Source organism: Lissotriton helveticus, chromosome 8 (genome assembly GCF_964261635.1).
Source record: "Lissotriton helveticus chromosome 8, aLisHel1.1, whole genome shotgun sequence".
NCBI classification, from domain to species: Eukaryota; Metazoa; Chordata; class Amphibia; order Caudata; family Salamandridae; genus Lissotriton; species Lissotriton helveticus.
The window spans coordinates 846,620,206-846,692,294 of record NC_136069.1 but is presented as its reverse complement, the minus strand read 5'-3'; the positions used below and the strand labels follow the sequence as shown (position 1 = coordinate 846,692,294).

General features: G+C 44.7%; 2 protein-coding genes across 3 annotated transcripts in view; both read right to left on the bottom strand.

Annotated features, from left to right (window-relative positions):
* LOC144772954 (histone H2A-like) overlaps positions 1–4,364 on the bottom strand; it is a 7,664-nt gene extending 3,300 nt beyond the window's left edge. The window contains exon 1 of the mRNA XM_078657656.1: positions 4,234–4,364. The gene's annotated coding sequence lies outside the window, so the exon portion shown is untranslated. The remainder of the gene's footprint in view (positions 1–4,233) is intronic.
* A 40,226-nt stretch (positions 4,365–44,590) lies between these two features.
* LOC144772953 (histone H2A, embryonic-like) lies at positions 44,591–61,390 on the bottom strand. Of its 2 annotated transcripts, none has more exons than XM_078657655.1 (2): positions 61,206–61,390; positions 44,591–45,097 (listed from the first exon to the last, which is right to left on the bottom strand). In XM_078657655.1, exon 2 carries the CDS (start codon positions 45,086–45,088, stop codon positions 44,678–44,680), a length of 411 nt encoding a protein of 136 aa, XP_078513781.1. In that variant the 5' UTR covers positions 45,089–45,097; positions 61,206–61,390; the 3' UTR covers positions 44,591–44,677. The 2 variants fall into 2 exon arrangements, with proteins under 2 accessions (XP_078513781.1, XP_078513780.1); XM_078657654.1 differs by lacking the exon at positions 61,206–61,390 and adding an exon at positions 51,781–51,915.
* Positions 61,391–72,089: the final 10,699 nt, after the last annotated feature.

Below are 72,089 nucleotides of genomic sequence, written 5' to 3'. Positions count from 1 at the left end.
AAAGACTACAGAACGGTTCGGAGCAAAGAATCCATTGTTTGAATTACAAATTAAAGAAAAAGAATATTATGACAGAGGCACAAGTGGAACCCCATCAGGTGCTGGGCCATTGACAGCAGCAGGACCCTCAAATACTCCCCAGGTAATAACAGGAACGTGCGTAGAAGGTACCCTGGGTAAGTATACCGAGTCAGGAGTGGATTTACAATTTGGGTGCCCATTACATATAGGGCTCATAGCCCCAGTTAGCACCATGAAGTGTGTGCCCCGGTGCAGACTGGGACAGTGCATGCTTTTACAGTTAACGTGCTGCCAAAGCGTGGACCTGTTCAGATTAATGATGAGCTGGCCAGGCTGTTTAGAGCCACAAATCCACCTTTCACTGAAGGCAACAACCCGCCTTGCATTTAAAAAGGAGGCTAGAACCCCCTGCAACCGGAAGTAGACAACGCCACCCACCTGTAGAGAGATGTTGGGATCCATTAGACCCCCCCTTCCAAAAGATGCAGAGTGGGCACCAGCTCACCTGTCTGCAATACAGCTCAGAAGGAGCGGGGAGGGGGGGCATACCCATACAATTCATTAGCAACTGAGGGTAGGGTGACCAACCGTCCATAAATTTCACAGACAGTCCGTAATTTCGGCCGTCTGTCCGTGAAGGATCCTTTAACGGACGCCATTTGTCCGTAATTTTAACCCTACACCTTTAACGCTTTAACCCTAAAGCCCGCACAGCTTCCACCCACCTCCCTTCTGGACTCCGATGCTGCTGAGGTGGGGTGTAACAGTCTGGATGCTGTTCCAAAGCTCAGACACCCTGCAGCATTGGAGAGGCACAGCGGGATGGCAACCCTCACACCTCCAGCCCTTGATGAGCTGTTAAGAGGTGCTTGAAGGTGACAGAGGGAGAGGCTGCAGCTTCAGGAGCAGGGGCATCTATTCAGATGCAAACAGCCCTAAATGCGTCATGTCTCTGCAATTTGTGTGAGACAAAAATGGCCAGACCTGGCAATGCGTGTTTCTTTTTGTTCACTGATCTGAGCTGTACAGATGTACACAAAAAACAGGAATCACAGAGAGAAACATCAAAGTCAAACTTTTCACTCTGCAGCTCAGCCTGGGCTTAGAGTTCGTAGCTCTCCGATCTCATCTGTGCAGGAGCACAGCACCTCTTCTCAGGGTACCAGCGGGAGGGGGTCAGCGCCTCTTCTCAGGGCACCAGCAAGGGGGGGGGGGGGGGGAGTCAGCGCCTCTTTTCAGTGTACTAGCAGGGGGTCAGCGCCTCTTCTCAGGGCACCAGCGGGAGGTCAGCGCCTCTTCTCAGGGTACTAGCGGGGGGTCAGCGCCTCTTCTCAGGGTACCAGCAGGGGGGGGGTTCGGTGCCTCTTCTCAGGGCACCAGCGGGAGGGGGTGAGCACCTCTTCTCAGAGCACCAGAGGGGGTTCAGTTCCTCTTCTCAGGGCACCAGCGGGAGGTCAGCGCCTCTTCTCAGGGCACCAGCGGGGGGTCAGCGCCTCTTCTCAGGGCCCCAAACATCCTCAAACTGGTCTGATTACACCGAGGCAGCACGTGGTTCTTTTCACAGAGCTTAATTACTGTCACTAAATTGTAAACAAACCTCGATTCTTCAAACATGCAGTGTATAATGCAATAAAATAAAGAAATGGCACAATTGCACCCACACTGATTAACAAAGTATGGAGGACAATCAGTTAAATCAGTTCTCTTGGAGTATCTCCTGTAAGTACTGTACATCACAGTGGGGTATGGCACAACTAACATTTTGGAGAGAGAGAGAGAGACTGTCTTCTCGTTGTCTTGTCCAGGAGGGGGTGAGGAGCCCTACCCCAACCTGGAAGAGACCAAGATGATACTAGAATACTGCATGCCCACCCCTGTGCCCACCCTGGTGGATCCAGTTCCCCCTCCTGTGATGGCTCCTGCCCCTCCACCCCCCCAGTGATGGCTCTTGTCCCCCCCCCATGTGGTGGCTCCTGTCCCCCCCCCCGCACCTGTGATGGCTCCTGTCCCCCCCCCTCTGTGGTGGATCCGGTCTCTGCCCTGGGTGGCTTCTGTCCCGGTCCTGGAATGGCTCCTGCAGCGAGGAATATCCAGGAACGGATTTTTTTTCTTAACGGGCCTCTTCTCAACAAGTCTCAACTCAAAATTAATATGAAAAGGTGGGCGAGTGAGTAAGTGAAGGGATGGGTGGATGGCTGGATGAATTAGTGAAAGGGTGAATGGATGAATTTAAAGATTGAATAGATGGATAAGGAGAGAGGATGGATTGATGAGTGAGTGGAAGGATGGAAGAGAGAAAAGGTAAATAGCTGGATGTATGGGTGGAAGAGTAGTTGGGTGGATGGATGAGTGAAAGGATAGATGAGTGAAAAGGTGGATGAGTGAAAAGGTGGATGAGTGAAAAGGTGGATGAGTGAAAAGGTGGATGAGTGAAAAGGTGGATGAGTGAAAAGGTGGATGAGTGAAAAGGTGGATGAGTGAAAAGGTGGATTGAAGAATTGAAAAGTGCAAGGGTGAATGCATAAACGGATGAGTAAAAGGGTGGATGTAAGGATGGATGAGTGAAAAGGAGGGTAGATGGACAAAAGGATGGAGAGATGAGCGAAGGAGTGAAAGGATATATGGATGAGAGAAAGGATGGATGAGTGAATGGATGGGTAGAAGAGTGGATGGATGAGTGTACAGATGGATAGGGTGAAAGGGTGGATGGATAATGGAAGGATGAGTGAAAGGATGAATGAGTGAAATGATAGATGGAAGGATACATGATGGATAGGTTTGCAAATGGTTGAATATGGCTGGGCTTACTTATATACTATTGCGTGACCTCGGATGTGTCTGTAAAACGTATCCAATTGTCCTGAAGTTTTGTCCTGAATTTTCACCTCCTGTCCTGAATTTGTGTCCTGAATTTTGACCCTTTGTCCTGAATTTTTACACTCACCGTCCTGAATTTACACCAATGCCAGTTGGTCACCCTAACTGAGGGAGCAGCAGCTCTTTGATATGTATTGCTCTGACGCTATCTGCGATACCGTGACTGCACGAATGAGAAACTATACTGACCTGTAACTTACTTTATGGTACGTTCATGGGAACGCCAACTTTCACTGTTCCCTTTCTACCTCCATCTAGCAGAATGCTCCCTTTCCCCTAATACTCTCCTCATTCAGGGTCCTAGCTCCCTCCTGCCATCATACCATTACGTTATGTAGAGTACAGCATGGGGCCCAGTCTGAGGGCATTTCAGTCATGCCAGAGTATCCGATAAGTCCATTCTGCCAACTGGGACACCTATTATAATACAGCCCGGGGAAGAATGAAACAGACGCATCCCCGCCTCGAAGATCTCGTCTCAGCTGCCTATCCCTACCCCAGTTTTCTTTCAATCTGCGTTGCAGGTGTTCCCCATCCTTGCTAGTCTGTGTAGGCCCCTCTCCCCCACACTAATGGCTGCATCAGCAGCTGCATTGCAAGAATTTCCCCTCAAAGAGGCCGCTTGGAGGCCTCATTTGGCGGACTGACAACTATTGTACTCCTGACATGTACCAATTGGACCTGTAGAATTGTAGTCTTGTGCGTCAAGTGAAAGATTAGAAAGCCGCGCCGCTAAAATACTTCTACAAAAAAATAATAATAAACACCCCACAAAACGCACACACACAAAAGTAATCTAATATTTTGTAAAGCTCAATTTTTAAGCACCTTCCCTCACGGTAATCTCGTAGTTTCCACCCAAGGATGCTAACAAAGGTGGACAGCAAGCAACATCCACCCCCGCGTCGTACAGCTTTCTAGTGTTCAATTCGTGATGGGGCTGCCGGTTAGCACTTAGTCCACAGACGTGGACTCCGCGGAAGACATTTTAAAATGAACTGAAAAAGGACTGCAAAGAAAACGAATGGCTGAAGAAGAATTTACAAGAGCGAGAAAGACACTACAAGCAACGGGGATGGAATGAAGTTTAAGCAGCCTCAGAATTTATCAACCCTGGCGTTCGCTAGTCTCTTAAAATAAAAAAACCTGGGGCATGCTTTTTTTCCCAAACAACAAATTAAGCATTGATTAATATTTCCTGCCAAAGAACCCTTTACTTATTAACAAAACGTAGGACAGCCAAATGCTCAATTCACTCGACAACACTCGCCACATGTCTTGGGAAATAAAAACTAATAAACGAGTTAAATATTTTAAAAAAAATCATAACAGTACCTTATATTTAAGCGCTGTTACGCTGCGGCAGCTTCTTTAAAACTCCAAAGACTAGTCACTGCTAGCTCCCGAGCAGCTCCTTTTAAACCCTCACGAGCCTCGCGCCCACCCGCCTGCGGACCCCAAACTGCCAATTAGTATCACCTGCGTGTTGATTACGTCCCCGTGCTTCCCTCTGCCTCTCGTTGGTTCCCCGAAACTTAATTATTTTCTAATAATTCAGTGTTAATATCGGGGACTTGCTTACATGTCTTTTTATAATACGCCTTTCATCGTCCCGAACCGAGCATCCACTGATAAAATGTAAAGTTTAAAACACAAATGTTTAGATAAGTAGCTTCTGTTTTTAATATTTCTAGGGTGACCAGATGGATCCGTGCGTGACACCAATTTACCATTCGTGGATTTTGTTTTGACATTTTATTAGGTGTATCGATCCTCTTGGCTCAATTAAAATTAACCAAGACTACAACTCCCAGAATCCACTGATGTACTAAATCAAAGAACTGGAACAGCTGTGTCCTGGAGACATGGGGGCAGATTTATGATAACTGGCGCATCCCCAGGGATGCGCCAGTTATCTTGCGCTGCTGCTCCGCCACCCATGGTGCGCCGCATTTACAATGCGGCGCACCATGGGGCAAAAACGGCACAGATGCGTGACGCATCTGTGCCGTTAACGTGGCGCATTGCTGGAGTAGCGTCGCAAGCGCGACGCAGCTCCAGCAAGGCTCGGGGGTGCCCCATCTTTGCAATGCTGCGTCAAGACCTACGCCTGCTTCAAGCAGGCGCAGGGTTTTGACGCAGCATTGGCCTGAAAGTGACTGAGTGAAATCTTATAGATTTCACTCAGCCACTTTTGCGAGGCGCACCTGCCCCGGAACGCCCACCCTGCGCCGGAACGCCCACAAGCGGCGCAGGGCTTTACAACGTGACGCATCTGCCTAGATGCGTCACGTTGTAAATCGGTCGTAGGGATGCGCCACGTTTACGCCGCCTTGCGTGACGCAACAGCGGCGTAAACGTGGCGCAAGGGCCTCATAAATCTGCCCCATGGTGTCATCTGGTCCCTCTAATTATGTCAGCCAAGTAGAGAACTCTCAAGTTTCACAGATCTATGCGTGAGTACCTTATCCAGCCCAGTAAGTTTTTTTGAGTTCTGGGATTGATAGTTGTGGTTTTATACCGATAAAACAAAGCTTAAAATCCTAATATACAACGAAAGACACCTGGACTGGACGAGCCATGCAAAAAATGAAACTAGGAATTTTTTTAGAGCTCTCTAGAAATGCAAAAAGTAACAACACTGAAGCTCGCTTGATCACTCGTTTACTATTTGAAAATATCATATTCTGAGAATACAACGACTATCTCCACTTGCTCCAGGTTATATATGAATTTCAGCCTGCTTATTTGTCAGCCACCAGCACTAAGTGTACTTGGTCTTGTATTCTAATACTTGTGAGGCTAGCAAAACTACAAGTCCCAGCATGCTTAATGCTGGTGAATGAAAAACTTTTTTTTTTTTACTGAAGATCACAATCATGACAGGGGCCCAATTTACAGTTACGTTAAATGGTTACTTAAGTTCCCCAATGCATACTGGGATTTGACGACCAAATAAAATGATTTTATTTTAGTTCAGCACGATAGGATGAAATATGCTCATGTTTTTTCATGTGAAAGATGATTCTTATTGTTCTGGAGCATTGAGGACGACAGAAGAGCAGCAGAGTAACTTGGATAAGGCTATGGCTTGCATGAGGTGGATTATTTGAGGAAAGTATATGAAGGAGCAGATTTTGAAGATGATGATGTACCTTTCTGCTGTTTGATTGGGCTTGTGGGGTATATGGTGTTGGGTGTGGTTCAAGAAATGCCTAAGTCACCTACCATTAAAACCAGTGTAAGTACTCACTATCTTTGCTAATGTACAATTATCTCAGCCACATTTGGGGCATGTGAGTCAATGCATCAAACTACTGAGGGAGATTGCAAGGGTCGACAAAAAATTGTAAACACTAGAATGTTCTGAGCATCCACTGGTTTTAAAGAGCGGTCCACATGTATCTTGAGCCGTACGCGTTGAACTGTCGATCTCTGCCAAAACATTGCACTCAAATCGCCATGCTGCTAGAGGAACATAAGCCAGACGCGATCTTCTTAACAGAAACCTGGCTCTCGGCCCAATCAGAGCCTGATGTAGTCCCAGCCTTATCAGCTGGCTACCATATTTTCAGAGTAGACAGACCGGAAGGGAGAGGCGGAGGTCTGGCCATTATATTAAAGGACCAGTACCATTGCCGCACCACAGCAGAAACTATCCCTGGTTGTGAGAGTGTCGAATTCTGTATAGAGTTCCACGCGAATAGTTCATTCTCCGGCACTCTGATTTATCGCCCCCCCGAGTCTGCAAAATTATTCCTCACATCTCTCCCAGAGATTATAGCGAAAAGAATCTTATCCTCTGCCAATCACACGGTTTTAGGGGACCTTAATCTCCATTTTAACTCCCCCTCAGACCACATTGCTAAGGAGCTAATAGATGACCTTGGAGCTCTTCAACTGGCCCAATTGGTCACAGCCCCGACCCACGAAAAGGGGAATCTATTAGACCCTATTTTCAGCAATTGCATTGATTTAATTGTCGACCAACCTATTCCCCTCCCATGGTCGGACCATTTCTTGGTCCCGTTTACCTGGGTCACCCAGAAAACCCCCCAATTAACCCCTCAAGTCACAACTAGGAGAAACTGGTCAAAACTTTCCGTGGAGTCCTGGACGCATGATCTGGATTCCACCCGTCCGCCACCCTGCCCAGACCCCAACGTGGCAAACGGAAACTATGTAGGCTGGATTGCGAACTCATTAGACATGATCCTCCCTCTTCGCAGATCCTCCTCAAAGAGAACGCAGAAATCAGCCCCCTGGTTCTCTAACTCGCTAAGAGAGCAAAAACGCCTCTGCAGGCAACGAGAGAGAGCCTGGCGTTTAGACTTTCTCCCGGAAAAAAAGGCATCCTACAAAGAGGCGATCAAAGCTTACAGAGAAGGGATCAGGATGGCCCAGACAACTTATTACTCCGACAAAATCCTGGAAGCTAAATCAAAGCCCAAGGAAATCTTTCGTATAATAAAACAATGCACCAGTGTCACCACTGCCCCCCATCCGATCAAGACTCAAGATCAATGCAATGAGTTGGCGGATTTCTTTCATAACAAGGTGCTGAAAATCTACTCCACCTTTCCAACAATAGTCTCGACCCCGGATGTGACTGACCTACCTCTCCCGAGAACCCCCCTTCCCCCAGACCAGCCTGTTCTTGATCGATTTCCCCTTTTGGACCTTGACACCCTAGACAGAGTGGCACGTCAAGTTAAGTCAGGCTCTCCATGTGACCCAGCGCCCCCAGAAGTCCTGATGCAGGCAGGTGAAGCCACCTTGCCTGTGATCCTGGAACTGCTAAATTCATCCATTTCCGCATGCTCAGTTCCCACAGCTTGGAAACAAGCAATGGTGCGGGCGCTGTTGAAAAAACCCAACCTGGACCCTGATGACCACTCCAGCTACCGTCCCATCTCACTCCTCCCTTGGGCTAGCAAGGTGTTGGAGAAATATATAAATGCCCAGCTGGTCCAGTTTCTAGAGAACCACTCCCTACTACATACGTCCCAGACAGGTTTTAGACCAAAGCATGGGACCGAAACCGCCTTATTAGCAGTCACCGAAGAATCCCGAAGGATACTGGATCAGTGAGGATCAGTGGCAGTGATCCTCCTTGATCTAAGTGCCGCCTTCGATACGGTCAGCGATGCCATCTTGCTGAACCGTCTCTATAACATCGGAGTCTCGGGTGATGCACTAAGGTGGTTCGACTCTTTCCTGTCTGACAGATCCTTTCAGATCTTCGACGGCGATACAATGTCACCCAGTAAGTCTCTCAGCTGCGGAGTTCCGCAGGGCTCTTCGCTGAGCCCTGTGCTATTTAATGTATACATGAAACCACTGGCTGGGGTAGTCGAACCGTACGGCATTAAAATCGTGTCGTACGCTGACGACACTCAGCTAGTGGTTTCATTGGCGCAAGAGAGCTACAGGCAATCTTCGGCAGGTCTGTTGAAATGTTTAGAGGATGTGAAGGAGTGGATGACCAACTCCTCCCTTAAGCTGAACGGAGAAAAAACAGAGCTCATGCTCCTAGGCCCAGCATCGCCAGTACCTTTCACCTCCTTGTGGCCCTGCGGTCTGGGCACTCCCCCTACCCCCAAGGAAAGTGTCAAGAGCCTGGGAGTATGGTTGGACAAAAAGCTCTCCTTCTCCACCCAGGCCACTAAGTTATCTGCCACCTGTTTTGGCCTACTTAGCGCTCTGAGGAAGGTCCTCCCTCTTCTGCCTCTGGAGGCCAAAAAGGTGGCAATACAAGGCCTCATCCAGTCCCGCCTAGACTCAAACAATGCGCTATACGTTGGGGCCCCTGAGATGACCCTTAGGAAGCTGCAAGTGGTACAAAACTGCGCCGCACGAACCTTACTCCAGATCCCGCGAACCCAGTCAGCTAGACCTGGACTGAAAAGCCTGCACTGGCTGCCAGTAAGGCTAAGAGTGACATTTAAGGCGCTGTGTATTGCGCACCGGGCGTTTTGGAAGACGGGATCAGCAATAAATAACAACCTTGTCACCCCCTACCACCCAAATAGGAACCTTCGGTCCACGGATGCCTTCCTTGCAGTGGTTCCTAGAGTGAAAAGAGCCAGGACCGGGGGCAGACTGTTCTCGCTGAACACCGCCAAGCTCTGGAATGCTCTCCCCCTCTCTCTTCGCTCCAACCCTGACCTGCTCTCATTCCGGAAAAACCTGAAAACATTACTGTTCGCCAAACCCCTTTAGTCCTAATCTCCCTGGTCCGTCTCATCTCTGCTTCTACTCAGCGCTTGGACGCCCGTGGGCAGCAAACGCGCTTAACAAATCCATTTCCATTCCATTTCCATTCCATCTCACCCTTGTTTACAAAGGAATTGACTGGTTTACTGGGTAAGACTATATAATCCGCTTGGAATCGCACTCTATTTGAGGGCAAGCATGTCACTGGAGAGAGGTAAAAGGAAGCCAGGCCTGGTGACCCCATGGACAGCCAGTCAAAAAAACTTCAGAAGGATGCTGTGTAGGAAGGGAAAGGTCCTTGTGGTGTTGGAAGTCACCTGCAAGAGAGCAGTTCTTATGGAGGACCAGTACGGGGTCCTTCTGGCAGGTGTTTTCTCTGAATAAGAAAATGTAAGTGGGCATAAGTTCCAAAGTTGCCAAGGAAGCATGCTTTTTAGCTCTTGGCAGAAGAGCGGGTGAACACTGGGAGTCTCAGCTTGCTGTCCCCAAAGGCGGTGGCTGGTACAGCCAGGTAGGAGTTGAACCGTGTAATAGAGTAGAGTAGGAATAGGGATGAACATAAATCCCCACAGAGGAGTATGTTCAATTTTTCACGCTGTTACAGTGGCTAGGTGATAAGTGAGCATGACTCTCCTCAAGGCATCAAAAAGTATGGGTTTAAGGTGGATTTTGTTCTGGATCTTACACTTGTAGGAAACAACTGGAGAAATGTTGGCCATAAACGCACTGCACCATAAACAGTACTTATCACACTCATGTTTTTCTCCAAAGAAACACTCTGAGCACATATATAAATGAGCATCTCTATATGTCATGTGACTTGGGGAAGAAAAATGTAAGTTGGCAAAGATACATGAATTATGTGGTAAACATCGTTTACAACAATGTTTTCACAACGCGGTACCTTTACACCGCGGCTGTGACAACGCAAGTCGTTACCACGACTTGCGCTGGAGGGCGCTCAAGGTCTAAAAATAGTTAATTTACTATCCTAACACCTTCCCTAGGGTCCACGGGGACTGGTGTTAGAATAGTAAATTAAACTATTCGAAATCCGCGCCCCCCCAACGCAAGTCGTGGTAACGACTTGCGTTGTCACGGCCGCGTTGTAAAGGTATGCGTTGTGACGGTACGCGTTGTACCGTCATATATCCGAATTATGTGCACTGTTGCAATACAACCAATAAGGTCTGGTTACCCCCAAATTGTAAAATAGTATTTAAATGCATTGGCCTGTTGGAGCAAACCAGATGCCCTGGGTGTTGATGGCCGACTTGGTACACTGACGAAAGTTTCTTTGGCTTAAGTCAGAAAGGTAGGTGGCACTGTGGCCTAGCCCCACCCCAGTTAGGGATGGTGCCAGTGGATTGGGGGTGTGAGAGGGAAGAAAAGGCAAGCTGGCAATCAAAAATTTGAAATGGAGGCCTCAACGTCAGATTCCAGCAGTAGGTGGGAATCCGAGAGCAGGGGTAATGCAGAAAATAATCTGTACAGTTAGCAACCCTCTAAGTATTGTTCCTAGGTAAGTAGTCTCTGGGTGAAGCTAATTCCCCTAAAATAGATGACCTTAGCTCCCATGGTTGAGAGCATAAGGGGTTCCCTCTAGATTTTTTGGTGAGCAGAAAGAAATTGGAAGTCTCTTAAAATCTCTGATCATATGCCCCAGGGGCTGGGAAGCATGTACAGCCATGCATGCTGGATGTATAAAAATTTCAATAATGAAAAAGTGATGCCTGCGGTACAGTTTTTTATATATATATATATATATATATATATGTTAGTTATAGGACAGATACTACCAATTATCTTTCCTTGAAACAATTTATTATTCTAAGAATTAAATCAGTCTTGCATTCTGGGTAAACTTCATTCCTCTACATGCATGCCAACCAAAATAATAAATCAAGAAAAAATGTTCAAAGATTGGTTTGCATATATTGTTTAGTAAACCATATATTTTGCCAGGGAAAAAAAATCTCTTTTCTTTTTCGGAACACATATATGTACAAACATTTAACAAATATATATATTACCTACTGGCGGTCGCCAGTAGGTATATATAGTTAGGATTTTTTCTCTATGGGATTTTTGAAAATTCTATGTCTAATAACTTTGGCGTTTGTGGATGGAATTGGCAGAAATTTTCAGGAAAATGGCACATTTTGTTTCTGAGCAGCCCTTGAAAATTGGGGGGGGGGGGTTTGTCAAGGGGGGCCGAGAAAAAAGGGGGGTCCCAAAACGTGTTTTTAACATTGAGTTTTCCATAGGGCGGTTGGCCTCACTTTTAGCCCGAAGGGCTGAATGGATTTGCACGAAACTTGGCAAAATTGTAGGGACTGGTAGCCCGATGTGCCTTTTGTAGGTCTCAATATATGTGCTTCAGTGGATTTTGAGAAATTAACGTTCAGAAAAAGATATATATCTGTAACAGCGGACCGGGCAGCGCTCCAGTTCGCGTACTTTTCGCGCAACGGAGCTTTGTGAAGCGAAGCTGATTGGTTCTCCGGCGTCTGTAAACATTCCAAACAGTCCGTAGCGGCCGCCATCTTGTCTCTCGGTAGGATCGAGAGACAAGAGGAGGCCAAAGCGAAGGGGCAAATGACCATAAGGGGGCATAGTAGATTCTCGCTGACCCCCTAGGTTTGATGTGGAGGTTTTAAAAGGGCCCCGCGGGGCAAAAAAAATAATAATAATAATAATCGAACGGCTGAATGGATTTGCACGAAACTTGGCAAAATTGTAGGGACTGGTAGCCCGATGTGCCTTTGCTAGGTCTCAATATATGTGCTCCAGTGGATTTTGAGAAATTAACGTTCAAAAAAAGATATATATCTGTAACAGCGCTCCGCTTCGGAGCTTTGCGAAGCTGATTGGTTCTTCGGCGTCTGTAAACATTCCAAACAGTCCGTAGCGGCCGCCATCTTGTCTCTCGGTAAGATCGAGAGACAAGAGGAGGCCAAAGCGAAGGGGCAAATGACCATAAGGGGGCATAGTAGGTCGTCCCTGACCCCCTAGGTTTGATGTGGAGGCTTTAAAAGGGTCTCGCAGGGCAAAAAAAAAATATATCGTTTTTTTAGTTTTTTTGCGTGGAGTGCGCCCGGTTCGCGAACCGGGAAGCGTTCTGGGGAGCGTACTTTCTTGAAAATTAGTGAAAAAAGTTAGAGTAAAATAATAATTGTGAGTGATCAGATGTAGGGTAGCTCTGAGAAGAGCTTTTGGGTTTATGGTACATTTAGGTACTTATAAGTAGGTACCAATGCACAGTCTTAAATTCAAAATGAAAACTCTGTTGCCCTCATCTGAGAAGTGAACTCCATCTCCTCTGTAGATATCTTGCATGTAGTAACGCAAGTTATTGTTGTACAGGGAGCCCATTCCATGGTCTCTCATGTAAGCTGAAACAGATTTGTTTACATGCTTCCTCGACTTCTCAATTTGTGGACAAAATTGGTTTGACCACCTCCATTTCTGTCTTTGGCATATATTTGAATATACCAAGGCAGTCTGAGGAAAAAGTGCCATCAATTGCTCAAAGGTGTCCTTTAAAAGCATTTCCAGACCTACCCCAGTCAAAGTGCCCAAATCATTACCTCCACAGTGCACAATTAACAGGTCAGGTTTTGGCAAATGCATAAAGGTTTTCACCAATGGTATCAATTGGTGACATTTTAATCCTCTGTGGCCAAACCACTTAATTTCCACATCTTGTAAATTGAGGTTAGGTAAATTCCTGTTCTCAGCATACCTCTGAGCCCAATAGATGTAACTATGTCCAACAATCCAGACAGAAAACATGGTGAGAGAAGGTTCTCCTGCAGTCAGATGAAGTGTGGCAATGAAATGGCAGTTGAAAAAATAAGAGTTTAAAATGAAAAAAACTGTGGAGTTTCTGTGTTAATGAAGCAGTAACAGTGATTGGTGGATTTTGATTGCTGAAAACAGAAAGTTAGGGTGCATGGATGAGTTGTTTGAAAGATGTATTTTGAGTGGTGAAGAAAAAATCATTAAATGAAAGAATGCACTGGATATGAGGTGCACTGAGAGTTCAGAGTTCAATTGCAACATTGTTGTGTGAACTTGCAAACACCAGAGGTCTTCCAAGACGTGGTTGCCATGCAGAAAAGGCATGAAATGGCAGAGGGGGGAAGGGTTTTCATTTGAAAAAAAGTGAGGGAAGAGTTTTGATTGGGTGACATGAGAGATATGTGTGAAGAAATACAGCATTTCTGTGCTTTTGATAGCTGCAGACTCTGGAGTGCATACCTTTTGCTCTGCTGAAGACAAATTGGTGTGTTTCTGAGACTGTTTTGAAACTCAAAGTATTTGCTAAGGTGAGAAAAGATTTCTTTAATTTAGATAGAAAATAGTGTGCTTTAAGGAGAAAATTATGAAGAAAGTTGTGTTTTTCAAATGTTGCTTTGTCTCAAGTGTTTTACAAATAGATTTTGTTTCTTTGAGAAATTGTAATTGGAGAAAATGTGAAGTATTAGTACTGACAGGGTTTTTATGTGCATAGGAGCTGTGGAGTGTTTTCAAATTATGACTTGTAAATCGTTTTTGAGAAAAAGCAATGGTTTTAATATTGATGACAAGGAAATAATGGTGTCTGCTTCTTTATAAGGTAATTGAGAGTCTCTGATGTTATTTTTCCCATTTCAATGTAAGAAGTTTGTCTGTGGAGCAAATTGCTTGTAAATATGCTCCCACCTGTGCATGGCAAATTTAGATTTTGAATGTTTGCGTTACATAGGCATGTTAAAGGTGACTGAAACATGCTGCAAAGGCAATCAAAAAACGCTTTTATGTGTCTTAAGGACATTTTAAGTCATTTCCCCATGTGCAGTGTTTTCAAATTATGAGTTGAAAATCGTTTTTGAGGTAAAGGAATGTTTTCAAAATTTATGTGCGCCATATGCCCCCAAATTTCTTTTTCAGGGGTGCAGCAGGGTGTTCTTGAGACACCCCTGCACCCTCGGAAAAATTCGTAATTTGCGATGAGGTAATTGCTAATCGCAAATTGCACCTTCATTCCTATGGGCCTCCTGCTGCATGGAAATGAATGGGTAATTTGTAATTAGCAAATAGCTCATCGCAAACTAGGAATGGTAAAGAATCGCTATTTATTCCTTAAAGTTCGCTATTTAGGAAATGCAAAAAACTTTGATGATACATATGGCGGTTCATCTCTAACAAGATAAGAAGCATAGGGATAGATTTATGATGACTGGCGCATCACCAGGGATGTGTTAGTCATTCTGTGCCGCTGTTCCGTCACCTATGGTGTGCTGCATTTACAATGCGGCGCATCATGGGGCAAAAACAGCACAGATGCGTGACGTATCTGTGCCGTAAAGGTGGCGCATTGCTGGAGTTGTATCGCAAGTGTGATGAAGCTCCAGCAAGGCTCAGGGGTGTCCCTGTCGCAGGGTTTCTGTTCTCACACAGAACTGTGGACAGAGGATTGGAACCTCGGCGAATTAGGGTGCCCCAAAACTCACCTTAGTAATCAAAAACCCCTTAGCAAGCTAGGTACAGTGTCACATTGGATATAACAAACTCTCAATGTTTAGACAATCCAGAATATGAACTTATAGTACCTCAGGATACGTGGAACTCATGAACAGTCGGTCGTTATATATTTCTTAGAAACCAGAACATGGAGTTAAGAAGAACACATGTGTATTTGAAATGTTTATTTACTAATGCCGTCTTCTCAGGCGTAGTATCTTAGATAATAGAAGTACACATATTATCAGTAGCAAAATTACCAGCATAGTTACCAGTACATAAAAAGCGAATGGTGACAGTATGTTAACATGCTGTAAATGAATAAGAGTTAGCAACACTTATAAGCAGCCGCGGGCCGTGGAGGGAGTTACGGTGGGGCAGGGAGGCGGGGAGGGGGAGGGGCAGGGTGGAGAGGGCTCCACCCTGCCCCTCCCCCTCCCCGCCTCCCTGCCTCACCGTAACTCCCTCCACGGCCCGCGGCTGCTTATATCTGACCCTCCCTAATACACATATTATATTATTTGCTAAGAAGGTCTCTTTGTGTTGGTTTAGGGCGTGCCCATACTTTAGTGTCTTAGATTTGAAGGAATCACATCAGCATACACCAGCTCTCTCTTCATGTGAACCGCATCAAGTGTTGTGTATGTGTGTTCGGCAAAGCAATATAAAACCCGCCTCATGCCCAGAATTGGCAGAAGCTGCACTTATGTTATGAGTATGAAGTCGTGGAGATCAGACCTCATAACAATTCTGTATCGTGTTGTTCTTGAAACTTCAGCAGTCGTTGTACAGATATAGTTTAACAAGCAAAGCAGATAGTAGAGCAATAACATATTATTCTCATGTAAACCACGATGAACTACTAGGTTGAAAGCTAAAGCAACAACTAAGTGTCGTGTGCAGAAGTTGCAAAAAAGGAAAAATGGCGTTTAAACCGGTAATGAGCCCATGCTAACTTAACACGGTGTAAAGATATCCAGGATCTAGATGACACTTCCCCATGATCCGGAAACGAACTGAATAAGATAATAGAAGTGGCATCTCATGAGAGCAGATTGCAACTTTATATGTGGACGGTCCGCAAGGTAAAACATTAAAAACTAGGAAAATTTAATGCTAAAGAAAAATAAAACAGCCAACTACTTTATCGAGGCTTAAGCCAATAGGCAAGCTAAATAATAAAAACTTGACAAATAAGTCAATGAATTGTCAATGAAATGCTAGTACTCAGCATATCAAACATGAAAAAGGTCTATGACATAACTGTGTATGCAAAATAAGCTGCAACAGCCTCCAATAGGAAGTCACCGTCTTCATCCGAAAAGAGTTCAGCCATCCAATTTAAAAGCGGAAAAGAACATACGTGCTCTCCCAGCACCGGATCCTCTATCACCATCAGAGGACAGCTCGGTGGGTTTTCAAGAAAGCTCTGTTCCAAGAAAGACTGTGTTGCCGCCAGTAAATTCCAGGGACCAATTAGTCCATGCATCAATGCCACAGCCATAATCCTTTCGCCAGGACAAACCAACTTGTGAGTAATGATAGGAGTCATCAGCTGATTAAAGTCGACGTCAGGAGAAACCGGTCCGCAGAGACACAAATCAATGGCCCAATCGAAATCACAGGTCAGGCAGTGAAATACAGGCTGGACACAGGTGAAGTAGGAGAATCGAAAAGATAATCCATATGCCGTGCTTAATATCGCCAACGGCATTGTGCCATAATATTCAAGCATGTGATTGTGGAACAGCGTCAGCAGCTGCAGGGCGGGAGCTTGCACAGGAGGGACATCCATATTTAAAAATGTAAAAAAGCACAAGAGCGTCCGCTGGTAATGCAAGTAAAAATGGGAATCCACCAAGCACAGTGGAAAAAATAGAATGAAAGAAAGCAGGGATGACTCCAAAGATTTTCTCAAATGAAGTCACGAGACCACTGGTAACAACTTTAAAAAAGTGCGCCAGGCCCTTTGTGGAGGACGCGTTAAAGATAGTCCGAACCATCTTGCTGAAATGGAAAGGCAAATCTGTATTTAAAAGGGTCTGCACCTCTGTACGGGTGTTCGCTATGTGAAGCACGAAAGTTTCACGGGCCGAACTCAAGGCCACCTCTCTCTGAGACAAAAGAGCTCTTATTCTTGCCATGCCGTTGAAATCTGTTCCCAAGGTTGGTATTTGTGGCCAGATTGAAAACTCCCTATGTTCATGTGTGGGAGGAAATAGAACATTTCTGCAGCAAATAACCCGTTCACTTACTGTTACGATAAAAGGAATACTTTTAATTAACCCAGAACAATCTTCATTATTGAGCATCAAATAACTACCATTTTCCAACAACTTGAACGTGGGGATGATAGCAGGAACTGGCGTGCCTTGCAACACGCAAGCCATATTTGGTCGGTGTTTGTTGCATGAACCGTGTAACTGTATGTGCCTACACATTAGTGAATGATCTGGCGTCTCAGTGCATTCCTCTCCATTCAGATAAACTTCTTGATCATCTTTGAAACATCTGTATGTGTATGGAAGCGACCAGACCTCATGAAGAAAACCACTACCTAAAGGTGCATAACGACCTATTGGTATATATTTCATACAATTTGAAAACTTATATAAAGCAAAAGGCAGCGTTATTAAACCGTGGATAAGGCACGTTGCCAAAGCAGCCAACCTTTTGGATTTATACTGGAAATGTTAAAGGAAGAATTATGGAGTAGGGCCTGTAAATCTTTAATGGACAACCGAGTAAAATTACTCCAACCATCATATTCCTCTAACTCCGGGATAGTAGGGGTGTTTAATTTTTTAGAAGTAGCCAATCCAAAGCATTTGGTCTGGGAAATTGTTTCATTCACAAACAACATATGATTTGGGATGAGATATGCACGGTGCAAAGCCTCAGTGCCTTTTACCTGCCAGGTTCGTGAACCCCAAACTGATGTAGATCCTGGATATCTTTACACTGTGTTAAGTTAGCATGGGCTCATTATTGGTTTAAACGCCATTTTTCCTTTTTTGCAACTTCTGCACACGACACTTAGTTGTTGCTTTAGCTTTCACCCTACCTGCGTCAAGATCTATGCCTGCTTCAAGCAGGCGCAGGGTTTTGATGCAGCTTTGTCCTATCTGATTGTAAATGCGGCAGACTGTGGGTGGTAGAGCAGCGGTGCACGTTAACTGGTGCATCTCTGGGGATGTGCTAGTTAATATAAATCTGCCCCTTTCCATACATACTGAGCATGTCATGAATGATGTAATATGTGACATCATCAGCAGTGGATTACGGGTAATAGTATCTCTAGTTTACTCCCCTATAGCTGTCTTTCTTTTAACATAACTGTCTGTTTCCTTCCCTTATACTTACTGTTTTTTTGGTTCGCTTCCGGTTCGCGTACCGGCGAGCGAACTGGGAAGCGAACTAAGAGAAATAGAGGTTGGCACAGTTCCAAATATTGTACCAATTTTTTAATACCGGGGAGGTAGTTCTGAAAAGAACTTTTTTTTAATTGTTTTTGTTGTTTTATATTTTTTTAATTATTTTTCTGAACATTTTTTTACTTTTTTTGAATTTTTCTGAACAGTTTTATATTTTTTTTGTTTTTTTTTTGGAGGGGGCAACGAAAACGATTCATTGTAAAGGGCTCAACAGGAGCAACAAAAAAAAAAAAGAATTTATTGTTTGGGGCGTTTCGGACAAACATGAGCATGATTGTCAATAGCTCTGTTGATCAGAGTGATGCTACTTTCTCCGTAGCAAATGAATCCACTGCAATGTACGCAGACTTGTTTTACTTCACGAAATCTCGTTTGTATATTTGGCACCATCTCCCTGCCCTCTGGTCCCGTTACTTCCGGTACAACAGATCTTCTGGCCATAATAGGGAGATTATCTAGGTCGTTACGAAACTGTGCAGCACTGTAGTTGTTAGGATGCCACCTAGTCATATGGCGATGCATTGTGTAGTTTCCGAAACTGTATTTTTTGTCGGTCCCTCTGGACAGTCTATCTTGACATATAAGGCAAGTTACGTATCTTGCATTTACTTTTTTCTGACCTTTGGGAATTTTAAAAAATTGCCAAATGAAGTTTTCTTTCCGGTGAGACGTCCTGGGCTCCTCAGGCAAAAAGTGCCTCTCTTCGTGCTCTTCGTCCTGTTCCTCTTCTTCCTCTTCTTGCTGAATTATAACTTGAGCAGGTGGTCCACTCTTCCTTGGATGTGGTGGAGGTGGTGGGGAAGCACCAGCTGAAGCTACTAAAGAAGCCATTGCTCACTGGTAACAAAGGGTCTTTCTCTCACAATGATGAAAGTCAGAGTGAGGAAAGAAGGAGGGATTTTCATCATTTGGGAAAAACAATAGTTCTCAACCAATGAAAAGTGTTCATTTTAGATTATATGACCTAGTCTTACATCATTAGGAAACCAAAAGTGAAATGAACCAATGAAAAGTGTTATTACCAAGTCACATGACCTGCTGTGTTTACGTTACGCGCTTTGCAGGGCCTCCCGGTTTGCTTCCAGAAACCTGCGCTTTGCGCCTCGCTTCGCGTACCAGTTCGCTAACGTAGCACGTCATATGACGTATCACGCGACAACGCGAAACGTCATGTGGACGGGAGGCGTCACGATGTTGTTTTCTAACGCGGCAGTTGCGGTAAAGAAACGTTTACCGGCTCGCGGTCTATTTCGCGGCATCAAGGTCAGCTAACGGGAAGTTTCCCGATTCGCGAAGCGGGAACGAAGAAAAAAAAATATTTAAAAAAAAATTATTAATAAACATATAAAATATATTTTTGGATTTAAAGAAGAATACATTTTACAGCTACAGATATTAGCTGTTAAAAAACCAATGAAATTCACTGAAAAAATCATAGGTTATAGACCATATATAGTTAGGAATTAGCATTTAGAAAACCTTATTTTACTCACACAAAACCATTGAAATTCCATATATAGTTAGTTGCACTAACTATATATCGCGCACCCGCAATCCACTGCTGATGATGTCACATATTACATCATTCATGACATGGTCAGTGACATCACTGATGACATCACTGATGACATCTCAAATGACATCACTGATGACATCTCAAATGACATCACTGATGACATCATCTAGTGTCTGTGTGTTTTTGTAAAGTTTAAATATGTTTTACATATTGAAGAATGAGTGGATGTATGGAAGAGTGAGTGTGTGTGTGGCTGGCTGGGAGGTGTGTGACTCTGTGCATATCAATGTGTACTTGTATCAGTGATTGTATAAGAGAGTAAGTATGTGTTAGCATATGTGTGAAAAGTATGGTGTTCTGTGTTTAACTGTATAGATGAGGAAATCGAAGTGTGATTGATTCTTCACAGGACTGACTAGGTGTATGAGTGCATATGATAGTGTTGTAATAATGAGTGACTGTATGTATGAGTGATTGTATGGGTGAATGAGTGAATGTGTGTGTAGACGTAGGAATCAGTGAGTGCGTATGTAGTAACTGGTATTGGTGTGTCATGATGTCATCAGTGATGTCATTTGAGATGTCATCAGTGATGTCATCAGTGATGTCACTGACCATGTCATGAATGATGTAATATGTGACATCATCAGCAGTGGATTGCGGGTGCGCGATATATAGTTAGTGCAACTAACTATATATGGAATTTCAATGGTTTTGTGTGAGTAAAATAAGGTTTTCTAAATGCTAATTCCTAACTATATATGGTCTATAACCTATGGTTTTTTCAGTGAATATATATATACACATATATACAAAAGGATAAGGACACCCCCCTTACATATGCACTGACCTTTGATCCAAGGGCTAACAAAGTCAAGAAATTGATCCAAAAAAATTGGACATTAATAGAAGATCTTGGCATACCGAAACCACTTTTTGCATTCAAAAAAGGAAAGAACATTCGAAATCAACTTGTAAAAGCAACAACTAGAACAATGCCACCTCCCAAAGGGACTAGAGATCTCCTCAGATTACCGCCAGTAATTGGACATTTTAGATGTCATAATTGCTTAGCTTGTGATTTCACTAAAGAAATTGTGATAAATGGAATCACACATACCCAAAGATCATTTTCGAATTGCCATTCGAAGAACATAATCTACTGTATCAAGTGTCCTTGTAATACATTTTATATTGGACAGACTATTCAAGCAGTAAAAACCCAAAATCTGCAACACAAATCTAGAGTAAAACGTAAAACACCAGGGGCCCCTCTAGTTAGCCACTTCCAAACGTATAATCACTCAGAAAAAGACATTGAGTGGTTGGTACTGTGTAGTGTAACCAATGCTAAGAGAGGTGACACAGAAATCAAATTGAATCGATTGGAAGCAAGAATGATAGAAAAATATCAAACATCTAAAACTGGCCTGAATGATAGAGATGAGATCTGGGCACTGTTATGAAAATGTTATTCACATCATGAAATATAGTTAGCTTGATGTCATGTATACTGTGGTTCTGGAATTTATAACCATGCTTACATGTTCTGATACATATATTTCTTTGAAAGATTGTACGAGGTTCAGGCAATACACGGGGCTATAAGGTAGTAGTTCAACTTATGATCTATATTTCTTTCTAATATTTTTCTTTTTAATTTCTAGAATTGTTATTATTTTTATTCGTCTTAAGCTGATACGATTTGAGCATTTTGTTTATTGAATAATCGGAGTCTCTCTTTTATAGAGCATCCCTTACTATTCTACAGCAAGAGGCAGTCTTTCCTCAGTCTTGGCTGTTAGTTGGGATACATTCCCTTTTCCGTTTCTATGTCTATTGATTGACCCGAGGCTCCCGGTAGTCCGTTGTTTATGCCTAATCCGGAAGTTCCTCCGAGAGTATAATACCGCGATATACGACTTGGTTTAAATACCAAACCAGGTTAGAGACGTTAGAGGATAGGAGACTCTTCATGTAATAACGAAGGTGAGTGTCGAATCCTACCTTCGTTTAAGTTTCCTTGTTTGATCGTCGACGTTTGTCGACTATTCGATGTTTTACTTTAATAGTGCCCAATTGAATTTCAGAATCTTTGGCCTTTGGCGTGAAGAGCGAGCACTTCCACATTACAGACTGTGGGTAAGCACATATTGTGGTTCAATAGCCTTGCTCGGAACCATTTGTTCTTTACGGGCTGATTTCTGAGTGAGAGGGTAATCCTTGTAATCTTTCGTCCTCCTTCAGTGTGGTTTGATTGCGGACAGAAAAAGATAAAGAAATTCCTTACGTCAGGTGGATATCTGTAGTAAAGGTATGACTTCGAAGATGCTTTGGGTCACAGTGGTGAGAATCAATTGGTTCGCCATGCACAAGATGTATTGTAGGCGTTTACCCTTGGAGAGAGGTTATACTAACTACGGTCTCTCGCACATCTTTAAAAAGCTCTCTATCTAACTCTTTTCAAACGTTTTGGGTGTTTGATTGGTTTAAGTATTTTTTGCCCTATACCTCGAGGTACTAGACAGAGCTTTATATTGTGTATTAATACGTATCTCTAGTTGTGTACATTGAGAATGTTATTCAAGATATTGTATATTTGTAAATTAGGTATATTTATTTCTTAGGTTGAGTCGCCCAAAGTCCTGAAGATGCCTGGAGTAATGAGGGGCTAAAACACGTTGACTGTTTGTTTATGGCACCAATACAAGAGAATTGATATTGAACATATGAAATTACGATAAAGGAGCTAGACATAAAGGAAGGATAAAATGATTAGACCTTCATAAGCTCCATTATATGTGTTTTTGGTGACCTGTTTATAGGGAATGTAGTTATGTAACTATAGGCTATCATCCCTCTTTGAAATAACTGTGGGCAAGATAACCATAAGTAAGGTTCAAGAGTTGTTTTTCATTTATTATTTTTCTAATTTGTATATATATTGTATATATGTGTATATATTTGTTAAATGTTTGTACATATATGTGTTCAAAATAAGAGTAAAAGAAAAGAGATTTTTTTCCCCTGCCAAAAGATATGGTTCACTAAACAAAATATGCAAACCAATCTTTGTACATTTTTTCTTGATTTATTATTTTGGTTGGCATGCATGTAGATGAATGAAGTTTACCCAGAATGCAAGATTGATTTAATTCTTAGGATAATACATTGTTTCAAGGAAAGATAATTGGTAGTATCTGTCCTATAACTAACATATATATATATATATATATATATATATATTCACTGAAAAAACCATAGGTTATAGACCATATATAGTTAGGAATTAGCATTTACAAAACCTTGAAAATTCACTGAAAAAACCATAGGTTATAGACCATATATAGTTAGGAATTAGCATTTAAAAAACCTTATTTTACTCACACAAAACCATTGAAATTCCATATATAGTTAGTTGCACTAACTATATATCGCGCACCTGCAATCCACTGCTGATGATGTCACATATTACATCATTCATGACATGGTCAGTGACATCACTGATGACATCACTGATGACATCTCAAATGACATCACTGATGACATCACTGATGACATCTCATTTGACATCAATGACCACATCACTGATGATATCATTCATGTGACAATACAATGCATCTCCTCACATTTTAATATAACCTCTGTTTCACCCAGTGTTAAATACAGAATATAATTTTTGAAACCATTGACACACCAATACTAGTTACTACATACGCACTCACTGATTCCTACGTCTACACACACCTTCACTCATTCACCCATACTATCATTCATACATACAATCACTCATCTTTACAACACTATCATATGCACTCATACACCTATACAGACACTCACAGTCTGCCACTCATCCATGGAGTTACTCACACACCTAGTCAGTCCTGTAAAGAATCAATGACACTTCCATTTTCTTGTCTATACAGTTAAACATAGAGCACCTTACATTTTCAAACATATACTAACACATACTTACCTTGTTATACAATCATTGATACAAGTACACATTGATCTGCACAGAGTCACACACCTCCCAGCCAGCCACACACACACTCAGTCTCCCATACAAATACTTGGACAATCAATCAGTAACCCATATAGTTAATCATATAGCTACTGATCAAAACATGCAGCAGTTTACAGAACAACAGACATAATGATGCACAAATTAAGACACTTTAGTCACTAACCCATGCACTCAGTGAGACACATTTAATCACTCACTCATGCATTCAGTCATGCACCTACTAAATCCTTTGTCCAGACACTTATACTTCCACTCATTCTTCAATATGTAAGACACATTTTAACTTTACAGAAACATACAGTCACTGGATGTTGTCATCAGTGATGTCATCAGTGATGTCATTTGAGATGTCATCAGTGATGTCATCAGTGATGTCACTGACCATGTCATGAATGATGTAATATGTGACATCATCAGCAGTGGATTGCAGGTGCGCGATATATAGTTAGTGCAACTAACTATATATGGAATTTCAATGGTTTTGTGTGAGTAAAATAAGGTTTTTTAAATGCTAATTCCTAACTATATATGGTCTATAACCTATGGTTTTTTCAGTGAATTTTCAAGGTTTTGTAAATGCTAATTCCTAACTATATATGGTCTATAACCTATGGTTTTTTCAGTGAATTTCAATGGTTTTTTAATAGCAAATATCATAAGCTGTCGAATGTCAAGTACGTGGTAAGTGAAAACATTTTCGTGTTTATGCACACTGATCTGCTTTGAATGGTGCCCCCCCCCCTCATTTCTATTAGGAGTACTCTCTCTTTGCAGATAGTGAAAGGTAGTTAACGCAGGTCTTTGCCCCCATTGTAATCCGTCGTGCCTGCTTCTCTCTCCATTTGATTCATTGTTATCCAAGTATTTACTGTTTTAGAATTAGTTCTCTTTGGTTCATTCTCTATTTACAAACAAACACAGAGTCGCAATACTCTGTTTAGTCTTTGCAGATAACGAAAAATCGTGTAAAAAAAAAGAAAAGGAATCGAGCAAAATCAGTAGGCCACTAATGGGATCTCTTTTTGACCTCGCTAAAATAGAAACATTAGGAACAACCCCTCATGACAAATACAAAACTAGTGAGATGAACTGAACTCCACACAATGATGGCTGCAAAACAGCTCTGCTCCGCCACCCACCCCGCCCAAAATAACGATAAAGAACGGCTGCCATGATTGGTTGCGGAATGACCACGACGGAGCTACGAAATGGTGCTGCTCTCATGCTAACCCCAGCTTCAGTCTGAAACATCCAGAAACACTGTAGACTACCAATTCGATCAGTTCCGGTAGCGCCCCAATGTAACCCGGTAGAGAAGAACTAGCCCTCCCCTCTTTGACTGATGGTTCTTGTTGCCTGTCCCTTCTGTTGTCATTTAACAGAACTATTTAGCCTGCTGAAAGGGGTTGTGTTCCGACCGCTGGTTGGTGGAGACATTTTGACTATATTCTGTACCTGCGTTGTCGCGTAATGCGTCATATGACGCGCCGCGTTAGCGCATCCGGAAGTCATCCGGGGCGCGCAGCGCGTAACGTAAGCATAACAAGTCATGTGACTTGTTAATAAAACTTTTCATTGGTTCATTTTACTTTTCTTATTGTAATGATGAAAGGCTTGGTCATATGACCTAAAAATTACGCTTTTCATTACTTCCGAACATTATTTTTTCTTAAATATATGTTATAATGTTCCAGGCTAATGTACTTTCCCGGAAATTTTACAACTGTCCTGCAAGTAAAATATATTCTTTTTTCGAGAAAAAGAGCGTTTCTTCGTCCCATGACGGAGCCGTTGAGCAAAAGAGGGTCGACCTGCTGTCTTAGTCGCCGATACGCCTGAATATGAGATTCTTATCGATCACTTTATGTTGCAGGAATAGAAAACACAACAGCCCTTGACCATTTATCTTTACTGCGTTCCTTCGTATTATACCTTTTACCCTTCATGTAATTGGTCTGCTTTATTTCACTTGCCTTTTAATGATTCTAAAACAGTGACTATTATTAAAAACTTTACCAATGTATATACTACTACCATGTTTTCTTTTAAAAACCTTTATTGTGAAAATTTCATTATACAAATACGAGCCTATAACCACGTGGGCCGGCCACGGAGCAAACTGTAATCGTATATGATGAATAGACATTTACACTGTAGAGGAACGTAACGGGCGGGCCATTAGGTTGCAAGAACTAAGGTGTCTAACAGTTACGGAATCGGTGGACGTACATTTTATAATTAAAATACGACAGGGCCAGTTACAATAAAATTATCTAGATATACATTTGCGGGCAAGTACCATGGGTGACGTTAATTCGAACTTTCAACAGTACAGTAATCAATAACACATCAGAACTTAATATCAATAGGGATGTCGAAATATTCAATCAATTCTCGTCCCCGCCCGCCATGTGCTTCAAAACTGCATACGTATCTCGTGATTTCAAGGTTCTGCAACCAGTACACAACAAGGAGTTACGAGTCCCATTTATTCTGGCGCCATTTTGGGCGAGGACGGGCAGGTCCAGGATATAGTCAAAATGTCTCTACCAACCATCGACTATGATGATGTTCATATGCTGTATTTATTAGAGTAACACTCAGATGTCCACATGAAATAAATTTGCCACAATCTAAACATGTCATTTTAATCTTTCCAAAGTTCTTCTAAATATTTGGGACCGTTTCCCTTGCCTCTGAAGCTCTCAGTGCCACTTCTTTGATGAATGTACTAGCAGGTCAGGGGTTCTCCTCCAAATCTCTCTTTTATGCAGCACTATAATTAATTGGTGCCACCTCTCCATATGACGATGCATGGTATAGTTACCACAACTATATTTTTTTTCGGTTCCTCTAGAGAGTTCATCGTGGCAGATGAAGCGTGTAACGTACCGGGCATTTACCTTTTTTTGCATGTACAGGAAAGGAAAAAAAAATCGAGCGTCCGAGTTCTAAGGTGTCCCAGGGCCATTTTAGTGGACCAGGCCCAAATCCAAAGAACAGACCGCCATTTTGAGAGTCCTGTTGCAGCCGCCTGTCGCTGTAGCATCAAGAGCAGCCGAAACTCAGCTGAATGGCAACTGAAACGGTAAAGGGGCGCCCCACTACAGCAGACGAGCCAGGCCCAAATCCAAAGAACTGCTATCTCACAGGCTAATGGGGCGACCCACGCCGAGTTTCAGCATTGTAGGATGACCACACAAGTACAGCAACTTGCTAGACATCACCTCGGTGCCATCCGGATCTCGGCGCCCCACTGCAGATGAAGTGCCTCTCAACTATGAAACCACCACGGTGACATCCGGATCTTGGCGCGTTGTGCTGCCTTCGGCCTATTCGCACATCGGTCCGCTACTGACGCCATCTCACAGGCTAATGGGGCGACCCACGCCGAGTTTCAGCATTGTAGGATGACCACACCAGTACAGCAACTTGCTAGACATCACCTCGGTGCCATCCGGATCTCGGCGCCCCACTGCAGATGAAGTGCCTCTCAACTATGAAACCACCACGGTGACATCCGGATCTTGGCGCGTTGTGCTGCCTTCGGCCTATTCGCACATCGGTCCGCTACTGACGCCATCTCACAGGCTAATGGGGCGACCCACGCCGAGTTTCAGCATTGTAGGATGACCACACCAGTACAGCAACTTGCTAGACATCACCTCGGTGCCATCCGGATCTCGGCGCCCCACTGCAGATGAAGTGCCTCTCAACTATGAAACCACCACGGTGACATCCGGATCTTGGCGCGTTGTGCTGCCTTCGGCCTATTCGCACATCGGTCCGCTACTGACGCCATCTCACAGGCTAATGGGGTGACCCACGCCGAGTTTCAGCATTGTAGGATGACCACACCAACTTGCTAGACATCACCTCAGTGCCATCCGAATCTTGGCATCTCAACGCCTAGTGGTATCTTCCATACAAAAAATATTGTTACGCTGCCTTTGGCCCCATTCGCACATCAGTCCGCAACTTAGACATCACCTCGGTGCCATCCGGATCTTGGCATCTCAGCGCCTTGTGGTGTCAGTCAGAAAATATTGTTGTGCTGCCTTCGGCCTATTCGCACATCGGTCCGCTACTGACGCCATCTCACAGGCCAACGGGGCGCCCCACGCCGACTTTCAGCATTGTAGGATGGCCACACCAGTGCGGCAACTTGCTACACACCACCTCGGTGCCATCCGGATCTTGGCATCTCAGCGCCTTGTGGTCTCTTCTACACCGGAAATATAGTAGAAAATATTGTTGCGCTGCCTTTGGCCCCATTCACACATCAGTCCGCTACTGACACCATCTCACAGGCCAACGGGGCGCCCCACGCCGACTTTCAACATTGTAGGATGGCCACAGAAGTGCGACAACTTACTAGACACCACCTCGGTGCCATCCGGATCTTGGCGCGTTGTGCTGCCTTCGGCCTATTCGCACATCGGTCCGCTACTGACGCAAACTCACAGGCCAACGGGGCGCCCCACGCCGACTTTCAGCATTGTAGGATGGCCACACCAGTGCGGCAACTTCCTACACACCACCTCGGTGCCATCCGGATCTTGGCGCGTAGTGAAGCTGCAGCAGCTGCAAATAAGCTTCAGACAGTGTTACAACCGCTGCTCAGAACTCTCAACTATGACACCACCTCGATGCCATCCGGATCTTGGCGCGTTGTATTGCCTTCGGCCTATTCGCACATCGGTCCGCTACTGACGCCGCCTCACGTGCCAACGTATTTTCTCCGCATTTTATACCCTATGCCGCATAACAGGTCATGTGACTTGTTTATAAAACTTTTCATTGGTTCATTTTACTTTTGGTTTCCTAATGATGGAAGGCTTGATCATATGACCTAAAAACAACACTTTTCATTGGATGAAAACTTTTTTTTTCCCCCAAACGATGAAAGCCCCACCTTGTTTCTGGATGTTTCAGACTGAAGCTGGCGTCACCATGAGAGCACCACCATCTCGTAGCTCCGTCGTGGTCATTCCGCGAGCAATCATGGCAGCCGCTCCCCACCAGAAGCCTGCAGGAGTCGGGGCCCCAAAACTTTTGATGAATTCTCAAGGCGGAGGGGACGCTTTCGAGAATGGGGTCCAAGACCTAGCAGACAAGCGTCCGATTTCCAAGGTGTCCCAGGGCCATTTCAGTGGACCAGGCCCAAAAAGGAAACAGCCTGCCGCCATTTTGAGAGTCCTGTGACAGCCGCCTATCGCTGCACCGCAAGAGTGGGCGCAACTCAGCTGAATGGCGGATTTTGACACAGTGGACCAAAAGCGGACGGAATGGCAACTGAAACGGTAAAGGGGCGCCCCACTACAACAGACGAGACTCCACCTGGAGAGGCCCGTTCACGCCGCCTCCCCCGGGGCGCTCCACGCCGTTATTCGGAGCAGCATTGTAGGATACCAAAACCAGTGCGGCAACTTACTGGACATCACCTTGGTGCCATCGTTCTGCTGCCTTGGAACTATTCGCACAACAGTTTGCTACTGATGACCCACCCCCCGCGACGCCCCACGCCGTTATTTGCTGGGTGGCAACTTACTAGACATCACTTTTGTGTCATCTAGATTTCGGCGCGTTCTGCTGCCTTGGAACTATTCGCACAACAGTTTGCTACTGATCACCCACCCCCCGCGACGCCCCACGCCGGAAATCTGGACGTTGTGCTGCGTTGGGACTATTCGCACAGCCGACCGCTACTTCGTTGTTTTTCTCTAAAAATGTTTATATGTTATTACTATTTTGTTTTCTTGTATATATTTATAAATTATTAAAGTTTTATAATCTTACTACTTTGTCGGAGTGCTATATATTTTTAATGTGACACATAATTGTAAAAACTTTGATGTACAAAGAGTCATCCCTGGAATCTTCCGCTTCACGCTCGGTCCCCTCCCCAATCACAATACAGAATGGTTTTCAGATAATAGCAACGCTTCTGCTGTGACGGATCTCATCGAGTGTGGGCCTTGATCTACTATAACTCCTTTGAAGACGGGTGATTCTTTACAGCTGTGGCCATAAACTACATCTGCAGGGCTAGCTGATAGCCTAGGACCGGCCTGGACAATCGGACACAGAGGAAAAGGAGTGTCAGAGGGTGCGGTAGTGAATAGGGCGAAAGGGAGGTGTCGGGCGGGCACAGGGTGTGATTCTCAGGGAAGAACAGCGCAGATGGGGGGAGGTTTATTACCCATGCATAAAACAGAGAGCGGGGGTGACCACTGCCTGGGGGAGATGCTTGCGAGGGTGGGGAGCCATGCTAAGGATCGACAGCGTTCACAGAGTGGATCTGGTCAAGGCATCTAAAATGGCTGCCGTGCACGACAAAAGTGTGGCATTTGAAAAAAGACAAGATGGCGCACACAATGTTTTTCAACAATTCCTGATTTCCTTCGAATCGAACGTTAACAGACGTTGGGGCATATTACCAAAGTTAAGCGATATTTATCCCTAACGATGCATTGCAAAGATTTTTTTACCGTCAGAAATTATCGCAGATAAACCTTGCTATTATCAAGGTTTATCGCAAATACGATAAAAAACGAGCGCAATGCATTAATGTCGCTGAAAACTCCGCGATATTCATGCATTACCGAGCTAATGCTCTTAGCCATGTTATCCACCTCCCATTGGATAACATGGCTAAGAACTGCTCAGGGCAGCTGTTACTTTTTGGAGATATTCGCGCTTATCTCGAATATTTCCAAAAGTTGATAATAGGAGATAGCGATGTTAGCGACTGTTTCCAGTCGCTAACATCTTGGCATGCCCACTTTGCATGTCATTAGTGATAAATATCACTCACATGCAAAGTGGGACCCAAGATGGTCGCTATCTCCTACTAGCCGTCGCTAACTGGTGTTAGCAACAGCTAGGTAATACACATATAATTTTATCTCCGCGAAGCGGAGCGCTGTTACAGATATATATCTTGTTTTTGAACGTTAATTTCTCAAAATGCACTGAAGCACATATATTGAGACATAGCAAAGGCACATCGGGCTACCAGTCCCTAATATTTTACCAAGTTTCGTGCAAATCCATTCAGCCGTTCGATTATTATTATTATTTTTTTTTTTTGCCCCGCGGGGCCCTTTTAAAACCTCCACATCAAACCTAGGGGGTCAGCGAGGATCTACTATGCCCCCTTATGGTCATCAGCCGTTCGATTATTATTATTATTTTTTTTTTTGCCCCGCGGGGCCCTTTTAAAACCTCCACATCAAACCTAGGGGGTCAGCGAGGATCTACTATGCCCCCTTATGGTCATTTGCCCCTTCGCTTTGGCCTCCTCTTGTCTCTCGATCCTACCGAGAGACAAGATGGCGGCCGCTACGTACTGTTTGGAATGTTTACAGACACCGGAGAGCCAATCAGCTTCGCTTCGCAAAGCTCCGTAACGCGAAAAGTACGCGAAGCGGTGCGCTGTTACAGATATATATCTTTTTTTGAACGTTAATTTCTCAAAATCCACTGAAGCACATATATTGAGACCTAGCAAAGGCACATCGGGCTACCAGTCCCTACAATTTTGCCAAGTTTCGTGCAAATCCATTCAGCCGTTCGATTATTATTATTATTATTTTTTTTTGCCCCGCGGGGCCCTTTTAAAACCTCCACATCAAACCTAGGGGGTCAGCGAGGATCTACTATGCCCCCTTATAGTTATTTCCCCCTTTGTTTTGACCTCCTCTTGTCTCTCGATCCTACCGAGAGACAAGATGGCGGCCGCTACGGACTGTTTGGAATGTTGACAGACGCCGGAGAACCAATCAGCTTCGCTTCACAAAGCTCCGTTGCGCGAAAAGTCCGCGAACCAGAGCGCTAACCGGTCCGCTGTTACAGATATATATCTTTTTTTAAACGTTAATTTCTCAAAATCCACTGGAGCACATATATTGACACCTACAAAAGGCACATCGGGCTACCAGTCCCTACAATTTTGCCAAGTTTCGTGCAAATCCATTCAGCCGTTCGGGCTAAAAGTGAGGCCAACCGCCCTATGGAAAACTCAATGTTAAAAACACGTTTTGGGACCCCCCTTTTTTCTCGGCCCCCACTGGACGAACCCCCCCCAAATTTTCAAGGGCTGCTCAGAAACAAAATGTGCCATTTTCCTGAAAATTTCAGCCGATTCCGTCCACAAACGCCAAAGTTATTAGACATAGAATTTTCAAAAAACCCATAGAGAAAAAATCCTAACTATATATACCTACTGGCGACCGCCAGTAGGTAATATATATATATATATATATATATATATATAAACTGTACCGCAGGCATCACTTTTTCATTATTGAATGTTTTATACCCAGATGCCTTTTGGTTTATTGGGTTCCCCCTGTTATACTGAGGATGTATAAAATTAGCAGGCGTTAGTTTTCTTTGCTGCATGGATGCAGTCATCTAACCGTAGATTATGGAAGGTCTAGTTTGACCTTTGCACAACTCAAGGTTCTGTACCTGCAGCATGAGGAGGGACACCAGGCATAGAGGAAAGTGGCTCAGTTGCACACTATTCCCTCTGCGTCAATGAACAGAAATTGGGATAGGACCTCTGGCTGCAGGGTTCTCTGTATAATCTTATCTGAGTGACTGCCTTTCCCTTTCTGTAAAGTTGATAGCCACTCCAAGGAGCTCCCTTCTCTGGCTGAGGTGTTCAGTTCATAATGTAAGGTAACCACCTAGCATAATGTAACAATCACTATTGTTTCGTGGGTGAGGAATAAAATTGACCTAGGTGTCCACGTCTTCCAAATCAGGCTCTCAAGAAATAAGTCATCCTGGCTGCCTCGGGGGCTATTGCAGTAACCACTGAGTCTATGCTTCACTGATGGCAACCAGAACTGTCCTGAAGCAATGGGCAAACTCCTATGTGTGGACTGATTTCCAGACTGCCAGTGCTACAGAGAAGCGTGAGATCTAGTGGGAGGCCTCTGCCCCTGTCCTCATCATACTGGTCTGCCAGTGTTAAGAGCCAAAATAGATAATGGATATAGGAGTTCTAAAGTTCTAGTGGGAGCCATGAGAATTATGAGCAAGGTGAAGGAAGATGGATCTGGCAGTGACAGACCCTAAGAACCTCCGATATCAGAGATCATTACACTTCCCGGTCACAATTCTTCATCAACTCTGAAGAATGACCATGTGACACTACTGTACAAGACTGGATACATAGCTGAACAAGGAGCATGGCCTAGAAACAGCAGTCTAACACTTCTAGGTGGATGACCATCTACTCTGTGACAAAAGGATCTCCGTCTCTGGTCCGTAAGGCCAAGTGGTTACTTCTTTCACCCTAAGCACAGTCCACTTTTGTGCACCATGCTGATATGGGATTTAGGCACTCTTTCTCAATTCCTCAAAGGTGTGCACTTTTGCTTTTAGACTACAAAGTTTGGGATTCTCAGGGACAAAACATGAATTGCGGATCACATGTATGACTGTGTCTCATATGTCAACAGATGAGTCAATATCCGTATAGCTGGTGTGCTTACGCAAAGATATTGAAACATGGCTCTTACAGCCTTGACGCTTGATCTTCCTAATCTCAGTTTTGCTGTGCATACTGCTCCTCTTAGCGATGGGATGCCTGTGGGTCACCATGCGCCCTAGAAATCCCATAGCATAGTGTACAGATTGCCACCATAGAGCCAGAGTTGGAATTGCTTGTATTGCTTCTAGGTCACCATGGAACACTTGCTAAACTCCTATTGCTGAGCCCGACTCAGATGCCTGTTGTTTAAAGATGGAGTCTAACTCCGATTATGTGGTCTTCTGCGGGCTGGAGCACATGGATCTCGGAAACTATCATCTGGGCTCTTGCCTGTGTTTTGGTTTGAAGAACTGAGTCAATGGTCCACTGACAAGAGGAGATTTATCTGAAGAAGTTTGATATCCTGTGTCCAATCTCCCTTCAATACTGCTCAGAAGAGAAAAAACAAAAAAAAACACTCATATCCTGTGTGCAATCTCCCTACAGTATTTGTAAACCAGGAAGTCTCATAAATATTAAACTAGAGTATGTGGAGAGTGGGGGGAATCTGAATCCAAGTTACTTATTTTTTTTCAACAAACTGAAGCATCATTTAAAATGTGTAATACTTAGGGGGTCATTAGTATGGTGGGAGGACTTTGTCCGCCCGCCATAGCCCCGGGAAACGGGATTGCCTGCAATGTGTGCGGTGGTCCCGCACCAACAATTAGGATGCGCCCACCACACCACCCGCTGCAATGCCACAAATGCAAGTTGTGCGTTTCAGTGCACAACGTGACAGGCAGGGTGCCTGCCACGTTGTATATTGAAATGCAGGGGGGTACCATAGGTACCCCCCATCCCCAAGAATCCCTGGGGCCCGCTACTGGCCCCCAATGGTGAATACCGCATGCCTTCTGTGGTGGCGTTGCCGCCACTGAAAGGCATTCCACTGTCATGATGCTAATATGGATGGCAGTGCCTGCAAGGCACCGCCACCATATTTCTGGGCTTTTCCGCCCGGTAGGCAATCGACGGAAAACCGGCAGACTGTCTTCCCGTCCGCTGGGGTCCCCCCCCCAGCAATGGTAATGTGGCGGGGGGGGGGTATTTCTCTTCGAACGGTGGTTTTTGGCGGGCAGTGGCCTTCCGCCAGCTATCCTAATATCCCCATTAGTGTTCTAATTTTTCTTGCAGAGAAGAATGTTTGGTTCTTTGCGATTGTGTGTGGAATTTTTTAATTGAATAAAGCCTTTCAGCTGTGCCTTTCCTTTAGAGGAGATATGTCTTGTGCCCGAAGGAGTTCACCTGACTCATTAGCAAATGCCTTCCCTGCTTGCTAAATGAAGGTTATTTGATTTATATAGCCTGCCTTTCAGCGACATTCCCCTTCGGCTTGACTTTTCCCCAAACATTATAACTTTTCTCTACCTTAGCTAAACTGGGATTTCACTTCACAGGAAATAGTCTGTTTTGATTTATTTTCAGACAAGTTTGTAATAGTTTTTCTTTACATAAATGATTTTGAATTGCTTTGAATTATATTAATTAATGCATTTATATATTGTCTATTGACTTCCAACTAATTTTCTGATTTGAATTTGTAACTTAGTGTTGCGGGGGTGAAGTAAGAGCACGGAGACCAGATCTAGGAACGTAAGGTTTTATTTATATGAATGTTTTTTTTTTCCTTTGGGACAGTCTCTCTGGCTAATATGGCCGGGTTGACTCCTGTGGTGCTTCTTTGAGATCTTCTTTCTTCTTGCTTGGGGTCCTCAGATGCCCAGTCCCCCTTCTCGGTTACTCCACCGTGGGACATGCGTGGGGAGAAATGAGGACCAAATTAGGCTTTTACCTTGTTATGCATTACACCAGGGGACCCGGGGTTGTGTTTGGGACACCGTGACTCGTCTATTTACAAAGCTATGCACATAGGTGAGGGGTGTCGTGAGGGTAGACGGTGTTGGGATGTAGGATAGGTCAGGGTAGGGCTCACAGAGTATCAACGCTGCAATATATAGTGTTATTCCAGAAATACAAATGTAGATTTACCCCCTGTAATTAGCCTCAGATAGTTTTAGGCAAGCTTCAGGAAGACAAATCTATCGGTTCCCATTGCTGAAGGATATGCTGCAACGTGACGATTTATGGGGGCCTACTGGGAAAGTAACTTGCCTGAAAATTTTTGGGGGTCTGACTATACAGTACACCATCTGAATTGTTGGAGTTTAATATTGTCAGGATTATCGTAGGTCTATGTGCATGTGTAGAGTTCTGGAGGACAAGGCCGCTTTCAGTGGCAAGATGAATAGCATTGCTGATTGCTTTACTTTTTCACAGCACTACCTATGGGGAATACCTTGTAGGGTCTTTCAGGAACTTTATTTGCTGTTTGCCTCATATGGCAAACAGGCAGTGTAGAGTGGCCATTGCTAAATTGCAATGACCAACATCAAAGAGAGGGTTAGCCGTTCTCAATTTGGAAGCGTATTACTTAGCAGCACATTTACAGTGGGTCCACCCCGTGATATCCACCCCGTGATATCCATTAGATGGTCTAAAATGTCCTGATGACTCTGTGGAAGTGAGAGTGTAAAAAACAGTATAAGTAACTTTTGGAAGGGATGGATAAGCAATGATTATATGATGGGACTGGACTTTTGGGGTGGGGGAGGGCATAGTGGGATAATTGTGATGGTGGATTAAATTTTATAAATGGCAGTAATATATATTGCCGAGTTGTGTGTGTGCACAGTGTAGTTCTGAAAATTCTGGACTCCTGAATAAAACTTCATCATAGCATGACGATTTTTATATCAAAAGACCGAAAATGGCTAGTACACTATGTAGAAGCATTTTCGTCATATTCGAGTGACGATTTCACCTCGAAATCGTCATTTTCGTCTTGAATCCTTGGCTTCCATTTTGTGTACGGCAGCCATTTTGTGGGTTGCCCTGACAGGCTTATACTACAGCTAAATTCGATTCCAAAGGACACGTACACCTTAATTTACTTTTCTCTGACCTGGGCAGGTTGAAACCATTGCCTCAGGCCGAACCGGTTTGGTCAGTTCCTCTCCCAGTGGCCGAACGAGATAGCATCAAGGCACAACATGTCATAAACCCTTTTCATCCTGCGCACACACACCCTGCCTAATCTTGCTCCCACCTGTCCCTGTTCCTTTCTCTCTGACTTGCTTTATGAGGAGGAGGTGCCCGTTTTTATTGGGGGTCCACCGATATTCGATGAAACTGTTGGGCCTTGCCGGGTGATTTATTATGGGCTGGACGAACTGTAATGTGGGCTTGTCATCATGACTCTGCTTTTTCTTTGTAGTGAAAATATGTGAATGGCCTACTGTAAATTTAAGAATGTTTGCCTGAAGCATAATATTTTGTATAAAAAGAGAAGCCTGGCTTTGTAAGATTGAGCAGTCTCCTGAGAATATACATCCTGTGCTGTTGTACTTCTAGGACGCCTGTTACCTTGGTTGCAGCCAATAAAATCGATCCTTGACTTCACCTAGAAGACTGAGTTTCTGTGGTCTAAATCAGGAAAGTACTCGAGGTCTTTGGGTGTGTACCCTGACACCACTGGGTTACCGGTTCGGTACCGGTTCTGAAAAACCCAGTACCTCAACAGCCCCAAGATGTTTGCGGCTCCTCCTCTGAAGCAGGCCAAGGTGGCTGAAATGCATGAGGACATGGGAGCCTCGGGAGGGGGGGGGGAGAAGAGTGTAAGCACACGTGACTGTCAGCAATTAGCCGCTTCTGTTTGAATATTGTTTGTTTTTATTCTTGTTATTCTATGGTTGCATAAAAGTCACTTCTGGGCGCAAGTATGTAATAGAGAGATCCACCCTACGTGCATGTTACTGTATAGGACTGCAATACAGGCTAGCCCAAACCGGAAGCGGAAAGAGTCTGAACGGGCCCTACCCGCACCAGTCATATCTAGGTGCATGGCCATCAAGTATGTGAACTTGTCAACGCGGCTGCATGTTTTCCTGATGTATAGATCTGAGACAAATGTATGTTGAGCTGATGAGTCTGGAGCTTAGTGACATGCTGATTGATCTATATATTGTATCTTGCAAATGTGAAATCTAACAAAATGCTAATAAACAGATTTGACAAAAAAAATAAAAAGGGACATGGGAGCCTCCTTTTAACTGCCGAAATAAAACTTAATTTTACCGCGATGTGTGCGGCTCACTCTTTCCCCTCAGGAGAGGTTTTAGGAATATAAATGCGGATTTGGTTCTACCATGAAGATCGCACCGCCCTCTAAAGCGTGCCATTACTGCCCGAAATTGGACCGTTTGGTGACTTCATTGAAAGCTACAAGGGCAGCGGTAGCCACCAGGAACCGTTCCTGGTTTGGGACCCCAGCACATTTGAAAATGGTGTGCATGGGGATCGCAGGAGAATTACATGCAGATTTAAGCAAACATCGCCCACTGGAGGGTAAGAATTGCGGGGCTTTGGAAACACTACAATAACCAGCATGCTCCACATTGCAGTCCATCAGAGCAATCACCGTGATAATTAATTGAGAACTTGCCGAGTTATAATGTGTGTGTACAGCCCCAAGAAGTTGGCAGCTCCTCCTCTGAAGAAGGCCAAGGTGGCTGAAATGCATAAGGACATGGGAGCCTCCTTTTAACTGGCAAAATAAAACTTTTAATTTTACAGTGATGTGTGCGGCTCACTCTTTCCCCTCGGGAGAATACATACATACTTTTTTTTATAAAGCTGAAGACCGTACAGAGATACCCGTCCTTCCCATTTCAGCTGAGACATCTGGTCAGAATTAACACTTTCCTGATGCGGTCTTTCACAAGAAGGGTAACTTTATTAAAGTATGGGCATGTTGTGCTCCAGATCCTGCCCTCTTCAGCCTTGCCCTCCGACAACCAACACAAGTCACTCCTGGTCTTACGAAGCTGCTGCCTCACTCCATGTAAACCTTCCTGTTTAAACCATCAAAAGGGTTACTATATCGCACGGAGGCACTTTTACCGACCAGGACAGCAGCGACTCCTTTTCTTCTACCGCCCGAACTCTACATCTCGCCGCACCCGCTCCGCGGGTGCCGCTTCGCTTGGAGAGGCGCAGGGGGCATTCAAGGAGGACCCACAGTTGCAGGGCGGTCTGAGGCGCGAGGTGCTAGCGGGGCTGCAAGCGTGCAGGGACTCCAGGAACCAGGAGTCCCTGCGAGACCAACCACCAGCTTCCGGTCCGCTCTCCCTGCTGGCCCGCCCCCCGCTGAGGCTTTAAGACCGTTCCTTGCTATTCTTTCTGTGGGTTACTATATCGCACGGAGGCACTTTTACCGACCAGGACAGCAGCGGCTCCTTTTCTTTTCTTCCACCGCCCGAACTCTACCTCTCGCCGCACCTGCTCCGCGGGTGCCGCTTCGCTTGGAGAGGCGCAGGGGGCATTCAAGGAGGACCCACAGTTGCAGGGCGGTCTGAGGCGCGAGGTGCTAGCGGGGCTGCGAGCGTGCAGGGACTCCAGGAACCAGGAGTCCCTGCGAGACCAACCACCAGCTTCCGGTCCGCTCTCCCTGCTGGCCCGCCCACCGCCCTACACGCCCCTTTATCTTTTAGAAAACCTCCCGCAGCGCGGGACGCAGCCTGGGACGAAGACCGGGCAAAGAGCGGGCCGTTTGAGGCCGTTCGAGGACTAAGAGGGCTGGGCTGGGCCACCCCCCCTGGCTGGTGCATTATACAGTTTTATTGTTTCTGTATTTATTGTTATTTATATATCCTGTATAATGTGCTCACGGGGTAGTCTGAGTAAAACCCTTATGGCTGCGAACAATTCCAACAGAACCCTGGACGATTTCCTAATCAAAACCAATTTGGCTATTGACGAGGAAATTAGTAAAATGGAGCACAGGGTTTCTTTGGATCTTGAAGCTGCACGAAGGTTATCTGAGCACTTAGCCAGCACAAAAAAAATCTTCCTTGGGGAACATTGCTTCTGCCCGTACCCCCGAGCACACAGTAGGTCCTCGGCCATTGTTAATAACGGCAGCCATCCATCCTGCCCCTTCTACTACCTTTCCAATATTTTCCCCCAACTTACCCCTGTGAAACCAAATAAGGATCCTGTCCCACCTACCTGCCTGACAGGCACCTCCTCTCCCCCCAAAACTAATTTACCCACGAGACCAAGCAGTGTTAAGAAAGCTGCCATTTATAAAAAGAAATGCCTTGCTAGGTCTATATACGCACGGAAAAAAGCTAAAATTGCTAGATCACAGTTTTTTAACAGTAGAAGGGCTTTGGGTTCTCACGGGTTGAAGGACGATAGTTCTAAAACTAATCTCTGCACTATGGGCGGGGAAGTTGCTCTTGGTTTACATAGCCCTGTGGATGACAATATTTTGGTTGCCTCCCCAGGGACGAACAGAGCGAATCAACTGGAGGGTCGGTTGAGTGGATCTGAGAAAGATAGGGGGGGGTGACAAAGAATTCCTTAAAATAGTTTGGGGTACGTTAAAACAATTACTCACCCCCTTGGAATTAAGGCTCTCGCATAGAGAATAATTTGTTAGAAATGGATAGGACTATAGTCACCCTGGCTAGCCTGAGTTTAAAGGAAATGGAAGCTAAGCTTCCACGTGAAATCGACCCAACCCTTCAGACTAAGGCACCAGAACCCATGTTACCACCCCCACAAATACCTCAAAATATCCCTGCGACCCCACCAATACCCAAACCCATACCAAAGCCCCGCACCACTGTTGTAAACCATACTGTACCCACCCCTAGTTCTGTTGCACCAAACTCTCTTCCTTTGCAAAATTCAGCCCACCATAGGCAGAAACCAAACTCACGAGCTGTACCACACCACGTCATAAGGCCAGACTCTGTGAATAACTCACCGGCCGGCTAGTCGTCCCAACTTTCGTGGAGGGTTTATTGACCTTCCACCGGAAGCTGGGCCTTATGTTATTATATTAGCTGGAGTTCCTGAACTGGGCCTGCATTCTCAGGAGAACCATCATTCTCTGAAAAACAAAGTCATTCATTGGCTTAATTCAAACAAACAGCTTCCCGTCCACCAAAGAAGCAGTGTACTAATGGTACGTAGAGTGCCTTGGATAGGCCCCACACACAGGTCCCTAGCCGGCGACTGTGTTGTGGTATCTTTTGCAGACCCCCACACAGCACAGCACCTTTGTGCATGGCCATCTTACGAACCTAACTCCACAATAGTTGTGAGACCCCTTACTTTTTTCTATCCCCCAAGACACCAACCTGCGAAGGAAGATTTATGGTCAATTGTCCAGAATGCTAGACTGACAACTCACAGGATTGATGGACATAGCCAGCAAAACTGGTGGCAAGGGGCACCCATCTCCAACATGTTTGGCTGTTTGGAGGAGGCTGATTGACTTGGGGGGCCTGGTGATATAATGCCTACTATGGATTCTCTTCCCTCACGAGGGATTGTCTTACCCACTACTTTAATAACACCTACTAATGGTTTAATTCCTCCTATAAATATAGGTCCAATCCCAGATCCTATTGATATTTTAGTTAAGACTGGGACAGGGGAAATGGGCCAGGCACAGATATCCCATGCCAACGGCACGGATAATCCATTAAGAGTGGTCTCCTGGAATATTGCAGGGTTACGGGGACGCTTGGACAACGATGATTGGGTCAACTTTGACTCCTATGATATCGTTGTTTTCCAGGAAACATGGTCAACAGTCCCCTTATTTAGACTGGGTTATCTTAACTTTACCAAACCTGCTATCCGGAGTACCAAGGGTAGGGCCTCTGGTGGCCTTACCATTTGGATTAAAAACAATCTGGGCTTTCACGCTAAGGATATTTTGGTAGAGTGTGCAGACCTCTTATGTATTATCTTGAGCAAAGCCAACACCAAGGATTTCCTCCTAATTGATGTCTATGCCCGTGGCTGTCAGGGTGGGAGGAAACAAACTGTCCTGAATGACCTCGATCAACTTTTTAAGAACTCTAAAGTTGATCAGACTGTCATAGTAGCGGGTGACATGACTACATCTTTTGAGCCCATACTCACCTTGGCAGAGGATGTGGGATCGGAGGAGAATACAGCCTGGAATATCCCCCCGCTAACCATTACCAAGGGAGTTAGGGGCACCGAGGCAGCTTTACATTGGTTGGGTCTCTGTCTGGAATGGGGCCTTCGGCCAGTTAATGGGTGTACACGCTCTGACAGTTTAGGGACTAATACCTTTGACAACGGTCTGAGCTCTAGCCGTATCAACTATATATTGATTAATATCGCATCATGGTCTATTGTGAGAGATATGGTGGTAGAGTCCAGACCAGAGAGTGACCATAATCCTCTCTCCCTGGAGATTCTGGTCCCCGGTTTGGGTGCTCCAGTCATGGGAACTAATTGCTTAACGTCTGATGTAGTTTTGTGCGACAACAGACGGCGAGTAAAATGGTCCAGGGTCTTAGTTGACTCAGCGCTTATTTCTAAGATTGAGGAGCAGGTTTTGAACGTGTGGAGTAAGATGCCACCATTACCCCCTTCTGGTGACGTTGATCCTACAATCACCAATCTCCACGAGGAGTGTTTTTTTGGGCCTTAAAAACCTTCTTACCAAACCCTCAAAGTCTGATATTGCAAAGGTGCACAAAAAAATGGTACAACAAGAGTTGCAGAGACGCCCACAGCAACTTAATAGCTGCTGTTAAGGCGCGTAACACTGATGAGATTAGGACAGCTAGGCAGCGCTATAAGCATACATTTGGGCAGCTAAGCGGGACTGGGATGATTCTTACTGGCTTGATCTCCTCAGAGCCTGTGAATCCTCTAACCTAACTGAATTTTGGTTGATTGTCAGGCGGGGTAGGGACTCAGTTGCCCAAACACCGGACAATCACGTCTCGGCTCAGTCTTGGGTGGAATTTTTTTTCGGCACAATTTAAAGATCCAAGTGTAGCACTGGATCAAACCACTGCAATTACGCCACTGTGTACCCAACCCAAAATAGGAGACAGACTTATTTTTTTAGAATCTGATACTGTACACGCCCTTGAGTCTGTACAGTCTGGTAAAGCTCCTGGCCTAGATGCTATACCAGCAGACCTCTTTAAACTAAACCCTGACCTATGGGTTCCTTACATCACGCTACTGGCTAATAACATCGCTACCGGGGCTGAGATCCCCAAATCTTGGAAAGGGGCGGAAATTCTGCCAGTATACAAGAAAGGCGACCGCTCCATCCCAAATTACCGGCCTATTAGTCTGATCGATTCGATCCAGAAAAATTCTCTTTTAGTAAGAATTCAGGGTTGGATCGAATCAAACAACATACTTTCCCCTATGCAGGCAGGGTTTAGGTTTGGTACCAGCACTATAGATCAGGTGTTCCGTTTTTCACTGCTTTTTTGGAAGGTGGTCTTTCTGGGTGGCGGTGTTTTATACGCCGCATTTGTCGACCTCAAGTCGGCTTTTGATCTAGTCCCAAGGAAGAAACTTTGGGAGGCCCTCAGACTAATGGGTTTTCCATTAGAGCTACTGAGCTTAGTCCAGCGCTTACATGAGGATAATTTTGCTCAGGTAAGGTGGGGGGAGTCGGGGACAGGTGACCAAAAGCTTCCCTGTTCAACGTGGGGTGCGCCAAGGCTGTGTCTTGGCCCCCACCTTGTTCCTTTTGTTTATTAATCAGGTGGTCCTTTAATACTTTAATAATACACAGTCCGACGCACCCACTCTGGGCGGTTTTAAATATCCCATGTTAATCTTCGCGGACGATACCCTTCTCCTTTCGAAAACAAGAGGTGGGCTTCAGGTAGCCCTGAACAGATTCTCAGAGTTTTGTAAAACAAATGACTTGCAGATAAACGCTGAGAAAACCAAATTTATGGTTTTTTGCAAGAAAACCCCCCCTAACTGCTCTGTCACTTTAAACGGTGTTCTAATTGAGCAGGTCAAGGTGATGACATATCTAGGTGTGACCCTTGATCACCAACTCAATTGGAACCCCCAACTGGAGACAACAAAACTTAAATTTAACCGGTTGGCTGGATGTCTGGTCCATGAACAAAGGAATTCCCTAACAAAACGCATCACTCCAGCCCTAAAGATCTATGACGCCAAGGTTATTGCTGCAACCCTATATGGAGCTGATGTCTGGGGCTACAAGGATCTATCATGCTTGGCTATTGTGCAGAATAGGTTCCTACGGAACCTGGTAGGTCTCCCGCAGTCTGCACCTATAAAACCTTTGTTACTAGATCTTGGTTGTAGACCTATCAACGAGATGGCACAGTATCGCCTAGTGGCACTATGGCGTCGTCTCTGGACCACCCCAGAGCTTAGTCTTTTCTCCCGTGAATTAGATGAGGTAAAATCACTGTGGGGTGCGCAAAAAATACCATAGCTTAGGGAAGTCAAAAACATCCTGTATATGATGGGCCTTCCAGAGTTATGGTCCAACCCAGGGGGGTCAATTTTTCCATCAAAATCTGAGTTTAAGGCGCTTTTTTGGGCCTGGAAAATATCTATTTTAGTAACCCAATCCCTGGATGCAAATTTAACTGGTTTATTTTTAATGCACAAGGTTATTCCTTCCCTTGAGCAGTACTAGGACTTGATTTCCAAGGTGTTAGACCGCAAACTATATCATCAGTTCCGTACTGGCACCTTGCCTGTCAATTCCTTTACTGCAAAGTGGGACACGAAAACAGGAAACAAATGCTTCTGGTGTCCTGACCAGGAAGAAAGTGTTGGCCATCTTTTCTTTGGTTGTCCTGCTTATCGATCACCTAGAAGCAAATGGCTAAAACCCATATGTACATCCCTGAATTGTAGTGGTCACAGATGCACTCACAAAACTACAAGAAATTAGATCAGAGACAGTTGTGGTTTGTGTTGCTAAATTTTTGGGTTGGGCCTGGTTGATTCGAACCAAGAGACTGAATGTACCTTTGCATTGATTGTTCTAGCCAGATGTATTTTTGTTTCATGTTTCTTTAGCATAATGTGGATATTAGCAGTATTAATCTATTTGTATTGTATTTTATTTGTATCAGGGAATAACCAGTGGATTTTATATTGTGAATGGTTTGTATATTGTCTTTTATGAATTTTTTATTCGAAATAAAGACTAAATGAACTATATGTTTTATAAGAGCCTCAGCATGACAATTTCTTTATCAGCCTGCAAGGTGTTTTCAAGTTCAATATGTAGACTGCTTCTTTTATAGGAACAGTTTTGAATTCTCATTGTTCAGACCAACACAGCCTTAAGCACCTCCTGATCTAAGCTTAGGAGAGAAAGGTTTCCAAGGTTCAGGGACTCAGTGTTCAGAAGCCACCTTGAAGGACTCACCCCTGAGCTATCTAGAGCACTCCTGTTTGGGCAATAATTGGAGTTAGCCTTTGCAACATATCTATCGCAAGCCACATACTAAATGCTCACTCTTAGATACCAAGCTGTATCATGCCAGAAAACCTGCAATATAGCATGTAACTATGATAAGTTGAGCCACTAAAACATTTTATTAAATTAAGTACTAAAAGAACATTTACTATACATTGAAGTGCATTATGTAACAATAGACTAGTTTCTAAAATTCTAGAGACTGAACATCTTTGGATTCTGCAGATCCTTTGGCAGTCTTCTTGGGTAGAAGCACGGCCTGTATGTTCGGTAGGACACCGCCTTCAGCAATGGTCACACCATCAAACAGTTTGTTCAATTCTTCGTCATTCCTGACCGCCAGCTGCAGATGTCGGGGAACAATTCTGGATTTTTTGTTTTCTCGGGCAGCATTTCCTGCCAGTTCCAGTATTTCTGCAGTGAGGTATTCCAGGACAGCAGCCAGGTACACTGGAGCCCCAGAGCCAACCCGCTCTGCGTAGTTGCCTTTCTTCAGAAGCCTGTGGATGCGGCCAACTGGAAACTGCAGACCAGCCTTGGAGGACCTACTCTTGGGAGCAGTCTTCTGCTTCACAACTTTCTTGCCACGTCCAGACATGTCTCGGGCCTACAAATATCAAAGTACTCCAGTTAGAAGATCTGGTTCGAAAGTAAAAAAAGGTGAGCTGGCAATCTTACTCCAGTGACCGCTCTCAAATTTTCAAACATCTATATAATATATACATGCAATTAAGCTAAGTGAACCTAATTTACAGTCATTTATTCTGAAAAACTGAGCATAATCCGAACCACCTGGACTGATATTTAACACCCCAGGAGTAAGACACCACTTAACTAATTTAACATTAATGGATGTTGAGTATACACTGGAGCAGATGGTCCAGATCACTTCCATACTGCCAAATTTAGGACCAGGAAATGTCTGCCTTTGACCATTTACCAGTAAGCTCAGACAATAGTTTCCTACACCGGGTTTCCAAATAGATGCACTCAACAACAAACATATGCACACATGAAGAGCCAATGATAAAGAGCCTAAAGTGGGAATATTAGTAATAACTCCAGGTGAGAAGACCAAGGAGTTACTAGAGAAGTTTATAACAAGAGGCTGAAGAATAAGAGGGATAAAACAAAAAACAAATTGTTTTTGTTATAGATCTATAAATGAACAACATTTAGTCAAATGCATGACTTTAGCACTTAGAAGTTAAAAAAATTTTTTAAAAATCAGTTAACAGCCAAGCTCAACCAACTACTCTAGGCTTTCACTTAAGCCAGCCCATATCAATTTAGATAGCACAACAGTGAGACAGTCCCATAGTTGAATGCTGATCACCCACCAACAGTGGACTATACATTGCATGTGTGATTGGATAAGGCTTTAAGGGGTGACTGGCAGAATCGGCCTACAAATGTGTGCTCAAACAACATTGTAAAGACCTTGGATTACCCAACACGCACCAACTTGATCGGTAATATGTCCTCTCCATCTAGGAGCCCAGGATGTGGAAAATACATCAGAATAGCTACAATTAAAAAGCTCATTGAAGACCTCATCATGACATATTCCATCCACTCCCTCTCAGAACCGAGATACCCCCTACAGTTACTTGAAGAATCTTTACTTTTGTCCCTGTGTAATGCTCTGCTGCCTTTAAGCATGTTTCACACTATACTACTAGTGCACAGGATGTGTGGGACATGGTCGGCGAGGTCAAGAAGCAAAGTACACAAGTGCAGACAGCCCATTACTTAACAGACATAGAACCTAGACACCCCACAAATGTAAAGTTAAAATCAATTGCACATTTATGCATTCAGGAGATAAGGGGTCCAAGGACACAATATCCAAAGCAATGCAGAGACACTAAACAGGTGCACCCATGAACTAAAAGTGAGGATGGCTGCAGCACGAGCGGGATGCAATCCCCCGTCACGTGCAAGTTTGGGAATATAGTAGATACTATGGGTAAAATAAATAAAAACCTTTTACTAGTTTGTGCTGCCACACTCCATTACAACCCCCAAATATATCACCATCACCAAGCGTTCTGCTATCAGAAGGCACTTGCTTGTGACACTGGACCACAGAGACCACCTTTCATCCCACCACAGATTGTCTAGAGTGCTTGTCAGTAGTCAAACAGTACTTCACAGGCTTCAGAAGACATACTTAACATGATCACAGAAGTCACGCACCTTTGGATTGTGGAGATCAGATCAAGTACCTTAAGAAATCTTCAAACTGCTATCCTCAAAATGATTTACAACTTCAAGTACAAAGGAAAAGTTTGGGATAACTAGGTCGACTTTACCCAAAGTATGCAAACCTACCGCCCTACAGACCCCCATACACAGATCCTGATGCAGAGGTTAATTTACATTGAAACGCCCCAATCCTGCCTCAGTGATTGGTCCTCATTGCCACCTTGAAGCCTGCCTCAGTGATCCGCCCTCCTTCTCAGCCCCCAAGTTTAGAGTATCAGTACATTAAACATTTTTTGGGGTAATGTTAAAGTCATCACCCTAGCCATCGCAACGTTGACATTGTTAGAGCACCTATGGAATATCTGGACCTTATTACCAAGCGACGTGGATTAGATTTAGACAAATCCCAACTACACAGCGATCTCTATCCCACCTTATACAAGACTATTAAACTCAAGTGAACAGTGTCAGAGTTTCAAATACTGGAAGCAACCAGCCCTTAGTAGCAGCGACAGCAGAAGCTATTTGTTATGTCCTGCATCTTGGAACCTGGGAGGAGCAGGTGGATTCAAGAAAAGCAGTTAGATCGAGAGCTCTGTTGCTGGCTACTCCTTGTGTGGAAATAAGCCCACTCAACTACTGAAGGCTATAGGCCAGCCTGCGCTGGAGTGTCTTAGTAAAACAAGTTTACAGATCACGCAATTTCACAGGTCAAACCCTTGCCTCATTTATGCAACACTGCTGGTCTAAGCAGTATCACAATGCTATGCAGAAGCGCCTGGCAGAGTATGGATCGTGTTTGAATAGCAATATATAGTTTTAGGAAGTAGAGATGTAGCCCACTCATTCGGCAGTCCATAGACCGCTCTATTCTCCTTCGCAGATTGTCCCAGCATAAGCTCTGAACAAGTGCAAACTAAACCAGCCGAGTCAAAGGTTTCAGACATGTTGCACTACCGTGCTGCTGCAGTAATGACAGATCACAAGTCAGGAATCCCAGGCTGTAGGAATTAAAGTGGGTTAGCATCACAAGAGTAAATGGTCAGAAGCAAATCTGTTAGATACCGGAATTTTAGAAAGTCTGAAGAGTTCTGTAGGTGGTGTAGCATTTGGTTTGCAAGGCACAGCAGAAGAACCAGTTAACAGAAAGTGGATCATTTGAGCACCAGCCTGTCAGAGCTGAACATAAAGACTACAGAACGGTTACGGAGCAAAAAAATCCATTGTTTGAATTTCAAATTAAAGAAAAAGATTATTATGAGAGGCACAAGTGGAACCCCATCAGGTGCATAGCCATTGACAGCAGCAGGACCCTCAAATACTCCCCAGGTAATAACAAGAAGGTGCTTAGAAGGCACCCTGGGTGGATTTACAATTTGGGTGCCCATTACATATAGGGCTCATAGCACCATGAAGTGTGTGCCCCGGTGCAGACTGGGACAGTGCACGCTATTACAGTTAACATGCTGCCAAAGCACAGCCACAAATGTGGACCTGTTCAGATTAATGATTAGCTGACCAGGCTGTTTAGAGCCACAAATCCACCTTTCACTGAAGGCAACAACCCACTTGCATTTAAAAAGGAGACTAGAACCCCCTGCAACCGGAAGTAGACAACGCCACCCACCTGCAGAGAGATGTTTGGATCCATTAGCCCCCCCCCTTCCAAGAGATGCAGAGTGGGCACCAGCTCACCTGTCTGCAATACAGCTCATAAGGAGCGGGGAGGGGGGGCATACCCATACAATTCATTAGCAACAGAGGGAGCAGCAGCTCTTTGATATGTATTGCTCTGACACTATTTGTGATATCGTGACCGCACGAATGAGAAGCTATTGACCTGTAACTTACTTTGTGGTACATTCATGGGAACGCCAACTTTCACTGTTCCCTTTCTACCTCCATCTACCAGAACGCTCCCTTTCCCCGAATACTCTCCTCATACAGGGTCCTAGCTCCCTCCTGTCATCACGTCATGTAGAGCAGTGTTTCCCAAACTGTGGTCCGCGGACCCCCAGGGGTCCGTGACACATTCCCAGGGGGTCCGCAGGCAACAGTTTTAAAAGCACAGAAAAGTTTCTTGTATAATTAGCAGCTTTCCAGAAGCAATAAAAGTGTCAAGATAAAGCCAGTGATAAATGTACCTGATGGAGCATGAGGAGAGTTTTGTTTAGTGGCAGCTTTGACTTAACTAATGTAGCACAGAAGGTTAATGTGCCTACTGCAAAGAACGTGTAACATGGATTTTAAAAAGCAGCATTTTATGTGCATAGGTTTGTGGTTACTGCTTTTGTCATAGAGATTCTTTTGTTACTGTGCACTTCACAAGTGACAATCGTAATGTAGCAGAGGGAAATATAATTTGTCATCAAAGAGCTGCTTGCAAACTGCATGGTACCAGTTAGTAACTTTTGTTTTTTCCCAGTTATTCATTATCCTGATGCTGCTAAAAAGATTTATTTGGGTGGAAATACATTTTTAATGTTAAAGTCAGTGCTAGCCACTGTGTTATGTTCTGAATCCTGAGTTTGTGCTTTTCCAGACCAAGCACTCTTTAAACATTTTATATACACACTGTTTTACATGTCCGATTCAATGTCTCTATATGTGTGTGATGTAAAGTGCTCTGACATCCTACAATGGTATGAGAAATGCTATAAAACAAATGAAATACATGTGACAGAGGGGCAATTACTTTAATATAAAATACTAAGGGCCAGTTGTACGATCCGTTTTTATATGCATGAACTGGTTCGTGAATCCGCTTTGACATGCAAGAACGTATTGGGCCATGTACATTGCCTATTTCGCGAGTCGCAATTTGTTTGCTACTCGCTAAATAGGTTTTGCAACTTGCTATTTGGAAGGGGCATTCCCTTCCAAATAGCGAGTCTCAAAACCATGTACAAATGTTTTGCGGTCGCAAAACACTCGCAATTACCACTTACTTCAAGTAGATGGTAATGCATTTGCAAATGGGAAGGGGTCCCCAGGGGACCCCTTCCCATTTGCAAATGCATGCAAAATTATTTTTTAAGGGCAGGCAGTGGTCCCAGGGAACTCTGCCTGCCCTTAGAAAATGTAACTAAAACGTTTCATTTTCTTCTTTTTTTAAATGCATGGTAAATGGGTTGCATTTTTTTTAAACTGCTTTATTTAAAAGCAGTCCCAGACATGGTGGCCTGCAGAGCCCAGCAGGCACCATACCTAGGAGGGCTGGCATTCCCAATAGGCTCGCAAATTGCGAGAGGCTCATTAATGTTAATGAACCTCGCAATTTGCGACCCCATTGGGAATCCGAAACAGTGTTAAACACACTGTTGTACATTTCATTTAGCTACTCGTAATTTGCCACTCCCAATGTGTCGCCAATTGCGAGGCGCTAAATGAAGTGGTCGTACATCTGGCCCCAAAATCCTTAGGGGCAGATTTACAAGCCCCTTGCTCCTCTTTTACGCCACCGTTGCGTCACTTTCGTGATGCAGCGGCGAAGCAAAAGATGCGCCATGGTGCAGGGTATTTATCACGTGACGCATCTGAGAGATGCACCACGTTGTAAAGCCCTGCGCCAGAAGGAGGCGTTCCGGCGCAGGAACGCCTCCTAAAAGTGGCTGAGTGAAATCTACAAGATTTCACTCAGTCACTTTGGGGCCCATGCTGCGTCAAAACCCTGCGCCTGCTTAAAGCAGGCGTAAGGATTGACGCAGCATTAACAAGATTCGGCCCCCCAGAGCATTGCTGGAGCTGTGTCACGCTTGCGACGCAACTCCAGCAATGCGCCACCTTTACGGCACAGATGCGTCATGCATCTGTGCTTTTTTGCCCCATGAGGCGCAGCATTGTAAATGCGTCGCATCAATGGTGGCGGAGGCATGGCGCGCAATAAGTGGCGCATCCCTGCTGATATGCATGGATGCGTCACTTATTGTAAATCTGCCCCTAAATACTTTGAGTATTTGTTTTGTGTGCACACGTGTGTATTTTTTTCGAATTACTGTTTTAATATTAGAAATGTAACTCATACAAATTGCTTGGGGGTCCCCGGCTTCCAGTGGTGACTCAATGGGGGTCCTCAGGAGTCAAAAGTTTGGGAACCACTGATGTAGAGTACAGCATGGGGCCCCGTCTGAAGGCATGTCAGTCATGCCAGAGTATCCGATAAATCCGTTCTGCCAACTGGGACACCTATTGTAATACAGCCCGGGGAAGAATGAAACAGACGCCATCATCCCTCCTACACCTGTCTCTCCCCCCCCCCCCCCCATACACGCCTGTCCTCGAAGATCTCGTCTCAGCTGCCTAGCCCTACCCCAGTTTTCTTTTAGTCTGCGTTGCAGGTGTTCCCCATCCTTGCTAGTCTGTGTAGGCCCCTCTCCCCCACACTAATGGCTGGATCAGCAGCCGCATTGCAAGAATTTCCCCTCCAAGAGGCTGCTTGGAGGCTCATTTGGCGGACTGACAACTATTGTACTCCTGACATGTACCAATTGGTCCTGTAGAATTGTAGTCTTGTGCGTCAAGTGAAAGATTAGAAAGCAGCGCCGCTAAAATACTTCTACATAGGACACACACACACACCCCCCCCCCACAATATTTTGTAAAGCTCAATTTTTAAGCACCCCCCCCCCCAAGGATGCCAACAACCCCCCACGTCGTACAGCTTTCTAGTTTTCAATTCGTGATGGGGCTGCCGGTTAGCACTTAGTCCACAGACGTGGACTCAGCGGAAGACATTTTAAAATAAACAGAAAAAAGGACTGTAACGGAAGGACGAATGGCTGAAGAACCTACAAGAGCGAGAAAGACACTACAAGCAACGGGGATTGAATGAAGTTTAAGCAGCCTCAGAATGTATTAACCCTGGCGTTCGCTAGTCTATTCAAAAAACAAAAAAACGTTACATGCTTTTTTCCAAAACACTACTTAAGCATTGCTGATTAATAGTTCCTTCCAAAGAAACCCTTTACTTATTAACAAAAAGTAGGACAGCGAAATGCACAATTCACTCAACAACACTCGCCACATATCTTGGGAAATAAAAACTAATAAACGAGTTACATAAAAAAAAAATCATAACAGTACCTTATATTTAAGCGCTGTTACGCTGCGGCAGCTTCTTTAAAACTCCAAAGACTAGTCACTGCTAGCTCCCGAGCAGCTCCTTTTAAACCCTCACGAGCCTCGCGCCCACCCGCCTGCGGACCCCAAACTGCCAATTAGTATCACCTGCGTGTTGATTACGTCCACGTGCTTCCCTCTGCCTCTCGTTGGTTCCCCGAAACTTAATTATTTTCTAATTATTCAGTGTTAATATCAGGGACTTGCTTACATGTCTTTTTATAATACGCCTTTCATCGTCCCGAACCGAGCATCCACTGATAAAATGTAGAGTTTAAAACACAAATGTTTAGATAAGTAGCTTCTGTTTTTAATTTTTCTAGGGTGACCAGATGGATCCGTGCGTGACACCAATTTACCATTCCTGGATTTTGTTTTTACATTTTATTAGGTGTGTTGAGCCTCTTGACTCAATTAAAATGAACCAAGACTACAACTCCCAGAATCCACTGATGTACTAAATCACAACCCAGAACTGGAACAGCTGTGTCCTGGAGACATGGTGTCATCTGGTCCCTCTAATTATGTCAGCCAAGTAGAGAACTCTCAAGTTTCACAGATCCATGTGAGTACCTTACCCTGCCCCGTAAGTTTATTTGAGTACTGGGATTGATAGTTGTGGTTTTATACCAGATAAAAGCTTAACGTCTTAATATACAACGAAAGACACCTGGACTGGATGAACCATGCACAAATGAAACTAGGAATTTTCAGAGCTCTCTAGAAATGCAAAAAGTGACAACACTGAAGCTCGCTTGATCACTCGTTTACTATTTGAAAATAGCATATTCCGAGAATACAACGTGTATCTCCACTTGCTCCAGGTTATGTATGGATTTCATCCTGCTTATTTTTCAGCCACCAGCACTAAGCGCACTTGGTCTTGTATTCTGATACTTGTGAGGCTAGCAAAACTTCAAGTCCCAGCATGCTTAATGCTGGTGTCTGAAAAACAGTTTTTTATTGAAGATCACAATCATGACAGGGGCCCAATTTGCAGTTACGTTAAATGGTTACTTCAGTTTTACAATGCATTCTGGGATTTGACAACCAAATAAAATATGACTTTAGTTTAGTTCAGCACGATAGGATTAAATACGCTAATTTTTTCATGCGAAAGATGATTCTTATTGCTCTGGAGCATTGAGGAAGACAGAGGAGCAGTAGAGTGACCTGGATAAGACTGGCTTGAATGATGAGGATCATTTTTGGTAAGCATGCGAAGGAGCAGATTTTGGAGATGTCGTAAACAAGATGTACCTATCTGGTGTTTACTTGGGGTTGTGGTGTATAGGGTGTTGGGTGGGGTTCAAGAAATGCCCAAGTCACCTGCCATTAAAACCAGTGTACGGACTCACTATCTTTGCCAATGGAGAGTGATCTCAGCCACATTTGAGGCATGTGAGTCAATGCATCAAACTACTGAGGGAGATTGCACGGGTCGACCACAAATTGTAAACACTAGACTGTTCTGAGCATCCACTGGTTTTAAAGAGCGACCCACGTGCATCTTGAGCCATCTCACCCTTGTTTGCAAATGAATTGACTGGTTTGCTGGGTAAGACTATATCATCAGCTTGGAATCATACTCTATTTGAGGGCAAGCATGTCACTGGAGAGAGGTAAAAGGAAGCCAGGCCTGGTGACCCCAAGGACGGCCAGTCACAAAAACTTCAGAAGGATGCTGTGTAGGAAGGGAAAGGTCCTGGTGGTGCTGGAAGTCACCTGCAAGAGAGCAGTTCTTATGGAGGATCAGTATGGGGGCCTTCTGGCAGGTGTTTTCTCTGAATAAGAACATGTAAGTGGGCATAAGTTCCAAAGTTGCCAAGGAAGCATGCTTTTTAGCTCTTGGCAGAAGAGCGGGTGAGCACTGGGAATCTCAGCTTGCTGTCCCCAAAGGCTGTGGGTGGTACAGCCAGGTAGGAGTTGAACTGTGTAATAGAGTAGAGTAGGAATAGGGATGAACATAAATCCCCACAGAGGAGTATGTTCAAGGTTTCACACAGTTGTTTTATTATTATAATTGTATCGAAAGTTATCATTAAAAAAATATATATATGAATTCATTTGAATAAAGAGGATAACATGCTTGATTCAAACACAGTCAGTCAGTCAGTAATTCTTTATTCAGTGATTAAAAAACAATTAAAACATTATCTGAAACCTGACTGGATTTTACACATGGATTAAAAAAAAAGGATTAAAAATTCATTACGACAATCAGTATCAAGCCTGCCCCCTGGTTTCCCTTAATCTCACCGAGACTTTGATAAAATTCATAATGCAACAGAGTGTCCTAGGCTCATTTGCCCTTTGCAGAAAAAGTAAAGCGTCTTTAGCATGATTCAATTTGGCTTGTTTTAAAATTTCTACCAAAAATATACTCATGGGTATTGTATAAAAGGAACACAAAAGTACAAAATGAAGGGTGTCCTGCGGAGACTTATTGTCGCAGCCGCAGGCACCCTTCTGCTCAACTGTCAATGTAAAACCTGGCGGATCAGCCAGTAGATGTGATAAAAGATTGAGCCTAAAACGAGACATTAAAAACCTGTCCTGTGCATTATACATGAGAAACAGATACGGTTCCATCCCCTCGGTGGTTTTAACAAGGCAATGGGCGCTTACTGAGTGTTTGGTCCCTTCAACAGCTGCTCTACGTGTGGTTCGCTGGTCCAGAAAAGATCTCTTTATTATGGCCTTATCTTGTGATACAATTACTGCGGGATTTGTGAAGAGGTCCTTGCAACCTAGACTTTCCAGGCTATTCTTCACGTATCTTAGCCACAGGATATTCATACTTTTGTCCCTATCGAGACAATCTTTTAAGATTTGTCTACTCAGGGCTGCTTCAGGGTTTACCCATATTTTTATCCAGGCTAAGATAGGTCTAAGTTTAACCAGATCCTCAATGTAAGGCCTCCCTAATTCCCTATGAGCAATTACAACTGGGCAGCTCTGCGGTATTTTTTGAAATAGATCGAAAACATTTATTTTCCTCCCGCTGCAATTGATCAATGTTTACAAAACCCCACACTTCAGAGCCATATATAACTTTGAGCAGCATATGGAACTATATAGGTTCATGACTTGTTCAGGGGACCAGCGACCCAGTCTACGCCCATAATTTGAAATAGCCCCATTTGAAGATACTAGTTTAGAACAACGGTCCTCCACCAGAGGGTTACATTTAAGTGAACCGTCAAATAATAAGCCAAGATAGGAGAAAGAGTCCACCCTTTCTAAAGTGTGACTTCCTATTCTATAGGAGAAGCTGGCGCAAGGTTTATTGCCTGTCAGCATAACATATGACTTACTTAGGTTCACAGAAAGATCTAAGGTTTCCATGAATTTGGCAAATCCATCAATTAGGATCTGTAAGCTCTTCGGGGTACGGCAGGACCGCGTCATCTGCGTACAAAAGTACCGGTATATGACGCGTTCCTGCTCTCGGACAATCTGTCTTTAAATTAATCAGAGCCTGCTCTAGGTTATTAATATAGAGCCAGAATAAAAAAGGGGCCAGGATACTACCCTGCCTCACCCCGCTTGTACACGGGAATGGATCGGTGTTCCCCCATTCGTGTTATAGCGTACTCTGGCGGTGGTATCCCTATGTAATTCTCTCAGAATATTAATCAGGCCAGGGTCGATTCCCAAATTGCTCATCAGGGACCAAAGTTTGTCCCTATTAACATGATCAAAGGAGGCTGCCAAGTCCATGAACCCCAGATAAATAGCTTCATTGCTGGTTTTAGTGTATTTAGCAACCAGCATGTAAAGGTTCAGGCATTGATCACTTGTGGACCTCCCTGCCCTAAAACCATACTGGATGTCCGAGATGATGTTATAGTCATCGGTCCACTCAGTAAGGCGATTAAGGATTACCCGACCTAAAATCTTGGCTAAAACATCTATCAATGAGATAGGTCGATAGCACTGGGGGTTGTCCCTATCGCCCTTTTTAAAAATCAGGACTATCGTGGCAGTGGACCAGGACAGGGGTAGACCAGACCTAGTTGCGGCGTTTATCACTCTGGTGAGAATTGGGGCCCATAACTCTACATTAGACAAGTACAAGTCAGGTGGTGTACCATAAGGGCCGGGGGCTTTATTTTTACTCAAGTCCTTAATTCCAGCAGTTATTTCATCTAAAGTGAAGTCGACTACTTGGCCCTGTTGGACAACCCACCCCACCTCTGAAGGACTTTCCTGTCCGTGGTTATACAAACCCTTGAAATGTGTAAGCCACAGTTCTGGCAAAATATTTGTCCCAATCTCCGGCGCATTGCAGTCCTGGAAACATGGTTTATTAATTATACTCCAGAACTCAGTTATATCCCTTCTATCCGCCGCTTCCCTTAGGTCTGCCCATGCTTCCGCTTTTAGTGCTAATTTCCTCTTCTTAACCGCACTCTTATATACCTGTCTACACTGGGCTACTCTTTGTTTATCCCTAGGCCTATTTTTTAAGCTATGTTTTAATTCCCTGAGAGCACGCGAACATTCCCCATCAAACCATCTCGGCATGATGTTGTTTCTCGTGGGCCCACTTGACATTAAAAGTCCCTCAACTACACTAGTTACTTGTCCGAACGCTCTAACTAGTGATTGCCCTTCTACTGCGGGGTCTAGACAATCCTCGATAGATAATTTCCCTTTATCCATCAGGGTTTTGTAGAACATTTTCCCATCAATTTTTGACCACCTAAGCCATCTTCCCTGGTCCGTTGCCCTCAGGGAGATGCCCCCCACGGGGCCTATCCTCGATTGTCCCAGGTACATAAGCTCCAGTACCAAAGGGTTGTGGTCGCTAAATGGGCTCCACTCAATCCCCACTAATTTAATCCAATTTTTTAGCAGCCTGGATGCAAAAATATAATCTATAAATGATGAACACCCTCTCCCTTTAAAGGTTGGCGGGAGGGTGCCATCATGCTCCAAGTTTATCATATTAATCAAATGTTCAAGATCGTGATTGTCTAAGAGTTTACTAAGGGACATTCCCTCCGGAGTATGATCAAGGTGGGGGCCATTCTTGACTGGGCAGCGGGACCATTCTGGATCTAAGGAGAACAAACGTGGGCAAAGGTGGCAGTTAATATCGCCCATGACTAAAGTGGTTGGAGTCAAAGCCCCTTTCTTACTAGCAATCTCAGTCTGTAATCTAGTTCTTGTAAAATGGGATTATTATCTCTTGAGGCTCCCACATTATATACGTTGAGCAAAATCAGCCTTAACCATTACCCCAAAACCACAGGGCCTGTACATTATGGGATAACCAGGCCACACTAGTCCATGTCCCTTGGAGGTTTAAGGCCATATATATGGACAGGCCTCCCATTGCTCTACCTGATCTAGATTTCTGCGCCGGTATGTGGAAACATTTATACCCTGTCATGTGGAAGAGACTATTATCAACCACCCAAGTCTCTTGTAAACTGATAATCTGGAATTGGCTTATATACAGCCGCCATTCACTATTATCAAATTTATTTGCCAAACCTGCTACATTCCAAGAAATTATTTTTATTCACCCATCTGCTGGCTGCTCACCCACTAGTCCATGGGTGCATGGATTTACATGAATAATCCCTTCTTTAGCCCTTGTGGGCCCTAGCTGGGCCCCACTGCCCTGTTGAACGTGAGTGTGTACGATGTCCCTTGACTCACCTTTGTCTAAGGTGCCTCCACCTATAGTATTAGTCTGATGCTCTTGGGCCCTAGCAGATTTCTCCACCCTAGATACTGTTGGTGAATAAGCCTCTTTTATCGACCGGGAATCTATAGAAACAATTTTATGTGAGGCTATCAGCCCACCCCTAGCAGTTCCTGGTGATTGATATTCCCACCTATTCTTCTTACGGGGGATTCTATGGACATCATGGATCTAATTAGTCAATCATTGTCCTCAAGGGACATCAATGGACCAAATCTATTTGTCCAATTGGATAGCCCCCAATCTCTCACCCTGGGATTACCCCAAGTGTGACTTGGGTTCCTGTTTGGGTTTATACCCTCCCTTGGTCTCCCAAAAAGGTGGGTTCCATCATCTGCTACAGGTTGTCTAGGATAAAAGTGTCCTAGTGGAAAGTGTATTATACTGCTTAGAATGTTATCTCTCCCATTTTTAGGGATGTGCTCCACTACTCTTTTGTCTCTAAAATTTACAATTATGCAGTTACCCGATATGTCTTTACACCTACTGCCTAGCCAATTCACCCTTCTGACATGGAGAATTTCCCCATTTTTTGTTACCTACAAGAGGTCTTTTTTGGTTCAACCAGTGTATGGTCTTATTTCTTAATTCCAGGTGTGACTCATTCTGCTCTCTCTTTAAATCCGGCGCCCCTGGGAGAACTACTACGTAGGGGGACGCTTCTGGCGGTAAATTAACAGTGGGTAGAGCATTAATGGTACATATATTGGACACACAGTCAATCTTATTTGTCACTGGAGCTTTAAGATTTAGGGTCTGATTATTTGGCTGTTCTGGCGGAGGCATAGATGGACCCTCCCCAGCATGTGGTACTTTTTCTATGTGAATCATAGCCCTATCCTGCTGCACAGATGAACCTTGTGAGTTAGAGATTTGTGTTAACATGGATTGCCCACAGGCCGTCCTGCTCGGTAGTGTGGCCACCTGATGAGCTAGGCTAGGATCAGTAGTAGTCACTATGCTAGTGGGAATCAAGGGTGGGCCTAATGCACTACCCCTATACTTTACTTTATTAATAATTTTATCCAGCCTACTAACCAATGGCTTAAGCTGGCTTACTATGAAGGACTCTAAATGAGTTTTCAAATCAGACACTCTCTGTGCCATCCAGATTGACGGGGCTGGCAGCTGGGGTTACTGTTCTGCCCTAGCCTCCCCTGAAGCATTTCTTGCTACAGATAAAAGGGTACTAGCTCTAGTTTTCTTGATTCTAGACATCTTCGGGCAGACTCTTCATTTCTTATTAATCAGACTTGATTTACCAGGGACGGATTCCACCGTGTCTACCCCACTAACCAACTGAGCACAAGGAATGTCCTGATCAAGAGACTCTAATGGGGTGGAGGAAGGGATAACCATAACATCATTAACTGACCCCTGGGACGAAATAGATAAATCCGTAAATGGTGTCAAGGACAAGCGCCTTTCTGTCCACTCTATTTCGCTCGATACTGCCCCAATTGCTTTCCGCAGCATACGATCAATTACGGTGGGCTCTGCCAATGGTGGAAGGGTTATACTTTTATCATGAGAGGGCGCCTGAGACATTGGGGGGGAGTTCAGTTTTCCTTTGGTCGAACGCGTTTTCACTTTACCAGCCATGATATTTAAATGGAAAGTATAACAAAGTCACCCAAATTTTGCACTCCCCGCACGTGCAGCTTATTTCGTCTCTCCTCCACCAAGTTCTGACCCACGTGAAGTGCATATAACTAACATCAGCCAAAGTTCCCCACACCAGATTTCCCAGTCAACTTGCGTTTCCTGGGCCCAAAGTCACAGAGCGCATTTCTTCTCCTCTCCACCTAATCCTCGTTCAGCATCCAGCTGCTCACTCCGGAACCAGCTTTCTAGCACCACGAGGGGTGGCCCCGCCCGGCCTACTCTGGCCCCGGACGGCCACAGACGGCCCACCCTTTGCCCGGGCTTAGCCTTGCGCACGTCCGCGCGCGTTCCGCGTTACGGAAATCATGTGGTGTTTAAGTAGCGCTACCGGTGTGCAGGGAGCGGCTCGGGCACACGCTGATTGCCCCGCTGTCTCCTGGGGCTTCAAGTCCTTCCAAACAGCCCCCGCCGAGTTCTCGATGCGTCTCACAGTAAGACCCGAAAGCAAAAGCGATACAAAAAATATACAAAGACAATATAGCACCACACATCACACAACTGTCAGTAATACCATACACATCCCAATTGTGCAAGACATAGGTTGTACATAACACATTAACTAACACAGAACAATTGTCATAAACATTATACATAAATAATTGTCATATGCAGAGTACAAAAATACTTTAGAAACTGAGAACAGCGCCGACGCGCGTTTCGGAGTGGAACCTTTTTCCAAACAGTTCCTTCGTCAGGACGCAGCTGATATGGTTTCACTTTAAAGTCAGTATTTCTATCAGTAGATCAAAAACTATATATATAAAGTGGCGATATGAAATTAGCAGGCGTTCATTTTCTTTGCTGCAGGGATGCTGTCATCTAACAGCAGGTGATGGAAGGTGTAGTTTGACCTTTGCACAACTCAGGGTTCTGTACCTGCAGCATGAGGCAGGACACCATGCATAGATGAGAGTGGCTCAGTCGCACACTATTCCCTCTGCTTTAATTAACAGAAATTGGGATAGAATGTCTGACTGCAGGGTTCTCTGTATCATCAAGTCTGAGGGACTGCCTTCCCCTTCCTGTAAAGTTGGCAGCCACTGCAGGGAGCGCCCTTCCCTGGCTAAAGTGTTCTATTCATAATGTAAGGTGACCACCTGGCATAATGTAACAATCAGTATTGATCGCTATTGTTTCCTGGGTGAGGAATAAAATTGACCTAGGTGTCCACGTCTCCCAAATCAGGCTCTCAAGAAATAAGTCACCCTGCCTGCCTCGGGGGCTACTGCGGTAACCACTGAATCTATGCTTCACTGATGGCAACCAGAACTGTCCTGAAGCAATGACCACACTCCCATGTGTGGACTGATGTCCAGACTGCCTGTGCTACAGAGAAGAGTGAGATCTAGTGGGAGGCCTCTGTCCCAGTCCTCATTACACTGGCCTACCCTAAGACCCTCGCATATCAGAGATCATTACACTTCCCTGTCACAATTCTTCATCACCTCTGAAGAATGACCGTATGACAATACTGTACAAGACTGGACACGTAGCTGAACAAAGAGCATGGCCTCGAAACAGTAGCCTGACACTTCTAGGTGGATGACCATCTACTCTGCGACAAAAGCATCTCCCCCCTGCGGTGCGTAAGGCCAGGTGGTGCCTTATTTCACCTTAAGTACAGTCCACTTTTATGCACCATGCTGATGTGGGACTTAAGCAATCTTTCTCAATTCCTCAAAGCTGTACACTTCTACTTTTAGACTACAATGTTTGGGCATCTCAGGGACAAAACATGATTTGGGGATATACCTGCCTGACTGTGTCTCATCTGTCAAAAGATATTGAAACATTACTCTTTCAGCCTTGACTGTTCATATTCTTGATCTTGCCAATCTCTGCTTTTCTGTGCATACTCTTCCACTAATCCCTGGGATGCTTGCGGGTCGCCATGCGCACTACAAATCCCATAGCATAGCATAGCATAGCATAGTGTACAGATTGCCTCCATAGAGCCAGAGCTGAAATTGCTGGTGTTGCTTCTAAATCACCATGGAACACTTACCAAATGTCTGTTGCTGAGCCCGACTCACATGCCTGTTGTTTAAAGATGGAGTCTAACTCAGATTATGTGGTCTTCTGTGGGCTGGAGCACATGGAACTCAGAAACTATCATCTGGTCTCTTGCTGGGGTTTTGGTTTGAAGAACTGAGTCAATTGTCTACTGACAAGAGGAGATTAGCTGCAGAAGTTTGATATCCTGTGTCCAATCTCCTGAAGAAAAAAACAACAACAAAAAATCTCATATCCTGTGTCCAATCTCCCTACAGTATATGTAAACCAGAAAGTCTCATAAATATTGAACTAGAGCGTGTGGAAGAGGGGGGAATCTGAATCCAAGTTACTTCTTTTTTGTCAACAAACTGAAGCAACATTTAAAATGTATAATACTTAGTTTTATAATTTTTCATTCAGAGAAGAATGTTTTGTTCTTTGAGATTGTGTGTGGAATTTTTTAATTGAATAAAGCCTTTCAGCTGTGCCTTTCCTTTAGAGCAGATATTTGTCTTGTACCCGAAGGAGTTCAACTGACTCATGAGCAAATGCCTTCCCGCTGGCTAAATGAAGTTTATTTGACCTATATAGACTGCCTTTCAGTGACATTCCCCCTTCTGCTTGACTTCTTCCCAAACATTATAACTTTTCTCTACCATAGCTAAACAGGGATTTCACTTCAAAGGAAATAGTCTGTTTTGATTTATTTTGAGACAAGTTTGTAATAGTTTGTCTTTACATTTATGATTTTGAATTGCTTTGAATTATATTAATTCATACATTCATGTATTGGCTATTGACATCCAATTCATTTTCTGATTTGAATTTGTTACTTAGCTAATCTTTTAATAATACCTTTATGATTTGCAAATCCAATTCTGTTTGTCATCTCTGTGGGGTCGAATGTGCGTCCGTAAACAAAAAGATTTCCTCTCTGTGTTGTTCAATCACTTCCCATAGTGATAGTAAGACCATCTAATTCCTAACATGACACAACTCAGGAAAAAACAATTTCAAAAATAAAATTCATTTGTTAAATTTTATTAAAACACTCGTATTTTTTCTTCAATAATAATAATAAATACATCAGGTAGTATCAGTAGCACAGTCGTCAATGTAGTTGACTCAAGCAAAATTGATTCAATCTGCAATTGCTATTTTTTGGCAGACTGTGCCCGCTGTCTATTATACACTGTTCACATACATAATTAATATACAATAGTTTATACAAAAAAAGTAAAACAATAGTCCTCTTGTCGACGCGTTTCGGTGTCTTTTTGTGCTTTTTATACACCTTCTTCAGGACAGACAGTTAAAAAAATAGCATCTTCCATCTAAAAATAAATATATGCAATTAGAATCATGAATACCTGTGTATGTTCATACATTCGACCACCTATTCTTCTATGCTTTCTGTATTGAGTTGTGTTAACTAGATTGGTCATCACTAAGAAAAAATTAAAAGTTCTTACATGAGCTGCCAATGCTGTGGCTCTCATTTAAGCAATCAAGGGCCTTCTCATTCCCTTCTTGCGATCTCTGTATGGGCAATATCCTTGTCTGTATACCCACTATCACCTATAGTGAAAGAGAGCCATTAGGCCACTGCCCCTGGGCTACTTTTACTTGATGGAAAAACCGACCTATGGTGGAGGTTCAGAACACCTGAGGAGGAATGCCAGCTCATTTGGTGGGTTAGGTCTCTGACACCCAATGTCAGATGTTCTCCCTGATAAGCATGGGATATTGCGCCTGAGGAATAGATTTGATCCTCTAACAACATTGGAGGAGCTTGATTGACTGGAGATTAATTATGCTTTCCCCAAGAGGCCCCCATATGAGGAGGGCTGTCTTATAAACGACCCTTGGGCCATGCCCTCTCCTCCGTACTCAGTCCCTAGTGTGCCCGTTGGTTGTGACGATAACATTTCTGGGAATTCTAAATTGTGTCATGAGGAAGATTCCCAGGTTTCCCATTTTGGTTACTCAATATCCTTAATCAAGACTATCTAGTACATATATTCATACACTTACTTTATAGACAGAGGATGTTTTTTCTTTTCACTTGTCATCTGACCATCCTTGTCATAATGATCACGCTGAGTGTCGAGGCGTAAGTCAAATCTCTCTCATATGATTGGTTAACCTCAATCAAGTTCCAGCTCCCTCCTATATTCAATGTTGGAGTGTTGGGCACCTGGAGGAATAGGAAAAGTGTTTGTGAGGTTTCCTAAGTCCCTGCCATTTTTTGGGTATCTAATCAGTAATATCCATTCTTTGGACTTGAACCTTACTCACTAGTCACTTATATAGCGTAGCGCTATATCTAGGATCCGAGTCCTTCCAAGCCCCAATTTACTGTTTGATCGTTATTTAGTGCGAGTGTACTAGAAACTTAGCTACACTTTTATCATCCTTCTTCGTAGACATCCCACATTCATACATTAAGGGCTGTCCATAGTTTCTTCACCTTATCGTTCTTTCAATTGAAACCTTATTTGTCATGTGCTTCACATTATGTAATTGTATTAACTGTTATGCTTGAGTGCAGCCGCTACTTGAGTTTGCCCAATACATTTGCACAGTGCATTAGGAGTAAACTACATTGTACTGTTTATCTTACAGCTGAAGGGATGCACAAAGGTGGCAACATGCTGGCTCATCGTTAGCTCCTTATCGGTCTACAAGGTGGCCAGCGTGTCTTTAGCATTCAGATAAAATGATCCATCTACAAATTTTCCACAGAATGAGATGTCTAAAAGACCAGAGTAACTCAATATTAGATCCAATGTGACCGTTATCAAATTGGATGCACTAAGCCGTTCTTTGTTTGACCTGTGACTGGCGAGGCGAGGAGTACAGGTGGCAGCGAGAGAACGAGAGGAGGAGGGCTGCCAGTTCCCCCAAGTAACGAGCACCCCAGCGTCTACACCCAGGCTTCGGACTACAGCCCCCATCGCTGGATAATTGTATTAACTGTTATGAAAGCCTGAATCAAAACTAAAGGTTCATCTGCTTGAGTGCAGCCGCTACTTGAGTTTGCCCAATACATTTGCACAGTGCATTAGGAGTAAACTACATTGTTATGTTATGTTATGTTATGAAAGCTCTTCTATAGCGCACGGCTACTCCCAAGAGTGTCCCGGCGCTTTGGCAAAGAGAAAAGTCAAAAGGAAGTACATAACACAGTGCTCTACACGGGCGGCAAAGATTTTACTGGGCGAAAAGCCATGTCTTCAGGTCTTTTCGAAAGGCAAGCAGGTTAGACATAGTTCTCAGAGCATTAGGGAGCTCATTCCAACAGCGAGGGGCCAGATAACGAAAAGAGTGGCCTCCAGTACGAGCACGCTTAATTATGGGGACAATAGCTTTAGCTAGTCGTGCGGACCTCAAGGCCCTCTTTGGAACATAAAAAGCCATCCATTTCCGGAGATACTTAGGGCCGATGTAATGAAGAGCTTTGTAGGCCAGAGTCCAGATCTTAAAAGTGACTCTCTTGGCAATTGGAAGCCAGTGAAGTTTCTTTAGCAACTCTGACGCGCGAGCCCTTCGCGGCAGTCCATAGATAGCTCTAGCGGCCGAATTTTGCACGACCTGCAAACGAGCTAAAAGATATTTGGGGAGGCCTAGGTAGAGGGCATTCGCATAGTCAAGCCGCGAGCCTATCAAGGCCTGAACTATGATTTTTTTGTGTTGAAGGGATATTAGTGGGAGGAATTTCCGCAGCATCTTCAAGATGCCAAAGCACTTTCCAGTCAGCCCTATGACCTGGGGTCTAAGAGCGATCTACATCGCATAAGATGCCCAGATTTTTGGCTTTTTGCGAGGTATCCCCAGGCGGTGCCATATCCTGCGGCCACCAGGACCTCCACTCGGGATTAGGCGGACTTCCAAAGAAGAGCAGCTCCGACTTATCAGAGTTGCATTTCAGACTATGTCTCTGAAACCACTCAAACACGGCTTCCAGACACTCCCTAATCTGATTACTGTCAAGATCTTCACCCTTGTTACACGTGAAAAGTAGCTGGGTGTCATCAGCATAGGATATGATCTGGGCACCAAAAGATTCCGCTACCTCCGCCAGAGGAGCCATATAGATATTAAAAAGGGTGGGGCTCAGAATGGACCCTTGCGGAACCCCTACCTCCAGCGGAGGCATTTCCGCGGAAAACGGGGGTGCCCAGACCACTTGTCGGCGGTTGTACATTGTACTGCTTATCTTACAGCTGAAGGGATGCACAAAGGTGGCAACATGCTGGCTCATCGTTAGCTCCTTATCGGTCTACAAGGTTCGCTGCTTTACCAACTGTTGCGAGTCAGGGAGACGCACTGTTTCCACGCTCAAAAGCCACTCCCCTTTCTCCGGGGCGCGGGACGAAGCCGGGACTTAGCCCGGGACAAAGGGCAGGCCTGTCTGTGCCTGTCCGTGACTGGGAGCGACTGGAATGGGCCATACCCCCTAAGACTCTGGTATTTATATTGTTAGTACAGTAGAATTGGGTGTCTGTTTACTGAATAGACTTGGGTGGGCTTGATTCATCAAATATTGTGTATCAATTTGGACTGCAGTCACGACACGATTGCGAAAAACTCTTAGCCACCATTCTTGAGTCACCTAAGGATAATGGCAAGCAATGCGCGAACTAGGTAATCTAAAATGGGTAAAACCATCTCCCCTCACTTTCGACCCCTGGCAAAGCAAAAGGGTACTCTCTCCCCATGTCTATTCAACCCACTGCAATAGATAAAATGCTTCAAAAAGCCATTGGTGCGGTGTCATGAGAAATTGAGCGCGCCGAAAGGCGTTTATCGCTCACTCCGCAAATTGACCCAACTCCTATGCCCCAAGAGATTGAGACATACACCATACTTAATTCCCCTTGTGACTCTCTAGCGTTGCCTGTCGAGGAGATTCCCTGTGCACAGTTACCGAGTACAGATCCCCAATGTAAAATTAAAGTCAAGGGAAAGGCATCCATTAAAACAAAAAAGGGTGTCCTCTTGAGGGAAATTAAATGCAAGGGGGCTAAATTAGGTAAACATCAGTTGGCCCCGAGTGAAGATAACAATTGGAAAACAGGGGAGGATATAGAGGACGTACCGCGATTGCAGGCACCCCCTAGCTGGGCGTGCCAATTAATCTCCGACTTGCTATCACATATTGATCAACTTATAAATTCACAGGTGAAAACAATTTTGAGTCGGATAGATAAAGTAGTCACCCTTTTGAAAACAAGGGGGGGGGGGGAATACGGGAAGTATCACACACCCTCCCCCAGTTGCTAAATCTTCCGGAATTGAGGCCACTCCTGTGAATCTGCCCCCACCCCCAGTTAGTCTACCATCAGTTGTCCAAACAGCCCCCTTGATAGGTTCCTTTCCAGTAAAGAATTGGCTTGGTAGTTTGGTCTGCCCTGTTCCCATGATGCGCTGGGCCAGGATCAGACTAATTTGCATGTAGCCAGGTTCTGAACTGGGATGGTGCAGTGAGCTAAAAAACGGTGATGGATCAAGCCCTGATCTTTTGACTGGGTAGGAGTGTTCTGCTTAATTCAGATACTCTGTCCATCACCACCCCCTTTTGAATCGTTTTGGCCACCACAAGTGTGGAAGGGTATGCTCAGATGTGAGTCCCTTGCTCACTGCACCATCAGGATTCAAGCAAGCCGGGCCGAAGACGGCTGTAATGCCAGAAACCGGTCCCCGGAAGCTTGTTTCCTTTCCAGTAAAGAATTGGCTTGGTAGTTTGGTCTGCCCTGTTCCCATGATGCACTGGGCGAGGGTCAGACTAATTTGCATGTAGCCAGGTTCTGAACTGGGATGGTGCAGTGAGCTAAAAAACAGTGATGGATCAAGCCCTGATCTTTTGACTGGGTAGGAGTGTTCTGCTTAATTCAGATACTCTGTCCATCACCACCCCCTTTTGAATCGTTTTGGCCACCACAAGTGTGGAAGGGTATGCTCAGGTGAGAGTCCCTTGCTCACTGCACCATCAGGATTCAAGCAAGCCGGGCCGAAGATGGCTGTAATGCCAGAAACCGGTCCCCGGTAGCTTGTTTCCTTTCCAGTAAAGAATTGGCTTGGTAGTTTGGTCTGCCCTGTTCCCATGATGCACTGGGCCAGGGTCAGACTAATTTGCATGTAGCCAGGTTCTGAACTGGGATGGTGCAGTGAGCTAAAAAACGGTGATGGATCAAGCCCTGATCTTTTGACTGGGTAGGAGTGTTCTGCTTAATTCAGATACTCTGTCCATCACCACCCCCTTTTGAATCCCCTTGATAGGTCCAGCATTGCCCTTAGTTCCACAGCCTAATCAAATAATTAGTGCTCCCTCTAGAAGTTTTTCTAGTATTGTCGAGGTGAACACTGTGCAGATAACAACCACCCCCCAGGGTCTAAACTCCATGCAGTCCCCTCCAGTGCTACAGTCTATGGGCCCAACTAGAGGGATGCCATCTAAGGAGAGTAACAACCAACTACCTTGCATTAATCTGCCCCCAGAGGCATCCCCCTATGTTGTTATATTAGCAGGGGTACCTGAGCTGAAGCCGGACCGTTCAGAATCTTTTGTTGAATTAAAGAACAAAACAACGTTCTGGCTGAACAGGAACAGCCCACTCTTGGTTAACGACCAGGGGGAAATCATGTTTGTTCGAAGGGTTAGTTGGCTCTGGAACAGGCGCAAGGATATTCCAGGGGAATGTGTGGTTATAAACTTTAGGGATTATAAAGTGGTTGACTACATACTCAAGTAGGGGTCTTTTAATTAATCGAGCCCCATTAGGCCACTGCCCCAGGGCTACTTTTACTTGATGGGAAAACCGACCTATAGCGGAGGTTCAGAACACCTGAGGAGGAATGCCAGCTCATTTAGTGGGTTAGGTCTCTGACACCCAATGTCAGATGTTCTCCCTGATAAGCATGGGATATTGCGCCTGAGGAATAGATTTGATCCTCTAACAACATTGGAGGAGCTTGATTGACTGGAGATTAACTATGCTTTCCCCAAGAGGCCCCCATATGAGAAGGGATGTCTTATAAACGACCCTTGGGCCATGCCCTCTCCTCCGTACTCAGTCCCTAGTGTGCCCGTTGGTTGTGACGATAACATATCTGGGAATTCTAAATTGTGTCATGAGGAAGATTCCCAGGTTTCATCCAATACAAATGAGGTTGTTGCAACCAAGGATCACACTGGCATGAGCCAGTTTGACCCCCTACCACCTCCTCTAGTTCCCGAGAATTGTATCACTTTCCAGGGTGGGACAGCTGAGAGAGACCAACTTCAAGGGCCGGGATGTTTATCCTTGCCCTTTAAAACTCTATCGAACCAGCATAATTTTACCATGGCTTCATGGAATATTGCAGGTCTCTCTCCGAGGCTTGGCTCTGCCGATTGGCCAGAGTTTATAGAGACGTGTGACATTTGGCTCTTCCAAGAGACTTGGGCCTTAACGCCCATTTTCTTCCCAGGCTATTTTAATTATTCAAAGCAACCGATTCCTGGGAAAAGGGGTAGCCATCGGGAGGCTTGACTGTCTGGGTTAGACAGGATAGGGGTTGGATTGTTCAGGAAGTCAATCTTGAGAGTCCAGACATTTTGATTTTAAAGTTTAAAAAAAAGGGAATGCTTGACCTTCTCTTGATCAATGTCTATGCTAGAGTGGCTCCAGGTGGTAAAATCTCACCAGCAATGGTAGATTTAGAAAGTTTTTTGGGAACTGTTCGTACTTTAAGTAATGTTATTCTAGTAGGAGATTTTAATTGTACAGTCGAGCCCTTAGAGAGTGAAGATGCTGATTTAGGATGGGAGGAGGACAGCAAGTGGGACATTCCCCAGCTTTCTATCCCGCCTTTTAAGAAATAGACTGATGCAGCTTTGCATCTTAAGGGTCTCTGCTTAGCTAAAAGCCTCAGGGTTGTAAATGGGAGAGCGATCTCGGATAGAATGGCCAGGAATACTTTCAATATAGGTTCTAGAGGTAGCCGCATTGACTATATCATTTTAAGCATGCCCCTCTGGCCTATGCTGATAGATATGGCGGTTCATCCAAGATGTGAAAGCGACCACGATCCCTTAGTCCTGAGTAGACACAGAGTAAGGGACCCCAACCTCGAAGAACTTCCTGGTATAATGGCTCCTGTAGGAAGGCCTTTAAAATCTTGGCCAGGGAAATTAAGTCACGCGATGGGCCAGCCATTAAACTGGCCAGACGTTTATATAGAGAGCAACAGCAGTCAGCTCGAACTGCCTGGGAGGACAAATATTTGTTGGACTTGCTGGAGGCTAGCAAGGATTGGGATATGATGAGATTTTGGCATACTTTAAAATGGGGCAGGGGCAATATATCTACAGCTCCTGAAAATAATGTTTCCCCAGAAGTTGGGTCTCTTATTTTGAAACCCAATTTAGAGGCCCTCCAAGCAATACCACTGCTCTAACGGAACCGACTCTAGAATTGTGTGTCTTATTCACAAAAACCGAGGTCTTAAAAGTCCTGAAACGTATTCCCCGTGGAAAAGCCCCGGGTCCAGACTGTGTCGCGGCTGATCTTTTCTTATCGGATCCTGACACTTGGGCTTCTTATATACTACTCTTGGCCAACACAGTGGCAAGTGGAGCACCACCGCCAAAAACATGGGCGGGAGCGGAGATAATCCCAATATTCAAAAAAGGGGATCGCTCCCTCCATAACAATTACAGGCCCATTAGCCTGATCAACAGTATCCAGAAAGTGGTGGCAAGACTGGTCCTGGGTAGACTTCATTCTTGGATTGAGGACAACACTATTTTGACACCCTTACAGGCCGGCTTTCGCTCCCATACTGGTACAGTCGATCAGGCCTTCTGGTTTGTGGCTATTCATTGTAACTCTTGGAGGGGGGTCACTTTAAGCTGCTTTTATTTATTTAAAAACAGCTTTCGACCTGGTCCCTCGGGCCAAACTATGGCAGGCCCTGCACTCGATGTGACTATCTCCAGCACTTTTGAATATTATTGTTAGGCTCCACCACGCAAATTATGCCCAGGTACGATGGGGGAAGCAAGGTAATGTGACGAGCAAGTTCAAGGTTGGAATGGGAGTCAGGCAGGGGTGTGTCCTGGCCCCCACACTTTTTTCCTTGTTTATCAATATATTCACACAATACTTTGACAAACAACCAACAGACGCACCAAGAATTGCGGGTTTGCACATCCCCTTTTGATGTTTGCTGACAAAACTTTGTTGTTGTCGAGAACTCAAAGGGGATTGCAAGACGCCCTCAACTGCTTTGAGGCTTTCTGTGATGACCAGGATTTAGTTATCAATATGTCCAAAACAAAATTTATGGTTTTTCACAAGAATAAAACTGTGAGGGGGAGGGTTCGTATGGAGGAAGCCGCTCTGGAACAAATAGACGCATTCACATACCTAGGACTAACAATAGGTAAAAACTTCTCCTGGAAATCCCATATAGACACAATGAATTTGAAGCACTCTGTTGGCGGGTGCCCTGCTTAGAGAGCATAAACAATCTAAATCTAAGCCTATTGCCCCCGCATTACAAATTTATTACAACAAGGTGGGGGCTTCGATTCTATATGGTGTGGACATTTGGGGCTTCAGTGATTTATCACCCCTAACCGTGACACACAACAACTTCCTCCGAGCGCTTCTGGGGCTCCCCAATTCTACACCATTGCTTCCCCTGTATCTTGACACTGGTAGTAGGAACACTAGGGACCAGGCACCATTTCGCGCCATAGCCTACTGGCGCCGACTCTGGACGACTCCCGAGCTGGCATGGTATGCACAGGCCTTGAGCAAAGTCAAGCCTATGAACACCTCTGATAAGATCTTGTGGTTCAGGGAGCTTAAGTTAACCTTAGTAGCCATGGGCATGAGGAGCTTATGGGAATCTCCATCCTCAGTGGTCTTTCCATCCAAGAAGATACTAAAAGAAGCTTATTGGAACCATATAGAGCAACGGCGACTATCCCAGAGTAACAATTCCCTAACTATTTCATTCCTAGAGTTCAAGATGACTTTGACTTTAGTGCCATATTGGGATATTATTACAAGCACTCTGAATAGAAAACTGTATCACCAGTTTAGGGTGGGTTCCCTACCTTTGGGGTTCCATATGCTTAGTTAGAAACGGGGATGTGGGGGGAGGAGCCTAACCAGCAACCATGATGGCCGCCTGATCTCTCGGCTCCGCCGACCCTTTTGCATTTCTCCCGTTTTTCTGCTTAATCCTGTGTTTATCCTGCTGCTACCAAGTATTTGCGGAAGCGGGAAGAGACCCCGGATCTATCGGTGTGCTTTGTTGCCGAATCCCGGCGGTGCAGCGTTTGAAGCGTCTCCGTCCCTGCCTCGCGCTGCGCGGCCACTACCAGGTCTTTGTTCTCGACTGGGACCGGCCTCGCTCGCTGCAACAATCACCGCCGCTGATGGACCGTACACGGTGACGCAAGCTTCGTCCTGCTCCCTGTGGCGTTCTTTCATGCTTGGGGCTCGCATATTGCCGGTAGGGGAACACATTGTATCGTGTTTTTCCCTTGGCCGCGACTCCGTTTGATACTTTGTCTCCCTGTGAGTCGGCTGGGCGCCATCTTACGGACTGTTCTCCCATCCTGACTCGGGCGGACCCTGGGCAGTTACCGACACTGCGGCTGTCCTCCCACGCCACAGCTCATACTCTGTGCCCATGCAGTGTGCCTCCTTTGAGCCTCAAGACTTGCTGCGCCATTACTCGGTTCTACGTGGTGCCCGGCTGACTGCGGGTGGTAATGGTGGATGCCTTGACGGGCAAGGCTGCCCTTGTTTACCCCGCGTGCGGAGGACTGCTGAATCCTTTCATCATGGTGCACCAGTACGGCTCAGTGACGTGATGTGCGCCCTGGTTACTC

Excerpts from the sequence above, each read along its gene's own strand:
- LOC144772953 (XM_078657655.1), bottom strand. The coding sequence starts at position 45,088 with ATGTCTGGACGTGGCAAGAAAGTTGTGAAGCAGAAGACTGCTCCCAAG.